The following is a 72,089-nucleotide window of genomic DNA, read 5'->3' as shown; positions in this document are numbered from 1 at the left end:
TATAGATAGTGCTCCACGTATAGCCCACCTCTGTAGATAGTGTCTCACATATAGCTCCCCCTGTGTATAGTGTCCCATATATAGCCCACCCCTGTAGACAGTGCCCTACATACAGCCCCCCTGTAGCTAGTGCCCCACAGGTAACCCACCCCTGTATATAGTGTCCCACATATAGCCCACACCTATAGAAAGTGCCCTAAACATAGCTCCTTTATAGATAGTGCTCTACATATAGCCCACCCCTGTAGTGTCTCACATATAGGTCCCCCTGTATATAGTGACCCACATATAGACCCTCTGTATATAGTGCCCCACATATAGACCCCCTGTAGATAGTGGCCCACATCCCCACATATAGACCCCCCTGTAGATAGTGGCCCACATCCCCACATATAGACCCTCCTTTATATAGTGGCCCACATATAGACCCCTGTATATAGCGGCCCACATCCCCACATATAGACCCCCCCTGTATATAGTGGCCTACATCCCCACATATAGACTCCCCCTGTAGATAGTGCCCCACATATAGACCCCCTGTATATAGTGGCCCACATCCCCACATATAGACCCCCTGTAGATAGTGCCCCACATATAGACCCCCCTATATAGTGGCCCATATTCCCACATATAGACAACCCCCCTGTAGATAGAGCCCCCACTATAGATAATGCCACTCACAGTTTTATTAGGAAAAAACGTTACATACTTCCATTAACCCGTTCCTGCGCCGTCCGATGGCAATGCAGACCTGCTCTCTTCTGAGAAGGTCTGCTGGAGCTAAACGACGCCATGGCAGAATGACTTGCCCCATCAATCAGCGCCTTTTAAGCACGGAAGCGGTGCAATGACGACATTGCGCCGCTAGAGTGGTTGAAAGGCGTTGATTGGCGGGGGAAGTCATTTTGCCCCGCCAATCAGCGTCATTGTAAGGCGCTGAATTTTCAAAACATGCCCGGCCATTCAGCACTAATGCATGTATTTGTACCTGCGTGCTATAGACGCAGGTACAATTACTGCAAGACGGGGTGGCTGTCGCTAGCACCGGGGCACTCTCTGGTGCTAGCGACGCCTACGGGCATGAGAGGGCCTGTGTCGCCCGGCCCATACTTGTTGGAGGCTCGGTGGCGCGGGCCCCGTAGTAGCGGTGCTACCGCTGTAACAGCCATAACGGCTGCTAGCGGCGCCACCTGGCATATAGGGCGGTGTCGGCTGGCGGCATGGGTCCCCTCATGCCGCGGACCCCGTAGTGGCCACTATGGCTACTACCGCGGTAGTTATGCCACTGCCTCACCAGCACCACTTGAACCAAGTAAAAATAGTTCCACTACTTGCCTTGTTTCACTAGGTTTTTGATAAGCTTAGTTTTGTTTTCATTGCCTCCTATTTTCCTGGTATTGTGTTAGGGACAGTGAAGTTTAGTGGTGTCCGGTGCTAGGGTCAGTGCTTAGGGACAGTTTCAAGGATAGGTATTTAGGGCAATGTATAGTTATATGGATTCAGGCAATTTAGGGATATAGGGCAATTAGAGTTAGGGTCAGCTTGTTACCCATCATCAATTTTTCGATGATTATAACATTGTGTATCATTAAACATCATCCATTTGTTATCATCATTTGACTGTTTTCATTACTCCTCATCTGTTTGGTCCCTTCATTTGTCTGACATCATTATCGTGTTACCATCCCTGTCTTCAATTGGTGAGTTCCTATTTGTTGTATTGCTGCTGTCTGCTAGTATTGTTATACGTGCTCCATTTTTGCCTTTCCTTCAGCAGTCCAGTTGGCTCACAATTTAGCCCCATTGTAAATACTGGGAGACACTGTTAGTCCCCGAGAAAGGGAATTGCTATATGTGAAGCCTTATTTTGCTGTCTTGTGGCCAGCCAGCAAAGTTACAGAATATCTGGTCTGAGCTGCTAACTTGGGCTGAGTTTGGCCATCTCCAAGTCATCCGGTAAATTTCCATGTGAGATGGTCTACAGTCGAAGTCTGAGCATTCCTCTTCTGATTACAGTGCAGCCTCAGGTAAAACTATTCAGAACATCTGGACGGAGGTCCACAAGAATTTGAAAACTGCGGCTATTAAAGGGGTTTGCCATAGGATATGCCATAAATGTCAGATAGGGACCCGCACCTACCACTAGAATGGGGCCCCCTAAAACAGATTCTACCTTTCTCGGCTCCCGCTGCCTCCCGGCCACGTCCTGATTAGATGGTCAGGAGTTCCAAAAACATGTAGCTTGCTGAGCTACGCTGTTTCCGTAACTCCAATAGAAGTGAATGGCAGTTACGGAAGCAGCGTAGCACGCATGCTACACTATTTCCGTGACTGCCATTCACTTCTATGGGAGTTACTGAAACAGCATTTCTCAGCAAGCTACGTTGCTTTCGTAACTCCCAAACAGCTAATCAGGAAGTGGCTAGGAGGCAGCGGGAGCCGAGAAAGGTAGAATGTGGTTTAGGGGAACCCGTTCTAGAGATAGGTACGGGTCCCAGTGGGGGGACACGCATCCATCTGACATTTATGGCATATCCTGTGGATATGCCATAAATGTCCCTGATGAGCAAACCCCTTTAAAGCTAAAAGGGGTTCTGATAAGCAACACTAACCAGGTACCAATATAGTTCCTGGGGATAAGGTCTGACTATCCACAAAAAATATTCAACTTAAAGAGGCTCTGTCACCAGATTATAAATGCCCTATCTCCTACATAATATGATCGGCGCTGTAATGTAGATAACAACAGTGGTTTTTATTTTGAAAAACTATCATTTTTGACAAAGTTATAAACTATTTTAGATTTATGCTAATTAGTTTCTTAATATACAACTGGGCGTGTTTTTACTTTTTACCAACTGGGCATTGTACAGAGGAGTATATGACACTGACCAATCAGTGACCAATCAGCGTCATACACTTCTCAGTGTTCCAGCCCAGCGTGATTGTCCAGTGAAAGAAGCTGGAACAATGAGTGAGCTGATTGGTCAGCGTCATACACTTCTCTTTACAACGCCCAGTTGGTAAAAAGTAAAAACACGCCCAGTTGTCTATTAAGAAACGAATTAGAATACATTTAAAATTGTTTATAACTTGGTTAAAAATGATCGTTTTTCAAAATAAAAAACACTGTTGTTATCTACATTACAGCGCCGATCAGATTATGTAGGATATAGGGCACTTCTAATCTGGTGACAGAGCCTCTTTAAAATCCTGTCTCAGAAACTTCCTTCCTGCTTCATTGAACCATTCCAGGTACTTAAGCATATTAACCATGTCACCTGAAGTTGCCGCCGGCTCTCTGGATTCCCAATTATTTCCATATTTTTCTTCTACAGCCTATGGTCATCAACAGGTTTTCTACGAAAGTTCACGTCTTATTCTGCCTCCACTCTCGAATACTCATCAGATTTTGAGGTTAAGCAAATCCTGGATTGTAAGGATGTTCGTGAGAGACTCTAAGTACTAATTGACTGGGAGGCTTATGGTCCTGAGGGAAGAATCTGGATTTCTAAGGAGTACCAACGTTCAAACTCCACTTCGCTAAAGTGCACCCTCCGCCTCTCAGTGACTTTTCTGGGGCCTGCAACCTAGGAATCCAACACAAAAAGTGTATACCTGTTCGGGGAATGTGAATATTCCTTAGACTCTGCACCTCAGTCTAACCAGCTCCAAACCGATTGCGGCTCAGAGGATCCACTTTTCCGGTGAGAAACATAAAAGACATCACAAGTGGGATTAAACCAGGTAAGGTGCTGTGACAACACAAGTGGCTTTCAGTCAGGTAAGCCAGAATCGTAGCTAGCTTCTCCAGCACCCGGGGCAAAGATTCAGTTTGGCGCCCCCCCCCCTCAACATCTTTCCCGACATCTCCTTCCCCCTCGCCGTGTTTGTTTTCTCTACCAATCAATGACGTGTCATTTCTTTTCCACATTGCTTTTTATGTAGCTCGAGCATAAAAACATTTGTACATTTTACAAGCAATATAGTTCAATACACAACACCAGAACCAAGCTCAGTACATATATACAGCACCAGAATCAAGCTCAGTACATAAATACAACACCAGCACAAATACAGCTCAATTTAGTGCAACCCCTGCCATATAGGTATGTATGGCGTAAAACTACAGCTCCCAGCATGGCCCGAACAATGATAAGGGTATGCTGGGAGATGCTGTTTCACAAAAAATAAATCATATCATAATCATACCACCCATCATCTCGCTGCAGATCATACAGTGACTACATTACTGATTAGAGGCAGAATGAACATTTACATTAGGTGACTCACCGGTGACGTCTCAGATTCTAGTTCTTTTTCTCCATCTGATCCAGACCTCTATGATGACTTCTCCCGGTCACAGCCCATTTCTGCAGTTTGCCGCTCAGATGTCTTCAGCTTCTCACTTTTCCAACATTTCTACACCTATAAATAAAGATAAAGTTCTCATTATACCAAACACTACGCCCCTAAATATAATAGCGCCATACACTGCACCTCAAATTATAACATCACCATACACTGTGTCCCTAACACACACACACTGTGCCCCCTGTAGATAGTACCCCCCATAGAGCCCCCTGTAGATAGTTCCCCCATAGATAGTGCCCCCATATAGCCCCCCCTATAGTGCTCCACAGATAGCCCACCCCTGTATATAGCCCCCTTGTAGATATAGTCCACCCCTGTATATAGCCCCCTGTAGATATAGCCCACCCCTGTATATAGTGCTCCATAGATAGCCCCCCTGTATATAGCCCCCTTGTAGATATAGTCCACCCCTGTATATAGCCCCCTGTAGATATAGTCCACCCCTGTATATAGTGCTCCACGTATATTCCACCCCTGTATATAGTGCTCCACATATAGTCCACCCCTGTATATAGTGCTCCACATATAGTCCACCCCTGTATATAGTGCTCCACATATAGTCCATCCCTGTATATAGTGCTCCACATAAAGTCCAACCCTGTATATAGTGCTCCACAGATAGCCCACCCCTGTATATAGCCCCCCTGTAGATATAGCCCACCCCTGTATATAGTGCTCCATAGATAGCCCACCCCTGTAAATAGCCCCCTGTAGATATAGCCCACCCCTGTATACAGTGTTCCACAGATAGCCCACCCCTGTATACAGTCCCCTGTAGATATAGCCCACTCCTGTATATAGTGCTCCATAGATAGCCCACCCCTTTATATAGCCCCCCTGTAGATATAGCCCACCCCTGTATATAGTGCTCCATAGATAGCCCCCCCTGTATATAGCCCCCTGTAGATATAGCCCACCCCTGTAAATAGTGCTCCATAGATAGTCCACCCCTGTATATAGCCCCCCTGTAGATATAGCCCACCCCTGTATAGAGTGCTCCATAGATAGCCCACCCCAGTATATAGTCCCCCCCTATAGATAGAGCCCCCCTGTAGATAAAGCCCCCCTGTAGATAAAGCCCCCAATATATAAAGCCCCCAGTAGATAAAGCCCCCCCGTAGATAAAGCCCCCCCCCCCGTAGATAAAGCCACCCCGTAGATAAAGCCCCCCCGTAGATAAAGCCCCCCATGTAGATAATGCCACACACTTTTTAAAACTATTTAAACTCACCTTAATCCCGCTCCCACGCCGGCCGGCAGCAATGGAGACCTGCTCTCTTCTGCGCAGGTCTCCTGGGGGTTGAACAAAGCGTCTATGAAAGGCGCTGATTGTCTGGGCAGAATGACTTTCCCTGTCAGTCAGTGCCTTTCAGCGACGGAAGCGCGATGTCGCTTCACTGGTACAAAAGAGCAGATTAGCCGGGCACGGAATGTACCCGGCCATTCATTGTTTCTAATTGTACCTGTGTCCTATAGACACAGGTACAATTATAGTGCAGGAGGAGGTGGTGCTGGCGCCCCCCTCTAAGTTCCGCCCGGGGCAGATGCCCCACCTGCCTCCCCTAGCTGCGCCCCTGGGTAAGCTACTGTGACATCACAAAGCTGCTCAACTGCTATGGGGACCGTGGTGAGAGGGCGCCTGGCACTGAATGGTTGCCCATCACACAGTCAGAGCAGTTACCTGCAGCTGCCAATTCCCAATCCCCTAAAACCATTGATTAGTAAAGAACTAAAGGGAGTCTTGAATATGAATAAGCAGGCATTTAGGTTGTGTGATGAAAACTTGATACATAACTTACAGAAGGAATTAACCCCTTAAAGACCAGGCCAATTTGAGTGTTTCATTTTCGTTTTTACCTCCCCGACTTCCAAAAGCCATAACTTTTCTATTTCTTCGTCAACATAGCCATATGAGGTCTTGTTTTTTGCGGGACAATGTGTAGTTTTTCTTGGAACCATTCGATGTACAGCATAAGGTACTGGAAATCTGGGAAAAACGAATTTGTGGGTTGAAATGGGCAAAACACAGCGATTACACCATTTTTTGGGGGGTTTTGTTTTTACGGTGTCCATCAGGCGGTAAAAACTACATAGTCACCTTATTCTACAGGTTGATACGATTACAGCAATACCAAATTTATATGTTTTGTTTTATGTTTTACCACTTTTAAAAAAATAGAACTATTTGATAAAAAAAAAAATGTTTTGTGCCGCCATATTCTGAGAGCCATAACTTTTTTATTTTTCCATCAATTTAGAGGTGTGAGGGCTTAAATTTTGCAAGGGGACCTTTAGGTTTCACTCATACCATATTGGGGTACATGCGACTTTTTGATCACTTTTTATTCCTTTTTGTTGGAGAGCTAAGGTGACCAAAAAACAGCAATTTGCATGTTTTATATATTTTTTTTTTACGTCGTTCACTAAGCGGGTTAAATAACGCTATATTGTGAAAGTTCAGACTTTACGGATGCGGTGATACCAGTTATGTTAACTTTTATTTTTTTTTAACCTTGCTTTAGGAAAAAATGGGAAGAGGGGGTTTTTTTCAACTTTTAATATTTATTTTTTGGAACATTATATGTTTATTTAACTGTTTTTTTTACTTTTTTTTACTAGTCCTTCTAGGAGACTTAAAGCAGCGATCTTGCATCTTGCATCGATCTTGCATCGCCTGCATGATATACTGCAATACTAATGTGTTGATTGCAGTATATCGTGATTCTGACAGTCTCCTTTGAAGCCGATCGCCGGAGGCAGGGCTTCAAAGGAGTACAAAGATGGCTGACCTGGGGGCCTTTATTAGGCCCCCAGGCTGCAATAACAACCACTGTAAATGGCCGATCGTGCTGCGGGGTGGCGCAATGGCGTGTTTGAGGGGTCGCCCCCCTGATTCTAATAATTTAAATGCTGCGGTTGCAATTGACCGCAGCATTTAAGGTGTTAAACTTGCAGAATCAAAGTGAACTTTGATTCCGCCCGTTGCAGTGAGGTGTCGATTTTTTAACACAGTTGTCACCCGCTGTGTATGGAGTAAGCTCAGCCCGTGAGCTCGCTCCATACTTCCCCTTAGCGGCTGCCGCGTACCAGTACATGACATGTCGTTAAGGTGTTGAAGTGTAAAATGAGGGATTGAAGAGAATCTGACAGGAAAAAAATGTAAAATAAGCTGTCAAATAATAATATAAGGGAAGTATGGGCAGGTATGAAAAAGATTACAGGATTAAAATCGCAGTGTGAAAATGTGGATGGTAATCTAGTTAGGGCTAACGAATTTAATGAATTCTTTAATAGATTTAATGATGTAGGTGTACAGGCAAGGGACATGTCACACGGAGTTGATTATGGGGGATAAGGGTGTATACAACGACCTATTGAAATGTCGTATGATGGTGGTGATCTCTCATTAGTGATTATGGCAGACGAGGTCACTAGAGAATTGAGTAGGTAAAATGTGAAGAAAAATACAAAAAATATATACAAGGGTTCGCTCACCGCGTTTCCACTATGTTAATCCATACGTTTATAATGACCGAATAAAACGTATAGATTTTTTACAAGAGTGCTGGATATATCGCTTTTCTTTTTTCATTGCCCTAAATGTGAAGAAAGCTTGCGGACCGGACCAGATATGTTGTAAGCTGTTGAAGGTTTGTGCGGGTCAGTTAGGAGAAATATTGGCTAAACTATATAACATGAGCATAACTTCGCACATTGTACCGGTGCCTAAAAAAGTAGCCATAGTGAATTAAATTACTAAATCGTCCAGTAGCCCCTACGTCACATATCATGAAGGTATTTGAGAGGCGGGTGTTGACCTATTTGGCAACGTTTGTGAGTCAACATCTTGACCCACTACAATTCGCTTATCGACCTGGAATGGGGTTTGAGGATGCGGTAATTTTTTTATTAAATAGGGTATACTCGCATCTGGAAGCACCGGGAAATTCAGTTAGAATTACCTTCTTTGATTTCTCAAGTGCATTTAACACTGTTAGACCATGTCTATTACGGGAAAAGCTACTGAATTGGGGAATCGATGAGGGTATTGTGAGTTGGGTGTTTGACTATTTGTCCACTAGGGCACAGTGTGTTCGACTAGGGACATCTATGTCAGCGCCGCTGCTGAGTAATATGAGTGCACCACAGGGTACGGTGCTTGCACCATTCACCTTTGCAATATACACCCCTGACTTCCAATATAACTCTACCACCTGCCATATGCAAAAATATTCAGACGATTCGGTGGTTGTTTGGGTGTATTACTAATGGAGATGATCTAGAATATAGGGAGCAAGTGAAAAAAACTTTGTGCATGGTCAGCGGCAAATTCGCTGATATTGAACTTTAGTAAAACTCAGGAGATGATTATTGATTTGCCAAGAAAGCGAAAAGAAATAAATGAGTTGTGTATCAATGGGCAGAAGGTGTCAATTGTGGAAAACTATAAGTATTTGGAAATATTTATCGACTATAAATTGGACTGGAAGCTAAATTGCAATATGCTTTATGAGAAGGGCACAAGTCATCTGTACTTTTTACGCCAACTAAGGTCTTTTAACGTGTGCTCAGAAATGTTACAGATGTTTTATTATTCAGTGGTAGTGAGTGCAATATTTTTTGCTGTGATTTGTTGATATGGTAATGCAAGGGTTATGGACATTAACAGACTAAACAAGATTGTCAAGAAGGCAAGTAATATTACTGGAGGTGCGATTGAGTCGGTTAGTGCGGTGGCGGAAAAAAAGGATTTTGCGGAAATTTGATTAGATTAGTGCTTGCCCTCAACATCCCCTATATAACTATGTTAACTCTCAAAGGAGTTCATTTAGTAAATGCTATCTGCAATTAAAGTGCACCAAAGACAGGTATATGAGGTCATTTTTACCTACTGCCATATCCTTATTTATTAGAGTGGTGACCTAAATTGTTTTCGATTTTTACGTACTATTGTTACTACTTAATCGATGTGTTTTTAGGTATTCATTTTAGTATAAATGAACTATATATGTACTGTTGATGTCTTTTTTTATGTGGCAAACTGTTTGACTATTATTAATTTCCCTTTTGGAAACAATTAAGTCTTTTTTATTCTTATTCTTTCTTATTGTAACGACTATGGCCGCGGCCCGACATTCTGACTTACCCTCTGACGGCCGCGGCCATGGACATGTGAGTTCTCGGCAGCATCTCCCTCCTGGGGGACGCCGGCACTCACTTCCTGGTTTAGAGACTGCCTCCCGCAGAGCGCGCGCGCTCGCGCGTGCACGGCCTTAAAGAGCCAGTGCGCACACAATTGCAGGAGATCTGCAATCAGTCCAGAATGGACTATAAAAAGGACTCTGCCCTCTTGATCATTGCCTGAGCATTGTTGTGTACCTAAAGTTTGTCTTGCAAATGGTCTCTTAGTGTTTTCCCGTTCCCAGTGTTACCCGTTCCTGCTGCCTGTACCCTGTATCCTGTGCTACCGTGCCTCTGTGCTGTCTAGAGTTGAAGTCGAGCTGTGTCTTCTGCTGCATCTACTGTGTTACACCCACCCGGTGTCTACCTGATGCCGGAGCATTATCTTAAGCCTGAATCACCGCTACTGTCTACATTGCCACAGGTACCCTTTCTGGACTATAGACATTGTATTGTACCTGCTTGGCCAGCTGCCTTTCCGCTACGCGGTTCGGCCCAGTGGTTCCACACCCCTCACCGTGACACTTATCATGTCTATGACTGTGTGATGGAAAGCATGGGATTTGGAGCTCTGTTACTGAAAAACTCAATGAAATTTATTTTTTTCCTCTCAGTCGGGAATGCAGCCCATCCTGAGTTTTGCTATGAGGCCCTATAATTTCTGTGTTCCCCACAGAATATCTCCTATTAGGCGCCTGAGAATTTATATTCAGATCAATGTAAAGAAGGAAGCTACCATTACTAATGGTTCCAGATTCTCATTACATTGATACCCCTCATGGTGGTCACGTTGGCAAGACTCCCTAATTCTTAGTCATTGTGATAAAATGTATTAGGTGAAAGAAGGGTCGCATCATGTAAAAAAAAAAAATGTGGACCGTTCTTAAAGAATGAAATAATTGCTCAGAAAGTGGCAAATAAATTCTTAACACAGTGATTGAATCTGCAAAGCTGCACATAATTTCATAGATTTTTCACAAGTAAAAGTATATTTACTGTGTGAATTTCACAGTTAACTCTGCGATCCAGATACAAAGGTATTTATATTTATAATTAGCTAAAAGGGCTGCATTTTTAGTTGGAAAACAGAGGACATAAAAAAAGCAATAATACAGTAGTACATAATATATAAATCTATGTTGCACACACAAAAGAAGGGCATTCTTATACATTGTTTTTCAATGTTAATCAATCAATCCTATTAGTGGAATGAATCCTTGGACCACTGGCAATCGCTCTATCAAATATGAACTTGGAGGGATTGTCCACTCAAACAACCGGTGTTTAAAGGGGTATGTGGACCCACTAGGCCACTCCGCCATAGCTGGCCAAATAACAGTCTATACAAAGTCCATGCAAAGTCCTTTAGCACAAGGGTACCTGAAGGAGTCCAGACAGTAGCAGAGGCTTTTGCACAGATGAAGTTTGATGTGGCAGGCGGCGCCAGACGTGGCGGATGATCACAGGAGTAGCAGATGACACCAGACGTGGGTAAGACACCAGACATGGTGTATGACAGCAGGCATGGCAGATGACAAAAGACTTGGTGTATGACAGCAGGCGTGTCAGATGGCACAACATGACTCAAACACTAGATAAGGCTTAGGAACAAACACAGCACGGGATACAGGTAGCACGGCACGGGAACACTGGGAGCGGGGCACGAATAAGGGACAATTTGTAGTACGAACATGGGTAGACATCAACGCTCGGGCAAGGAGAGGAAGGGCAGAGCCCTTTTTATAGACCAGGGTGATCTGGAGATAGGTTAGCAAAACTTTAGTAAGTGTGCGCGCTGGCCCTTTAAGACCGGGTTACACGCGCACCCTAATGCTCAGTTCATGACAGGAAGACCATGCGAGCTGGCGCCCCCGGTGAGGGAGACACTGGCAGACGGCCAGAAGGCTGCATTCGCGGCTGTCTGATGATGGGGAGAGACGGCGGTCTGTGGCCGCAGTTGTTACAGTACCTCCCTCCTTATGCCCCCTCTTCTTGGGTCCAGAGCATAAGAGGAATATTTTAATGAGTGTAGGTGCATTAAGGTTCTCTTCTGGCTCCCAGGACCTAAGAGCTTTACAGTAGCGGTTCAGGACCACAGGCTTAAGGAGGGACACGTGGAATTAGTTGGGAAACTTGGGAGTAGGAGGCAACCGAAGTTTATAAGATACAGGGTTTATACGTTGCAGAACTTCGAAAGGACCGAGGAACTTGGGAGAGAACTTGTGAGAAGGCATCTTGAGTCGAAAGTTTCTCGAGGATAGCCAGACTTTGACAACAGGAGAGAATTGAGGAGGAACTTTTCTTCTTTTATCAGCATGCATTTTCATGCAGTCCACTACTTGGAGAATCACAGCCTTAGTTTGCTGCCAGATGTGAATAAATGTCCCAAATGAAGAGTTAGCTGCCAGTACTTGAGTCATGGCTGGCACAGGAAGAGGAACTCGTGGATGTTGGTTGTACACAATGTAGAAAGGAGAAGAGACAGTAGACTCACTTGTATGATTGTTGTAGGAAAATTCCGCCCAAGGCAGAAGCAGTATCCAATTGTCATGTTGGGCAGAAACAAAATGATAAAGATAGTTCTCCAAAATTTGATTGGTCCTCTCCTCTTGACCATTGGACTGTGGGTGATAGGCAGAAGAGAAGTCCAGCTAAACATCCAACTAGTTGCACAGGGCTCTCCAGAACTTGGACGTAAAATGTACACCCCGATCCAAGACAATATGCAGAGGAGGTCCGTGCAGACGGAAGATGTGTAGAATAAATAGATTTGCCAGGGAGGAGCAGACGGAAGACCAGTCAAAGGAATAAAATGTGCCATTTTAGAGAAACGATTCACTACTACCCAGACCATAATACATTCAGCTGAGGGGGGGTCTGTAATAAAGTCCATAGCGATATGCTGCCAAGAAGCATCAGGGACAGGCAGGGATAGGAGCAGACAAGCAGGTTTGGAGTGGGTAGACTTGTTCGAGGCACAGTTCGTACACGAAGAGACATCTCTATTCAGCGTGGGCCACCAGTAATGACGAGCTATCAAGTCCTGAGTCTTTCGAACACCTGAGTGCCCTGCCAGTTTGGAGCTGTGTGCCCAGTGGAGAATGCTCTTCCTGTCTGCAAGATGAACAAAAGTCTTTGCAAAGGGTTAGCGACAATAATCCTAGATGGATCTATAATATATTAAGGAATTTCCTCAGAGTCATTAGTCTCAAATGATCAAGGCAGGGCATCAGCCTTCACATTCTTATCAGCAGGACGGAAGTGAAGAAAGAATTGAAAACGAGCGAAGTACAGCGACCACCTGGCTTGGCAAGGATTTAGTCGTTGTGCTGACTTTAGGTACTTGTGGTCCGTATAAATGATAATAGGGTGAACCGCGCTCTCCAGCAATAGTCTATATTCCTCTAATGCCAACTTGACGGCATTGACTTGAGAATAATTTAGAAAAGAAGCCACAGGCCACCATCTTGCCTTCAAAGTTTTTTTGACATAGTAGTGCTCCAGCACCAGCGGAAGATGCGTCTACTTCCAGAAAGAACTGCCGAGATTCATCAGGGTGATGGAGAACGGAGGCTGAGGTGAAAGCGCTTTTGAGGTTAGTAAATGCTGACTGTGCATCCGGAGGCCAAACCTTGGCATTAACCCCCTTCTTGGTGAGGGCATAGATCGGGGCAGTCAGAGACGAGAAGTTCGGGATAAATTGCAGATAGAAGTTTGCGAATCCCAGAAATCATTGTATAGAATGAAGACCCTGTGGACGTGGCCACTCTAATACAAGTTTCACCTTCTCTGGATCCATCTTGAGTCCACGGCCAGATACAATGTAGCCCAGGAAGGGCAGAGACTTCCTCTCAAACACACATTTCTCGAGTTTAGCATACAGGAGATTCCCCCTTAATCGCTACAGAACTTGGCGAACATGCCTCCGATGCGTCGTCAAATAAGGCGAGTGGATCAGGATGTCGTCCGGATAGACCACCACACAGACACACAGCAGATCTCGGAAGATGTAGTTTAAGAACTCCTGGAACACAGCTGAAGCGTTACACAGTCAAAAATGCATCACAAGATATTTGTAGTGGCCGCCTCGGGTGTTGAATGTTTTCCAATCGTCACCTTTGCGGATACGGATCAAGTTATAGGCCCGCGTAGATCCAGCTTAGTGAACACCTTGGCCCACAAATTCTATCGAAAAGTTCTGAGATGAGCTGCAAGGGGTACTTATTCTTGACCATGATTTGGTTCAAACCTCGGTAATCGATACATCGACGAAGAGATCATCCTTCTTTTTCACAAAGAAGAATCCGGCTCCGGTCCGGGGAGGAAGACTTCCGGATGAACCCTCTCTCAAGGTTCTCCTTAACGTAGGTGGACATGGTTAGGGTCTGCCACAGGGAGAGAGGATAGACTCACCCACGAAGTGGTGAAGCGTCAGGAAGTAACTCAACAGGGCAATCGTAGCTGCGATGAGGAGGAAGAGTCTCTGCCTCCTTCTTGTTGAAGACGTCTGCAAAACTGGCATAATGTGAGGGCAGATCGGAGAGTGACTGAGGCAGTGGAGGCAAAACAGGATGAACCTGTGGAAGGCAGCGGGGAAAGCACTTGGGTCCCCATTGGAGGATACATGCGGAATTCTGATAAAGGACCGAAGCTTGCAGACGAAGCCAAGGCAGGCCCAGCAGAATCGGGTTGATAGCCTTAGGCAAGACGAGGAAGGTGATCTGTTCCGAGTGAAGAACTCCGATTTGTAGTGTCAGTGGTTTAGTGACAGAAACAACAGGATCGGGCAATAGTAGTCCATTCACAGAGGCAACAGCCAGAGGTCTCTCCAGGGGAACTGTGGGTAAATGTAGGCGATCCACTAGCTCCTGCTGGATAAAATTTGCGGCTGTTCCGGAATCCATTATCGAAGAAACCACGGCACTCAGTATAGAAGGGTGCTCAGGTAGGGTTCAACTCCATAGTATTTTTGAAGAAAATAGGGGAGTGCCAGGTTTTCTTCCAAAATGCTCACAGGAATAGATAATTAGGAGAGGCTTTGACGTTTGGCGTCGTTCTACCTAGGGTTGTCTCTCTAACCAACCCTAGGTGCTGGAGTTTCATGGCTTTTGTGGACATTGGCGCACAAAATGGCCTTTGAGGCCACAATACAGACACAAACCTGAAGAGCGTCTGCGCTGTTTCTCCTGCTCGGACAATTTGATTCTGTCCACTTGCATAGGTTCATCAGGTAGAACAACAGGGGGAGGCAATAGGGGTCTCTGGAACGAGGGTGCCAGCATCTGGAAACGTCTCTCCCGCCGAACCTCCTGAGCACGTTTGTGGATTCTCATGTCGACCCGGGTGGCAAACAGGACAAGAGCATCCGGGGTGGAAGGAAGATCGCTGGCTGCCAGTTCATCTTTTGATGTGCGTGGACAGTCCCTGCCAAAGGGTCACCACCAGTGTACGGAAGGAGATGGCATACTCTCCTCCTGTTGACTCCCCTTGCTTGAGGGTTAGCAGAGAGGCAGCTCCAGAGGATGTTCTACCTGATTCCTCGAACACAGTATGAAAAGTCTCTAAGAATAATGCTAGATCTGAGAACTTCAGGCCCTCCCGTTCCAAAATGGGGTTCACCCATGCCAGGGCCTTGCCAGCGAGAAGAGGAATGATTAATGCTACCTTGGCCTCATCAGAGGGGAAGAGATCAGCATGCAGTCTAAAATGGATGGTACATTGGTTAATGAAACCTCTACAGGCTCCAGGGTCACTCTCATAGCGAGGTGGTAGAGGCAGCAAAACTATGGGTCCGGAACAGGCAGGAGGAGTAGCTGGCAGTGGAATGGCAGCAGCATCCAGAGGAGGAGCAGGAGGATGATCCAGATGGGTGATGCCACGAGGAGTTGATCCTGGCGTGCACTCAGGTCATGCATATCCGTTTGCATCACCTGAAATGCCATCTTAGGTTGGCCAGCGGGTTCCATGGCCTGAATGTACTGTCACGATCTAGGGGTATGTGGACCCACAAGGCCGCTCCGCCATAGCGGAGTGGCAGCTGGCCAAATCCCAGTCTATACAAAGTCTATGTAAAGTCCATTAGCACAAGGGTACCTGAAAGAGTCCAGACAGTAGCTGGACAGAGGCTTTGGCACAGATGGAGCTTGACTTGGCCGGTGGCGCCAGACATAGCGGATAATACCAGGAGTAGCAGATGACACCAGACGTGGTGTATGACATCAGGCATGGCAGATGACACCAGACGTGGTGTATGACAGCAGGTGTGGCAAGTGACACCAGATGTGGTGTATGACAGCAGACGTGGCAGATGGCACAACCCGACTCCAACACTAGAGAAGGCTCAGGAACAAACACAGCATGAGATACAGGATACAGGCAGCAGGGCACGGGAACACTGGGAGCAGGATACAACTAAGGGACCATTTGCAGTACGAACATGGGAAGACAACATCAACGCTCAGGCAAGGAGAGGAAAGGCGGAGCCCTTTTTATAGTCCAGGGGGATCTGGGGATAGAAAAAATATATAGTGGAGGTCTCCGCCAGCTCACCAATATGTATGTCCAAGTTCAGACTGTGCACGGATCCACGTGGTGGCACACAATGTAATCGAAACAAAAAGAAACTTGGTCCAGCGCTGGTTGATTTAAAAGAAAATGATATTCCAACTTTATTCTAGGTAATAATAAAATCCAATAAATGCAGGGGTGGTTGCCTCAGTAGAAAGCCTACGTGTTTCAGACAGATCACCTGTCCTTAATCATAGCACGTTATAAATGCTGCAAAGAAACATCCTGCATTTATATCCGATCAGTTCACCGTTGTAACTTCCCCTATTTCCCTCCGTAGCCAATCAATGACACAGACACAGAAGAAGAACGTATTTGCCTGAACGAAAAAACAGCTTACAATCTTGAACTCCAACTTAAGTCAGCAGGAACCTGACGGTGCATCTGAATAATGCAAACTTCATCTGGAACAGGTAAGTTTTTCCATTTCTATAACTAGATTACTATTACACAAGGGAAGATTTGAAATGCATTCACTATGTCTCGTGATAGACTGGATGTAGATGCAAAAAGATGTTTGATACTAATAACTGTTAAAACTCAAATCTTTGCAAATGGCAAAGATGTGAAGTATAAAAAGGAACAATTAGTCACAAAAATACAATTGTCAACAAAAAATATGTGTAATATGTGCGATGGGAGACACAATCCGATAAAGGAAGCCATTTATATTAATACTAAACTATATATTCATTGGGGCCACCTTGTACCCGATACTATCTACCGTGACAAACATTTAATCGGAAATTGTGATCTCCTATATCCATGTAATAATCAATTCCAATGGACTTGTGTTTTGTCAGGAACCCATTAAACCCCTTCAGGACCAAGCTCATTTTGGCCTACAGGACCAGCCCCATTTTTTCAAATCTGACATGTGTCACTTTATGTAGCAATAACTTTGGACTGCTTTTACCTATCCAAATGATTCTTAGATTCTTTTCTCGTGAAATATTGGACTTTATGTTAGTGGAAAAATTTGGTCGATAAATTCATTGCTTATTTGTGATAAACACCAAAATGTAAAGAAAATTTGCAAAAATTATGATTTTCTCAATTTAAACGTATCTATTTGTAAAACAGATAGTAATACCACCCAAAATAGTTACTAATTAACATTTCCCATATGTCTATTTTATGTTTGCATCATTTTTTGAATGTCCTTTTATTTTTTTAGGACGTTACAAGGCTTAGAACTTTAGCAGCAATTTCTCAAATTTTCAAGAAATTTCAAAAGGCTTCAAAAATGTCAGTTCTGAAGTGGCTTTGAGGGGCCATTATATTTGAAACCCTTATAAAACACCCAATTTTAAAAACTGCACCCTTGAAAGTATTTAAAACAGCATCCAGAAGGTGTTTTAACCCTTTAGGCGTTTCACAGGAATTAAAGCAAAGTAGAGGTGACATTTACAAAAAAAATTTTGCCAAAATTCATTTGTAATAATTTTTTTCTGTAACAAGAAAGTTTTACCAGAGAAAAGCAGCTCAATATTTATTACCCAGATTCTGCAGTTTTTAGAAATATTCCACATGGTCAGTCTATTGGCCCTAGTGTGCTAATAGACTGAAGCACTGGCCTCTGAAGCAAAGGAACACCTAGTGGATTTTGTTGCCTCCTTATTTTTAGAATATATTTTAGGCACCATGTTATGTTTGAAGAGGTCTTCTGGTGCCAAAACAGTGGAAACCATTGTAGAAACGACACCCCTCAAGGAATGTATGTAGGGGTATAGTTAGCATTTTGACCCCACAGTTTTTTTGCTACATTTATTTGAATTAGTCTGTAAAGATAAAAATCTACATTTTTTTCTAAAAAAAAACAAAATTTTCTAATTTTTACAAGGAATACAGGAGAAAATACACCCCAACATTTGTAAAGCAATTTCTCCCGATTATGGCAATACCCCATATGTGGAAATAAACTGCTATTTAGAAAGGGCTCAGAAGGGAAGGAGCGCCATTTGGATTTTGGAGCACAGATTTTGCTGGAATGGTTTTCGGTGCCATGTCGCATTGTCGCATTTCCGGTGCCATGTCGCATTTCCAAGACAGTGGAAACCCCCCAAAAGTGACCCCATTTTAGGCACCATGTCAGGTTTGAAGAAGTCTTGCGGTGCCAAAACAGTGGAAACCATTTTAGAAACGACACCCCTCAAGGAATTTTCCTTAGAGGTATAGTTAGCATTTTGACCCCACAGTTTTTTTGCTGAGTTTATTGGAATTAGTCTGTGAAGATACAAATCTACTTTTTTTCTGAAAAAAACATAGGATTTTCACATTTTTGCAAGGAATAAAGGAGAAAAAGCAGCCCAACATTTGTAAAGCAATTTCTCCCGAGTACGGCAATACCCCATATGTGGTCATAAACTGCTGTTTGAACACACGACAGGGCTCAGAATGCCAGTAGTGCTACATGTCTTGCAGTCTTTGCTTGATTGGTTTTTAGACTCCATGTCACATTTGCAGAGCCCCTGAGCTACCAGTACAGAAGAAACCCCTGAGAAATTACTCCATTTTGGAAACCACACCTCTCATGAAATTCATCTAGGGGTGTAGTGAGCATTTTGAGATTTTATTGAAATTAGGCAGTGAAAATGAAAAATTTAATTTTTTCAAAAAATTGCTCCCAATTTTTTATTTTCATGAGGGATAATAGGAGAAAAAACACCACACAATTTGTTACTCAATTTCTCCCGAGTATGGCAACACCCCATGTGCGGCCCTAAACTGCCGTTTGGGCACATGGCAGTGCTCAAAATGGAAGGAGCGCCATTTGCCTGTTAGAGCGCAGATTTTGCTGGATTGGTGTACGGGCGCCATGTCGCGTTTGCGGAGCCCCTGAGGTACCAGAGTACAGTAGAAACCCCTGAGAAGTGACCCCATTTTTTAAAATATACCCCTCAAGGCATTTATCATTTGCCTGGACATATGGCAGGGCTCAGAATTGAAGACCACCATGCGAATTTGAAGTCTATTTTCACAGCATTGACCCACAATTGCAGAGCTCTGAGGTCAAGTAATAAAACAAACCCCCAAGTAGTGACCTCTATTTTGGAAACTGCACCCCTCAAGGCATTTTTTAAGGGGTGTAGTGAGCATTTTGACCCTGCAGTTTTGTTCTTTTTTTTATTAGAAATGAACACTAAGTGGATGGTGCAAAGTGAAAATTGCAATTTTCCACTGATATGCCATTTTAGTGCCCAATATGTGGTGCCACTGCAGACAAATATCTCAAACTGTTCAGCGGGTTCTCCCGGGTATGCCTATGCCATTTGAGGTTTTGCTGGTATTTTAGTTTATAATGTGGGGGCATATGTAAGCTGGACAGAGTACATTAGGGGCATAGTCAGGTGGTATAATAATGCAGTAAATAAATAATTATCCGCAAATGTGTGACCAGTGTCGCACTGATAAATGGTGCACAATCCTATCCGGTTTTGGAACGCTCTGCACATTTTGTGTCGCTAAATTTTGAGAGTTAGAACTTTTTTATTTTTTCTCCACCGGAGCTGTGTGAGCGCTTATTTGTTGCGAGACAATCTGTAGTTTTCATTGGTTTCATTTTGGGGTACATGAGGTTTTTTTTATTACTTTTTAGTCCATTTTTTGGCAAGCAAGGTGACCAAAAACAAGCAATTGTGGCAATGTTTTTTTATTCTTTTTTTTTTTTACGGCGTTCACCGTGCACTTTATGACATATTTACCTTATTCTGCGGGTCAATACAAGTTATTTTTTGTATCACCCTATTCTGAGGGCCATATGGTTTTTATTTTTCCGTCAAAAAAAGCTGTGGGAGGGCTTGTTTTTTGCGGGACGGGCTGTAGTTTTTATTGGTACAATTTTGGGACCATGTAACATTTTGATAACTTTTTATTCCATGTTTTGGGAGGGGCGATGCGATTCTGGAATTGTTTTATATTTTTTTACGGTGTTCACTAAGCGGGGAAAATAACATATCTTTATATTTTGGGTCGTTACGTATGTGTGCTTTTTTAATGTTTTCTGTTTTTTCCTATAATAAAAGACTTATTTAGGGAAAAAAAGGCAGTTAGTGTTTTTAACTTGAAACTTTTTTACTTTTTTTTCTTTTAAAAAAATTTTTTTGTCCCCCTAGGGGACTTGAATGCATGAAGCCCTGATCACTATTCTAATTCACTGCACTACCTACATAAATTATGTCCTTAATTTGAGTGAATTGATTGCTATACTGTAATACAAGGGTATGTTTATATTGATCATAAACATTGCGCATTTTCCTATGGAACAGCAGCTGGTCTCTAGATTTAGAATTAGAAATGGACATGGCCCTATCGAGAGTCCAATTTCTATACCCTCTTTTATTGAGTCTCTGGCAGATCAATGACTGCTCCCTATGGAAGCTATCCTCTTGGCTGATTTTTTTTTTAGCCCTCATCATTTCCCCTAGTGTGTCGAGGATGACCACTATCGGCATGCAGAATGCTGTTCCCTGTAATCTTTTTCCTGAAAGTTTTTGAAGATCGACCTCTGGCAGGGCTTCATAGGAGAGTGTTAGTATATCGATATACTGCAATATTGCAGTATATCATGCAAGCGATCCAATGATCGCTGGTTCAAATCCCCTATGGGGACAAGTAAAAATATGTAAATACAGTAAAAGTTTTTTTAATATATAAAATAAATATTAAATGTAAAAAACAACCTTTTCCCATTTTCCACTAAGCACAATGTAAAACATTTTACAAAATTAACATAACTGGTATCGATGCGTCCGTAAAAGTCTGAACTATTAAAATATATCATTATTTAGTCTGCACAGTGAACAGCACTGGACATGGCAGTTAACACACTACATGGCAGATGACACAGGACGTAGCAGATGACATTAGATGCAGTGAAACACGACTCCAACACTACAGGCTCAGGGACAAGAACACAGCATGGGATACAGGATACAGGTAACAGGGCACGGGTAACAACAGGAACGGGATAACAATAAGGGATCATTTGCAAGACTGACATGGGATAAACTAACAACGCTCAGGCAAGGATCAGAAGGGCAGGGCACTTTTTATAGTCCAAGAAATCATGGCAGTTGATGATGATGACTCCCATTTGCTCATGCTGGCCGTTTAAGAGCGGGCACGAGCCTGCACGCGCACCCTACGGGACACAGCGGACCAGAGCTGAAGTGCGCGCCGGCGTCTCCTAGGAAGGAGATGCGAGCCATCACTCACGGATCCATGGCTGCGGCCACCAGGGGGTGAGTAAACCTGATGGTCCCCGGCCATGGACGCTACATCCAGCACTTTTTCATACTACTTGATGCCCATACTACTTGATGACAATACTGGTCAACACAAAACTAAGAAGATCATACAGAAAGAGAAAATAAAGACAACTAAAAGATACAAAATAAGGCAGCAGAATGAGACAGTTATGCCTCTTCAAAGCTCTGCTCCTCCACGCCAGAAAATCTTGAGCTGTTATAAGTTTCTCCACAATTGCAAAGTGCATAAAATTGTTCCAAATCATTTGCCATAAGTCTTGTATGGCCTGGGCTCTTTTTTCTTTCAAATATGTCTCTTTTACCCACTTTTGAACATTTCACGGTTTGAATATCACATTTTTTTCAATACTAAAAAACAATTGTTACACTCAACCAGTTTCTATATGATGCAATGGAAAGAGAATAAAGCCTTTATCCTCAGATTGCAGGAATAATAGGCAGAATCGATCAGTTGCCTCAGTTCAGTAGGACTTTTATTGATATACGCATGTATTAACTGATGTTTGTGGGCATAAACACAGATTTTAATATCCTGTGATTTGTTGCAAGTGGATCGCACTATGTCTAAATTGTTTTTCTTTGATAGCAAGAGCATATTATACCATCTGTGTGAGGAATACAGTGCAGTTTGGTTTGGAGGCAACTGATCTATTCTTTCTAAATTGATTTAAAGAAAAACATCTATCCATGAATGACAGTCCAGTCATCATATGACCTTAAAAGAGAAATGGGCACCTTTTGTGAAGTTTAGAGTATGGTTGTAACATCCGTGGTCGCTGACCACTAACTCCTTCCATCCAGTCGACGCCCTTCTCTCAAGAGATGTCTGCACATACGGCCGTCCTGCTCCACAGTGACCACCAGGGTGCGCTCACAAGCTCAGTCCAGACTTAAGAAGCCAGAGCGCACGCATGTTGGTGATTGAGCTAATTGCTCCAGAGCACCCTGGGCTATAAGAAGGTCCGAGCCCCATCTTCCCACGCCTGAGCCTTGTTGTTGTATTCCAAGTCTGTCTTGCAAATGGTCCCCTAGTGTTTCCTGCTCCCAGTGTTCCCTGTTCCCGTATACTGTAACCTCTATCCTGATCTAGTGCCGTGCTTAGCTGTAGCCGTGCTGTGCTGTATACCACGCCTGTCCTGCTTCTCCATGCCTGACGTCTACCTGCTGCCTAGTTCCTGCCAAGCCTGCCTTGCTACTGTCCGAGCTGCCACAGGTACCCTATATAAACTATAGACTCTGACCTGCGCCTTGTTGGCCAGCTGCGGTACCTTACGAACCCTACGTGACAATGGTGTATATAGACAATATATACATTAGTTGCAGCAACATTGCATCCTCATCACATATTAAAAGGCATAAAAATACATGGTGGATTATCTATATTTAATTTATTTTGCTGTGCATCTATCAGATACTTTGTATTAATAAATACCTTGGCACAGAACATAAGTTTACTATGTAACACTGAACCATTGCTGTGTTCCTAAAGCCCCGAGCAGAACAAGACCTAAAGACTGTGTCTTATTCAAGTGGAACAAAATGTAATAAAAAAATCCTTCATTTTGTCATTGTTTAGCAACAGAGACACTGTAAATATTACCCATGTGGCAAGGCTAGGATGCTTGTTTACTTGCAATTTAAATGATCGGGCCCAACCCTGACAAAACGAATGAAAGTGTTGCCTTAGCAACGGGGACAATATACGTCTTTTTATTTCACAGCAAGCCGGCGAACATATGGTTTCGTTTTAATGGTCGCTTGGCTCTCCATTATCATAATAGCAATGTAAAGATTCAGGCAGAGAGAGGAAATAGAATTTGAAACAAAAACATAATCTAACCAGGCAGAAATAGGCTCTACAAAGATAGATCTGCGGTTTCCTCCCAATTTTAGTTGGTTTCTCCCAATTACTTCAGCTTCCTTTTAAATCTATGAAAACGCAAAGATAACACTAGCTCAGAGCGATGATTCACAAAATCAAGTCTACGACCTGCATAGCTAACCCAATCCCTAGTATCCTGTGTACATAAAGCACCAATATTTAACGTAGCCTGCGCTTTAAATAAGCTGGTCTTTTTTTACATAAGGATCTGACTTACACATTCACACAAGCTCTCAAGCCACTTTTCCATTAAACTAATTAGGTTTAATTTATGCAGAAACCCATCGACTCATTAACATTTACTTCTCTGATTGACAATAGACAAAACATTGCTATTTTTGTAGATCTTACATGGAGTAATGCAATGATTCATTTAATAAGGGTCATAATGATCATCTGCAGGTTGAATGTGACCATGCACTTTACATAGAAAACACCATGTATGAGCCAAGCACGAACACAGAAAAGGAGTTCATTTTGACCAATGCAGGCAAGGGTCTATGAGACAGGTTGTAAATAGACTAATTAGAGAAATAATCATTTAACGCTTCGAGTGCAGTAAAGTGAGTATGTTTTAGTCATATATACAAAGATATTACCACGTGTTTAAGTTCATTTATATTTAGCAGCAAACACTGTGATCACACTCCGATGTGCAGCAGCTTTGTTTCTCTAAGTTTTAATGTTTGCTAATTGAAGATAAATGTAACAGGTGCTTTTCCTTTCGATCTACATGTCAACTGCAAGGATTGGGAATTACAAAATGTACACAGTATTACCATCATATAGAAAAGAATAAAAGAAAACGACAGCGAAAACCTTTTCTCTGTATTATAACCCACCCCTTGTACATGTACCTAGATACTGTTGCCTTTTCTGCCATTTTATATCTTTCTACACAATAGATGGGGGTCAACAAATGTGACACTGAGGTGAGCAGTATTTTTGAAAATAAATATCAGCGTAATTTAGTAGTCACCTTGCCATTACAAGGAGTACATTGATTTGTCTAAAAAATTATGCATGTACAAATATTGCTGTCTCCACTGTAAATTATGCAAGCATAGATAATACTGCCTTGCTGTCTCTCCCTTTAAAGGTAATGTGTCGCTAGAAAAAAAAATTATTTTTTTTTTTTTTTAGTTAAACAATTAGTATTTGAGTGAGTACACATTGTTTTAATTTTTTTAATTTTTTCACAAGTCAGGAAATATTATAAATTAGATTCTAATTTATAACATTTCCATGTGCTGGCGACTAGAGGGAGCCTTTCCCAAAATTGCATAACAGCATGGTCAATGTGGTAAAGCAAGCTCATTGCTTTATGTTGCAAATTTGCGTTAGACACACTCTCTCTAGTGTCCTCACACAATCCCCCCTCCCTTCTTCTGGCTAGTGCCAGGAGAAGGAAGGGTTTGAATCTTCAAACCTCCTACACTGTGTGCCGCCATTTTCTGAGCGACTGCACAGTGTAGGAGGATTAGATACAGTGCTCAGCAGACAGTATAACACGAACATACACAAACATAATACACACATCACATACACGAACATAAATTACCTTCTCCTGCCGCCGCAGATATTACTGCCTCCCTGTCACTCAATGTAAATTACGTAAATACATTGAGTACTGCCTCCCTGTCTCTTCCTATAAATGATTAAGACATAGATAGTACAGTTTCCCTAACCTCTGCAGAAAATTATCCAGACACAGATAATACTGCCTCCCTGTCCCACCTTGTAAGTGAAAGTACAGAGAGTACTGCCTTTCTGTATTAACCTCTATACATGATTAAGACACCGATATTACTGCCTTTCTGTCTATACCTGTGTGGTGAGTGATTCTACCACCTTTCTCTTTCACTCATGCAGTACTAAGCAATGAAAGCAGTAACGTCCAAATAGAGAAGCCAATGAAAAAAAACATTGCTGCGGGGCTCATAAATTAAAAAAATAAAGATTCAAGGAAGTAAGGAAGGGGATACAAACTATAAGAAAGAATGGGGGCTTGCTCTCTTTTGGGTTTGCTGGATTAAGTGGCTTGTATATCAAGTGGAGTTATTAAACCGGAGTTGAAAAGAGGAGTTAAAGTCCCTGTAAGTACTCTTCTTTACTTTTACTTTTTCAATTGTTCACTGTTTTTATTTAACTGGGATAATGGATAGCAGGATTGGAGGTTTTCTTCAGTGCACAGTTTGCCATATGTATGCACAACTGGAGCTAGACCTGGTGGGTGAAGACATGGATCAGCAGGACCAGGCAAGTAGCTAGGTTAATGTAGTTAGGGACAATAGAAAGGGGTCAAAGAAAAGGAAGGCCAATCCAGTTTCTGTTATTCAAAACAAAATTGCCAAGTTGGGTGATGATGCGAGGGTGTCAGTCTCAGAAATGGCCGCCCTGGTGGATACTGATTTCCCTAACAGCCAGGAGAATAGCCCAGCTATTAGTCGGTGGGATAGTAATGCAGGTAAGGCAAGACAATTAGCAGTTGTAGTTGCCAAGACTTGTAGTTGTAGTTGGCTTAAGTCTTGGTGTAGAGAAGACTTTGGGTTCCTAGAGCACTGGGCTGACTTTTGATTGGGATACAAACTGTATTCTGCAGATGATTTGCACCTAAATGGAAAGGGGTTCGCTGTGCTTGGGAAGAGAATTCTAGCTGGGGTGGTGGAGTATTTAAACTAGGGCTGAGGAGGGAAAACATTGTAGAAAATAAAGTGGTAGTCAGGTTAGAGAGTGGTCATACTATATTGGTGGGTGGAGAAATAGACTGTGGGGAGAGGACTAGACAACAGGATAAGGAGATCCTTTTGTTACAAAACAGCAACAAAAATAAAAATGCCAAAATAATGTCTAATAATCACATTTCCGATACCAAATGTGGCAATTTGAAAAGCAAGTTAGGCCTCATGCGCACGGCCATGCATTTTAGTGCCATGCTCTGATACAAAGTATGGGAGCACGGCCCGTAAAAAACGAAAAGTAGGACATGCTCCATAATTCCCGGCACGGTTCTACGGCACGGACACCTTTCCGTAGAACTACGGAAAGGTGTCCGCGGCCAATAGAACCGGGCGGGTCTATAATTGCAGACCGTATTACGGTCCGCAATTACAGAGTTTTGTTTTACGGTCGTGTGCATGAGGCCCTAAAGTGTATGTTCACAAATGCCAGAAGTCTAGCAAGCAAAATGGGGGAGCTAGAGGCCTTGGTACTGGAGGAACATATAGATATAGTAGATGTTGCTGAAACATGGCTAGACTTTTCTCATGACTGGGCTGCAAATCTACAGGATTTTACACTATTTCGAAAAAGACAAGGCAAATAGGAAAGATGGGGGAGTATGTCTGTATGTGAGAAGTAATTTGAAGGTGAGTGTGAAAGAGACAATAGTGGGTGAAGATTGTGAGGAGATTGAAACCTTGTGGGTGGATTTACAAAAGGGAGGTAAACACTGAAAAAATTACTTTTGGTGTAATCTATAGACCCCTCAATATTACTGAGGAGATGGAAGGTCAGCTATATAAACAGATGGAACGGGCTGCACAGGGGGTACAGTAGTGATAATGGGAGATTTTAATTACCGGGATATTAATTGGTGTCATGATTCGGCTTCAACTGCGAAGGGGAGAAATTTCCTCAAACCGTTGCAGGAAAATTTTATGGGGCAGTTTGTGGAAGACCCGACTAGACGTGACGCTCTATTGGATCTGGTAATTTCTAATAAAGCCGAGCTTGTTGGGAATGTCAAAGTTCGTGAAAGCCTCGGTAACAGTGATCACAATATAGTTACATTTTACCTATACTGTAAAAAACAAACACAGGCTGGGAGAGCAAAAACACAATTTTAAGAAGGCCAATTTCCCGAGGATGAGGACTGCAATTCAGGACGTAGACTGGGAAGAACTGATGTCAAATAATGGTACAAATGATAAATGGGAGATTTTAAAATCTACCTTGTATAATTATAGTGCAAAATTTATTCCTATAGGTAACAAGTATAAACAACCAAAATTAAACCCCACATGGCTTACACCTTCTGTAAAAAGGGCAATATATTAAAAAAAAATAAAGGACATTTGAAAAATACAAATCTGAGGGTACAGCTGTAGCCTTTGCAAATTATAAAGAGCTTAATAAAATCTGCAAAAAAAGTAATAAAATCAGCAAAAGTACAAAATGAAAGACAGGTGGCCAAGGATAGTAAAAAAAATCCCTAAAAATTCTTCAAGTATGTAAATAAAAAAAGAGCTAAGGTCTGAATATGTAGGACACCTAAATAGTGGTAATGGGGAATTGGTCGAAGGGGATCAAGAAAATGTAGAGTTACTAAATGGCTTCTTTAGCTCTGTATATACAACAGAAGAAAGTGCAGCTGATGTATCCGGTGCCAGTGCTGTTGATACATCAATTAATATACTGAATTGGCTGAATGTAGAATAACTGAACTAAGCTCTTTAAGAACTCTTGGGTGGAACCCACCTGGTCCCGGGGCCTTGTGCACATATATTTTATTTAACTTAGCTTGGACCATAGTTAAATAAAATATACGTGCACAAGACCCCGGAACCATGTGGGTTACACCCAAGAGTTCTTAAAGAGCTTAGTTCTGTTATTTCTGTCCCCCTCTTCATAATAATTAGAGATTCTCTAGTGACTGGTATAGTGCCAAGGGAATGGCACAGGGTAAATGTGGTGCCTTTTTTTTTTTTTTTTTTAAAAAGGGCTCCAGGTCTTCCCTGGGTAATTATAGACCAGTTAGTTTAACATCAATCATGGGAAAAAAATTTTGAGGGGCTATTGAGGGATTATATACAGGATTTTGTGACAAAAAGTTGTATTATAAGTGACAGCCAGAACGGTTTTACGAAGGACAGAAGTTGTCAAACCAACCTGGATTGTGTCACGAGGTGGGTCAGTGGACCCACTATGCCGTACCGCCGTAGCGGGAAGGCAGCTGGCCAAACAACAGGAAACCCCAGCAATACAATGTCCCGCACAAGGGTACCTGGGTAGTCCAGACAGTGGCCGGAGCTATGGTACAGATGGAGAAGGGTGCAGCAGGTAACGCCAGACGTGGAGTATGACAAAGGTGCCGCAGGTTGCGCCAGACGTGGTCGAGTTCCTCCGGACGTGGTCGAGTTCCTCCGGACGTGGCAGTTGACACAGGACGTGGCAGATGACACAGGACGTGGCGGATTCCTCCGGACATGGCAGATGACACAGGACCTGACACGATTCTCACACTAGTTGGCACAGGAACAAGAACAGCATGGGATACAGGAACATGTAACAAGGCACGGGTAACAACTGGAACGGGAAACACTAAGGGACCATTTGCAAGACAGACTGGGAAAACTAACAACACTCAGGCAAGGATCATAAGGCCTGGAGCCTTCTTATAGACCAGGAAATCATGGCAGTTGATGATGATTTCCTTTGTGTGCGTGCTGGCCCTTTAAGGCCGGGCACGAGCGTGTGCGCTCACCCTACGAGACACAGCAGACTAGAGCGGAAGTGAGCGCTGGCTTCTCCTAGGAAGGAGATGGGGACCTGCGCTCACGGATCCATGGCTGCGGGCGTCGGGAGGTTAGTAAACCCGACGGCCCGCGGCCATGGATGCTACACAGGGAGTTGTGGTCAGTGATTCCTACTCTGAATGGTCCCCGGTTATAAGTGGTGTACTCCAGGGTTCAGTGCTGGGGCCACTATTATTCAACTTATTTATTAATGATATAGAGGCTGGCACTAAATAGCACTATTTATATTTTTGCAGATGACACCAAGCTATGTAGTATTGTTCAGTCTATGGTAGACAGGGGTGAACCTAGCCCCTCTGCTGCCTGAGGCGAACTATAAAAAGGCGCCCCCACCTCCCCCCAATCTATCAGAGTTTTCTCATTACTGGCTTTACACATCAAACACGCAATATATTAATTTTTTTTAAATAGGAAAACATTTGTTGTTTATTTGTAAAGTGCTGTTTAATGTATAGAAAAGATTTAAAGAACTCTTTTTACTATATTACTTTAGTATCATAGATCAGCAACGCAGCATTAACACTGAAAATGGTTTAACATCTTCTATGCCCCCTTTTTATTACCTAATTGACTTATGATTTTTAACCGAGTTCAGTGGCCCGGCGTGGACGGCATGATGCAGTGACGTCATCGTGCCGGGCAGTTGACGTCATCAGCGTGCTCCCGATCTCTTGTAGGCCTCAGGCCTAAACCAGGCTGTGGCCTACAAGAGCAAACGGCGGAGCAGGGGTTTCTAATGTGGCAATTTTTTTTTTTTTTTAATTTTATACTGCTAACTTTTTTTGGTGGGTTCCGCTGGACCGCTTGGACTACGTTGTAGATTCATTGGACTACTTCAATGATCTACTTTAAAAAATAAAAAATTGTGAAAAAGGGTTGCATGGGGGAGTTTTGATTTCAATAAAAAAAAATTCTTATGTCTGTTTTTTTTAAATACTTTATTATGGCCTTAGTAATGCCAGCTGTCTGATTGACAGTGTTCAATTACTAAGGCTGGGGCTTAGCATTAGCCAGTAAAAAGGCTATCACTAACCCCTATTATTACCCCGGTTCCCACTGCCGCCAGGGATACCGGGAAGAGTCGAGTACGATTCAGTACCTGGCCATCTGAAACGACGGTTAGGCCGCAGGCTGGTATTATCAGGCTGGGAAGTGGCCCTTCCCACTCTGGGGATGCTAGGCTGCAGCTGCTTTATTGTATCTGGCTGGTTATGAAAAATTGGGGAAACCCCTCGTCGTTTTTTAAAAATAAATTGAAAAAAAAATTACGTGAGATCCCCTCCATTTTTCATAGCCAGCCAGATACAATAAAGCAGCAGCAGCAGCCTAGCATTACCAGGGTGGAAAGGGCCATGGTTTTTGTCCCTTCCTAGCCTGATAGTACCAGCCTGCGGCCACCCAAGTACCCTTCACTTCAGATGGTCGGGTGCTGGATCGTACCCAGCTCTTCCTGATACTCCTGGTGGCGGTGGGTACCGGGGTAATAATAGGGGTTAGTGATGGCCTTATTACTGGCTAACACTAAGCCCCTTCTTAGTAATGGACGCTCTCAATCAGACAGCAGCCATTACTAAGGCGGTAATGAAGTATTAAAAAACAGAGACATAAAGAAATTTATTTTATTGAAATGACAACTCTTCCACACAATCCACTTTAACCATTTTATTAAAAAAAAAAGAAAAAAAGCTTAAATCAGCGAAGTAGTCCAACGAATCTACCACGTAGTCCAAATGGTCCAGCGGAACCTGCAAAACAAAAATTAGCAGTATGAAAAATAAAAATAAAGTTGGCTGCCCCCACAGACATATGAATAAATAGCTACATTTGGGAACATATTAAAATAATTAGAAAAATTAGGCCCATAAAATAAAACATATCAAATAAAAAAAAAATAATTACAACACCTTTCTTTTAAAGAGAACCTTTCACCTCCCCATACATGTACAGCTGAGTGCAGCATGTAATGGGGAGGGACGCACAAACTCTGGGGCACTTTACATTTTTTTCCTAGCCTCCTTCGTTATTTAGATATCGGTGCTGTAATATTTGGCGCCCGATATTTAAATAACCCTCTGAACTGTCAATGGGGAGGTAATTGGCAAGGGGGCATGTAACATCGCTGTGACACTGTGCAATCACTACAGACAGTTTCAGAGCAAGAGCTGGAGAGAGCCACCACTAAGGAACAGAAGAAGAGTGTGAATTCTTCTTCTTCTGTTTCATGGCATCGGAGCTGTGCGCGCACGCACGCTCTCACTCTTTAGCTCTCGGCAGACAAGGACGACAAGACTGATCTCTCACCTGAGATCACAGTCTTGTACTTGCCTGCCGAGAGCTGAAGAGTGAGAGCGTGTGCACGCGCACATGCTCTCCTCTCTCCAGCTCTTGCTGTTGACATTGTCCGTAGCTGATTGGACAGTGTCACAGCGATGCTACACGCCCCCTTGCCAATTACCGCCCCATTGGCAGTTCATGGGGTTATTTAAATATCGGCGCCAAACATTACGGCATTGATATCTAAGTAAGGAAAGAGGGTAGGAAAAATATATATAAAGTGCCCCAGAGTTTGTGCAGCCCTCCCCATTACATGCTGCACTCAAATGCAAATCTGTGGGCAGGTGAAAGATTCTCTTTAAAGTGTAACAACTTTTTTAAAAACTTTTGACATGTCAGAAGTTTTGATCAGTGGGGTCCGAACACTGAGACCCCCCACTAGTCGCTAAAACGAAGCAGCAGAAGTGCTCGGGTGAGCGGTGTGCCTCTTCAATTCTGTTTGGCTTTCCTTGGAGCAGTGTACGGGCTCAATAGAAAGTCTATGAGTCCGTACACCGCTTACTCCGCTGAAAGTCGATCATAAATGAAGCGGCACAGCGCTCACTCGAGCACTTCTGCTGCTTCGTTTTAGCGATCGGTGGGGGCCTCAGTGCTCGGTCCCCCACCGATGAAAACTTTGGACATGTCACTATGATATATAAAGATATCTATTAATGCGATTGGTGCAAGTTTTAATTACTTTTTATTGAAAATGATTTGTACTTTTTGAGATACAACTGCTTTGTATCCTGTATACAGAGCAGCTGTATATAGCGCTGAGACCTGAATCCATTAGGTCGCCTATTACCGATCACATCTAAGTTATGAACTTAGATGTGATCGGTAACAGCTCGATCCTGCAGGACCCGCTGACCTGACGGATACAGGATACAGCGCTATATACATTATATAATATATTTATTTTAATTAGCGGGGGCAGGTTTATGGGGAAGGATTAGGGCCTGTTCACATCAGCGTTGGCTTTCCGTTCCGTGGTTCCGTGGGAGGTTTCCGTCGGGTGAACCCCGCAACGGAAAGTCAAACTGAAACCACAGCTTCCGTTTCAGTCACCATTGAAATCAATGGTGACGGAAACATTGCTAATTGTTTCCGTTCGTCACCATTCCGGCAGGTTTCAGTTTTTGTGACGGAATCAATAGCGCAGTCGACTGCGCTAATGGTGACGGAAACGGAAGCTGTGGTTTCAGTTTGACTTTCCATTGCGGGGTTACCTCCGACGGAACCCCAGAACGGAAAGCCAACGCTGATGTGAACAGGCCCTAAGGCTTCTTTCACACTAGCATTAATATACGTTTACCGCTCTTCCGTCAGAGGAAGAGAGGATCAATACGTTAAACGGAAAGCAACGGCTCCATTAGAATTACCATTGCTTTCAATGGTAATTATTTTGTATCAGTTGCTTTGCGTTTGTCTCCGTTCGCTAAGTTTCCGTTTTTTTTTTAAAGAAACAAAAGTGAAGTCTGCAAAACTTTTATTTCCGTTCAAAAGAACGGAAACCTAGCGAACGGAGACAAACGGAAAGCAAATGATACAAAAGAATTACCATTGAAAGCAATGGTAATTCTAATGGAGCTGTTGCTTTCCGTTTAACGTATTGATCCTCTCTTCCTCTGACGGAAGAGAGGTAAACGTATATAAATGCTAGTGTGAACAAAGCCCAATACAAGTAAGATATTAATAATAAAAAAAAAACCCAGCTGGGCTTTGAACCAGCAACCTCCATATGTAAGGCAGACAAGCTAACACTATAGAAAGCTTCATAATCAATGCCTGTGAAACTGTAGTAGTTGAGGGTTTATCCAACGACAGGCACTATTAGTATCTCCTGTCTGTCTGCTGCGTGTGGGTGGTGACTGGTCAGAGACACACAGTCAGACTGAATGCCGCAGCTGCTGCATGCTGTGTGCACTGGGAGTGACTGTGAGACTCACCAGTCACAGCCCTGATTGTAGCTTTCCCACGCTAATTAAACACAGGAAAGCTACAAAGCCAGGAGTATACTGCAAGAGGGGGGGGGGGGTCTGGGCGTTTTACTGACAGCAGAGGGCTCTATAGGGGGGAATTATCCCCCCACCATAGAGCCCTGACTAGTTACTATACTGAAAGGTTAAGGGGGTCTGAGCATCTGACTGACTACTCTAAAGGGGGGCAGAATCCCCCCCTATAGAGCTCTCTGCAGTAAGTCAGACAGTCAGACGCTCAGACCCTCCCCCACCTACACTAATCCTTCCAGTATAGTGATGTGAGGGCTCTATGGGGTGGATTATTCCAGCCCCATAGAGCCCTCTGCTGTCGGTAAAATGCCCAGACTCCCCCTTGCAGTATACTCACGTCACGGGTCCCGGTTCCAGCAAGGCAGGAACTTACCTCGTGCTGCTCGTCGCTCCTCCTGCAGACTTGCTCCTCTCTGGCTGCATACAGCGTCAGAGAGGAGGAGGAGTGTTTCAGACGTTCAGCACGTCTGCTATCTATGTGCGTCTGCATGGCCCCTCCCCCCGGAGCAGCCCGTCACGGGCTGAAAATGCCGCCCCCCCCCCCCGTTTGGGTAGGTGGTGCCGCCTGAGGCCGTCGGCTCACCTGGCCTCATGGCAGATGCAGCACTGATGGTAGATGTTCGTAAATTGCAAGCGGATTTGCACACACTCAGTATTTGGGCCACTTGGCAAATTAGGTTTAATGTAGATAAATGTAAAGTTATGCATCCGGGTACCAGCAACCTGCATGCATCATATGTCCTAGGGGGAGCTACACTGGGGAGTCACTTGTTGAAAAGGATCTGGGTGTACTTGTAGATTATAATCTAAACAACAGCATGCAATATCAATCAGCTGCTTCTAAGGCCAGCAAGATATTGTCATGTATTAAAAGAGGCATGGACTCGCGGGATAGGGATATAATATTACCACTTTACAAAGCATTAGTGCGGCCTCATCTAGAATATGCAGTTCAGTTCTGGGCTCCAGTTCATAGAAAGGATGCCCTGGAGTTGGAAAAAATACAATGAAGAACAATGAAGCTAATAAGGGGCATCTAGAATCTAAGTTATGAGGAAAGATTAAAAGAATTAATCCTATTTAGCCTTGAAAAGAGACGACTAAGGGGGGACATGCTTAACTTATACAAATATATTAATGGCACATACAAAAAATATGGTGAAATCCTGTTCCATGTAAAACGCCCTCAAAAAACAAGGGGGACTCCCTCCGTCTTAAAAAAAAAAAAGTTCAATCTACAGAGGCGACAAGCCTTCTTTACTGTGAGAACTGTGAATCTATGGAATAGTCTACCACAAGAGCCGTCACAGCAGGGACAGTAGATGGCTTTAAAAAAGGCTTAGATAATTTCCTAGAATGGAAAAACATCAGCTCCTATGTCAATTGTAGAAATTCTTCCCTTCCCTTTTCCCATGCCTTGGTTGAACTTGATGGACATGTGTCTTTTTTCAGCCGTACTAACTATGCAACTATGTAACATGTAACTGCTAAGGCTTCATTCACGTCTGCGCCAGGGTCCCGTTCCGACGTTCCATCAGAGGTTTCCGTCGGAACGGGACCCAGACTGATAAAAAAGGAAACCAAAGGTTTCCATTTCCATCACCATTGATTTCAATGGTGACGGATCCAGTGCCAATGGTTTCCTTTCAACTACGCTATTGATTCCATCAAAACGACGGAACCCTTGTGTAGCGTCCATGGCCGCGGGCCGTCGGGTTCACTCACCTCCCGACGCCCGCAGCCATGGATCTGTGAGCGCTGGCCTCCGTCTCCATCCTAGGAGATGCCAGCGCTCACTTCCGCTCCGTCCGGCCGGGTCCCGTAGGGTGCGCGCGCACGCTCGCGCCCGCTCTAAAAGGGCCAGCGCGCGCACATGAAAACTATGATCATTAACCCACGTGATTCCTTGCCCTATAAGAATGCCCCAGCCCTTCTGATCCTTGCCTGAGCGTTGTTAGTCTTTCCCGGTCTGTCTCGCAAATGGTCCCTTAGTGTCTCCCGTTCCAGCTGTTACCCGTGCCCTGTTACCGTTCCTGTATTCCGCTTTGTTCCTGTGCCTACCCGTGTTCAAGTGTCATCTGCCACGTCAAGTGCCATCTGCCACGTCAAGTGCCATCTGCCACGTAAGGTACCATCTGCCACGTCAAGTGCCATCTGCCACGTCAAGTGCCATCTGCCACGTCAGGTACCATCTGCCACGTCAAGTGCCATCTGCCACGTCAAGTGCCATCTGCCACGTCAAGTGCTATCTGCTCATCGGATACTGCCCGCCACGTCTGGCGCCACTTTCCGCACCTGCCTCCATCCGTGCTGAAGCCACAGTCACCGTCCGGACTATTTCAGGTACCTAAGCATTACTGTCTGCTATCTCACTTTCACATAGACTGTGACCTGGTCAGCTGCCTCCCCACTACGGCGGAGCGGCCTAGTGGGTCCACAAACCCAGTGTCCGTGACAGTACGCTCAGACCATGGAACCCGCTGGCCAGCCCAAGACCCCAGTACAGAAGATTCAGACAGAGATGCATGACCTACGCACTCGTCAGGATCAACTCCTTGAGGCAGTGAATTCTATTCTGGTCCGCCTGGATCTACTCGCTGTTCCACCCCCGGTTCTTCCTCCAGAAGCTGTTGCCGTGCCACTGCCTGTTGCTCCCCCTGTTTGTTCCGGATCCTCAGTTCCTCTGCCTCTTCCTCCTCGCTATGACAGTGACCCCAGAGCATGCAGAGGATTTCTCAATCAATGCACGGTGCATTTTAGGCTACGGCCTCATCTCTTCCCCTCCGAGGAGGCTAAAGTAGCGTTCATTATCTCCCTCCTCACTGGCAAGGCCCTCGCATGGGCAAACCCAATCTTGGAGCAACAAGGACCTGTATCCGCGGACCTAGCCTTGTTCCTGCAGTCCTTTCGTGCCGTATTCGAGGAGCCGGGTCGAACATCTTCTGCCGCAGCCACTCTGTTGACCCTCAAGCAAGAAGGCTCCACAGTAGGGGAGTATGCGATCTCCTTCCGTACCCTAGCAGCCGAGCTGGCATGGAACAATGAGGCACTGGTGGCGACCTTCTGGCAGGGACTGTCCTCTCACATCAAGGACGAACTGGCAGCCCGCGACCTTCCTTCTACCTTGGATGCCCTCATCCTGTTGGCCACCCGGGTTGACATGAGAATCCGGGAGCGCTCTCAAGAGGTTCGTCAGGAGAGCCGGGCCCACAGACCAGCACCCCCTGCCCAGAGACCACAATTGTCCACTAGTCCTAGTGCGCTACCTGAGGAACCCATGCAGGTAGACAGAGTCCGGTTATCTGAACAGGAGAAGCAGCGCAGACGCTCCTCTGGACTTTGCATGTATTGCGGCCTCAAGGGTTATTTTGTGCATCTATGCCCACAGAAACCGGGAAACTCCAGTACCTAGGGTTGGTTGGAGAGGCAACTCTAGGTGGAACGTCTCCAAACGTTAAAACCTCTTCCAAATTATCGATACCTGTGGCCATCGTCACCGGACAGGCATCACATCCTTCCTCCGCCTATCTTGACTCTGGAGCGGCTGCTAATTTTATCCACCAAGATCTAGTGGATCGGTTTCAACTACCTACAGTTCATCTGGAGAGACCCCTGGCAGTTGCCTCTGTGAATGGCCTACCGCTGCCTGATCCAATCATGCTCATCACTGAGCCGGTGACATTACGGGTCGGAGCTCTTCACTCAGAACAGATCTCCTTCCTGGTACTACCCAAGGCTATCAATCCTATCCTGCTGGGTCTGCCATGGCTCCGTCTACACGCCCCGACACTCGACTGGAGTTCTGGAGAAGTTCTTCAATGGGGTTCCAGATGCCATAGCCATTGCCTGTCACAAGTCCGTCCTGTTGTGCCCCCTCTGCCTCAGTCACTCTCCGATCTACCTTCTCAGTATGCCAGTTTTGCGGATGTCTTCTGCAGATGAGAGGCTGAGACGTTGCCTCCACATCGGAGTTATGACTGTCCCATTGAACTGGTTCCCAATGCTTCTCTTCCCCGTGGACGAGTATATCCTCTCTCCTTGCCAGAGACGTTATCAATGTCAGCCTATATCAAGGAGAACTTGGAGAGTGGTTTTATTCGAAAATCTTCCTCCCCGGCCGGGGCAGGATTCTTCTTCGTTAAAAAAAAAGATGGATCTCTCCGACCCTGCATTGACTACCGTGGTCTCAATCAGATCACGGTCAAGAACAAGTACCCGTTGCCACTCATTTCCGAGCTGTTTGATCGCATACGAAGAGCCAAAATTTTTTCCAAGCTAGATCTGCGGGGGGCCTATAATCTAATCCGGATTCGCCGGGGTGACGAATGGAAGACGGCATTTAACACCCGCGATGGGCACTACGAATACCGAGTGATGCCCTTCGGACTGTGTAACGCTCCCGCAGTATTTCAGGAGTTCGTTAATGACATCTTCCGAGATCTCCTCTATACGTGTGTTGTAGTTTATCTCGATGATATTCTAATCTTCTCCCCAGATCTGATGACCCATCGGAGGCACGTTCGTCAAGTTCTTCTGCGACTAAGAGAGAATCGCTTGTATGCCAAGTTAGAGAAATGCACCTTTGAAAAGAGGTCTCTGCCCTTCCTGGGCTATGTCATCTCGGATCAAGGCCTTAAGATGGACCCTGAGAAGTTAAAGTCTGTCCTGGAATGGCCACGTCCTCAAGGCCTAAGGGCCATACAGCGGTTCCTGGGTTTCGCCAATTTCTACCGGCAGTTTATTCCGAACTTTTCTTCTCTGACGGCCCCCATCTCTACCCTTACCAAGAAGGGTGTGAACGCCAAGGTGTGGACTCCGGAGGCAGAGTCTGCATTCATTAGCCTCAAGAAAGCCTTCACTTCAGCTTCGATTCTCCATCACCCTGACATATCTCGGCAGTTCTCACTGGAAGTGGACGCTTCCTCTGTTGGTGCAGGCGCACTTCTGTTCCAGAGGAGATCCAAAGGAAAGGCAGTAGTGTGTGGCTACTACTCAAGACTGTTTTCCTCTGCTGAGCGCAATTATTCCATTGGAGATCGGGAGCTACTGGCTATCAAATTGGCCCTGGAGGAGTGGAGACATCTTCTGGAGGGCGCTGCTCACCCCATCCTGATCTTCACCGACCACAAGAATCTCACTTACCTTCAGTCCGCCCAAAGACTGAATCCTCGTCAAGCCAGGTGGTCACTGTTCTTCACCCGTTTCCAATTTCTGCTCCACTACCGTCCCGCGGAGAAGAACGTGAGGGCCGATGCCCTGTCCAGATCATTCGAGACGGAAGACACGGTGGAGTCCCTTCAGACGATCATAGACCCATCCTGCATTGTCACCGCCAATCCACTGCAGCTTAGAAATATCCCTCCAGGGAGAACTTTTGTTCGGTTGGCTGACAGAAAAATAATTCTCCGCTGGGGAAACAGTTCTAAACTGGCTGGGCACGCTGGTGTCCGTAAAACCCAAGACCTGGTCGCTCGTCACTTCTGGTGGCCTAAAGATGTTCTGGACTTTGTCTCTGCTTGCACGGTGTGTGCCTCTAACAAGGTGGCTCACAGCAAGCCTGCCGGCCTGCTTCAACCCCTGCCTGTACCCAGTGCCCCCTGGCAGCACATCGCTATGGACTTCGTCACGGACCTTCCTCTCTCAGCAGGATGCAACACCATCTGGGTGGTGGTGGACCGGTTCTCTAAGATGGCACATTTTATCCCGCTGACCGGCCTACCCTCTGCTCCTCGACTGGCAAGCTTCTTCATTCAGCACATCTTCCGCTTGCATGGCTTGACTTCACATTGTGTCCGACCGGGGGGTTCAGTTTACCTCCAAGTTCTGGAGAGCCCTCTGTAAACTCCTGGATGTGAGTTTGGACTTTTCCTCTGCCTATCACCCCCAGTCCAATGGGCAAGTTGAGAGGATCAACCAGATCTTGGAAAATTACCTGCGCCACTTCATCTCTTCACAGCACGATAACTGGGTACAGCTTCTACCATGGGCGGAGTTTTCATATAATAACCACACAAGTGAGTCCACCACCTCCACTCCGTTTCACATCGTGTACAGTCAACATCCCAGAGTTCCTCTTCCAGTGTCGACTTCATCTCAGGTACCCGCTGCTGACTCTGCATATGGGGACTTCCTGCAAATCTGGCAACAGACCCGGTCTTCTATTTTGCAGGCGGTAGATCGCATGAAGCGTAAGGCAGATACCAAAAGAAGAGAGCCGCCTCAGTATCTTCCTGGGACTAAAGTCTGGCTGTCCTCTCGAAACATTCGCTTGAGGGTGCCTTCATACAAGTTTGCTCCCAGGTTCCTTGGTCCCTTCGAGATCCTGCAACAAATTAACCCTGTTTCCTATAAGCTGCGGCTGCCCCCTACCCTCAGAATACCTAACTCCTTCCATGTGTCCCTCCTGAAACCAGTGGTCCTGAACCGCTACAGCAAGACCTCTAGTTCCACAGTTGCTTCCCGGCGGTCCTTCTGATGTATTCGAGGTAAAGGAGATCCTGGACCGCAAGAGGGTTGGAGGAAGGACTTTCTATCTGGTGGACTGGAAAGGGTTTGGTCCTGAGGAGAGGTCCTGGGAGCCAGAAGAGAACCTCAGTGCTCCTGCTCTTATTAAAAAGTTCCTCTCTCACTCTGGCCCCAAGAAGAGGGGGGATACTGTAGCGCCCATGGACGCGGGCCGTCGGGTTCACTCACCTCCCGACGCCCGCAGCCATGGATCTGTGAGCGCCTCCGTCTCCCTCCTAGGAGATGCCAGCGCTCACTTCCGCTCCGTCCGTCCGGGTCCCGTAGGGTGCGCGCGCACGCTTGCGCCCGCTCTTAAAGGGCCAGCGCGCGCACATGAAAACTATGATCATTAACCCACGTGATTCCCTGCCCTATAAGAATGCCCCAGCCCTTCTGATCCTTGCCTGAGCGTTGTTAGTCTTTCCCTGTCTGTCTCGCAAATGGTCCCTTAGTGTCTCCCATTCCAGCTGTTACCCGTGCCCTGTTACCGTTCCTGTATTCCGCTTTGTTCCTGTGCCTACCTGTGTTCAAATGTCATCTGCCACGTCAAGTGCCATCTGCCACGTCAAGTGCCATATGCCACGTCAGGTACCATCTGCCACGTCAAGTGCCATCTGCCACGTCAAGTGCCATCTGCCACGTCAAGTGCCATCTGCCACGTCAGGTACCATCTGCCACGTCAGGTACCATCTGCCACGTCAAGTGCCATCTGACACGTCAAGTGCTATCTGCTCATCAGATACTGCCCGCCACGTCTGGCGCCACTTTCCGCACCTGCCTCCATCCGTGCTGAAGCCACAGTCACCGTCCGGACTATTTCAGGTACCTAAGTATTACTGTCTGCTATCTCACTTTCACATAGACTGTGACCTGGTCAGCTGCCTCCCCGCTACGGCGGAGCGGCCTAGTGGGTCCACAAACCCAGTGTCCATGACACCTTGCACAATGGAGACAAACGGAAACCATTGGCACCGGATCCGTCACCATTGAAATCAATGGTGATGGAAACCTGTGGTTTCCGTTTGTGTCTGTCAGGGCTCTACTGCGATGGAAAGCTCAGACGAAACGTCGGAACCGAGCCCTAGCGCATATGTAAAAGAAGCCTAACTGGCAAAACTAAACAAAAAATGATCAGATTGAAGGGCATTTAATTTTGTAATGAAGGCCTATTGATTCAAGACTTTTCTTTGCTTCAATTGTCTTTCTGCTTTGTCAGCAAACACAGTAATCACTACCTTCTACTATACAGTCTGATTTAATATAATATAGTGACAGAAAAATATATCTCGAAATGGACTGAAAATATAACTGAGAACATTCTGATAATACAGATGCAGCTGCAATTTATCGCAACCTGTAACTATCAATGGGATACAGTGCTTCCATGAGTATTAGTTACATGAAGTAGTTGTTGTACAGTCTGCATGTTTACTCAACACTATGAGCATCTGACCGGGCCATTATATTAATAAACACATGCAAAATTGAAGACGTTAAAAGCCAGTGAAACCCAGGGAAAGAAGGTGTCACACAGTATATATATATATATATATATATATATATATATATATATATATATATATATATATATATGTTGAGTCTTATGTACTTTTTATTACATGCATCTAGTAATGCTTCATGACCAGTCAAGAAGCTTTTATTACATTTAAAGGATGAAAAAAGGCCACTTGTATGCATCAGTTATTAATCTCAATATTCTTTGCTCCCCAGTCTTTTTATCCTATGTAGGAAGTTTAGAGATGCATTGAAGCTTCTGAAGACAGAACGTGGCTCCTAGGCACATCAGGAGACACACATATAATCCTGTTAGCCCTTAAATGGGTTTAGTAGCAGGACCGGTTTGATCTATTTCTTGAGCGCTGGCATCTTATTCTGCAAACAATTCTGTTGAAATAATGATAGATTCATTCCAGAGAGGGATAAAGTAGGTACTCCTAAGTTTATAAGGCATCTGAAGCTATGTCTCAAGTCGTAACTAGATCTGGAAAAGGGGAACAGTGCACAAAAACTTTGGATGGCTTCACAGACCCTGTCCATCTGTATAACAAATTATCATTATTAGAATTTATTTTTTTGTGTCATGACCATGTAAATTCTCTTCAAATCTTAGAGTTTTTCTATTGCATTTCCAGGATTTCTGTGAATATACACAACTATCTGGGGGCTTGTCACCACTTCCTTTTTTGTGTTGAACTAACCTGAACATTGCGCTGTCATTATTGCACTATTATAATTTGTCCATGGCTTCAGTTTTGCCATTGTGCTTTAAGTGGAAAAATAGACATCATTTTGTGAAGAAACTATTTATTTGCAGTCTTTGTCATCCATTCTCAAAAGTCTTTACGAACACCAAAGTAACAAGGCCTTAATAATTTTCCTGTCCAGCTTCTTCATTGTCCAACTTTCAGGACCATAACTAGCATCTGCATAAAACAAATGCAACCAATAGAAACAGCTGCATGTTTGTGTTTGGGTTGTTCCGATAGTCTTCCATTCTTCTCTATTAAAGTGGGTACAGACACACTGCTTACTCTCTGGCCAAGAATGGGGACTTCAGGCCCCTTATTAACGGCAGGAGTCATAAAAGTAAAAAAAAAAAGTTATTGTAGGACAACCCCTTTAGACATTAATATAAGTAGGCAAAAAGTAGCTTACTACTTCACGATCTGCCAGTTAAAGTTAAATGCCTATTCGGTGACTGAACTAGTCTGCATTAAACATTTGTGCTGATGGATAATAATAAAGAGGCAAGAGCAACAAACAATGATAGGGATTCTTTTTTCAGCAAAAAAAAATTAAAACAACGCTTAAAGCAGGTCTGTCAGGCCTCCTATACTACTCTATCTAGGGCAGCATAGGATAGAGGGGAAGACACTGAGCTCTGAGATATATAAAGCCTGTGATTCCAATTTAGCTGTCAATCACTCTCCGTGGATGGCGAAGCAGGACTCACAGGCTCTCTCTTTCAGTCCTGGCAGCATTTAAAACGTACCTATGTTTTCTTGTGACTTTTCAGAATAAGCTGTCATATGTGTGTACATGAGGAATAACGCCTCATGCACACGACCGTGTGCGCCAGCCGAGTCCCATCAGTGATCCAAGGACAGATAGAGCATGTTCTATCTTTCCTCGGATTGGAGACTCGGATAATTTCTCACGGACCCGTTTCACCCACTAAAGTGAATGGGTCCGTGTAGACTATCGGGTGCCACTCGGATGCTGTCAAAAATGGCCCAAGTGGCACAACGGTCGTGTGAATGAGGCGTAAAACTATTTCTTGCCATTATTAAGACTTGTATTCTGCGTTCTTTAGCAGTTTTTCCCTCTGCAGGCTCTCTCTCTATTTCTCAGTTTTCTTTGAGCTAGTGGGTGAAGCCTAATGGCTATCATGTCTTTTATACACCGCACTTATAGAAGAGGAGAATCCTGCTCTCCTAGATATAGACATATATAGAGAGAGAGAGACTGCAGCAGCATGGAAGAGATTACACAGCAGGACTGAGCAATGTTGCTGAGAATGCAGCACTTAGGTGAGATAAAACACTTACCAGGAAGCTTCGGCACGTCTATGTTTGTCTTTCGCTCTTGCTCCCTCTCCCTTCTCCATAGAATTCTATTGGCAGGCAGTGAAGTACAGTGGCGGATTAAATAGACCATACGCCCCGGGCTGTTACCCAAACTTGGGCCCCCCTTCCCCAACGCCATACTGCGACGCCGTAACTATTAACACTACCTTTTTGTGCAAGCATTAACAAATGGGTGCTACGATTCCCCTTGTCAAAGGGCTGTGTCCCTACATACTGACAGTCTTCAACCATCGCTGACAGTATCACACTGTGCAGGCACATATCCTCCTGACAAGGGTAATGGTAACATGCATTTGTCAATCAGTCCTGGACTGAACAAAGACTTTTTGCGAAATACAAGGATTTCCTATAATAAACATGTCAGGAGAGGTGACAGATACTCTATAAATCCAATGACTCACAGGTGACGACTTCTCAGACTCTAGTAGTTTTTTTTCCTCTTTTCTTCTCCATCTGGTCCAGACTTCATGACTACTTCTCCCGGCCATGACCCATTTCTGCAAAATTTGCCACTCAGATGTCTTCGGCTCCTTACTTTTCCAACATTTTCACACCTATAAACGAAGATAAAATGATGAGCTGGTTGGAGAGGAGAATCAAGGACCACACATCCACAATATTACTCAATAAACATGAACAGGAGGTTCTTAGTTAACATTTTGATCAAAGTGCACTTGCCACTTCAGGGCGACCTCCGATAAGTACGTCCCTACTCTATTGGTTGCAGCACCGCACGGCGGCGTCCGCCACCACAATACCGCACCCGCAGAGGGAGCAATCCAGAGGTTCAGCAGCACTCTGCTACCAGGCCAAGCCATCTTGGCTCTGGGCTACGTCCCCCCCACAAGCGCAGCATCACAGCAACAGACACCAGCATACAGCACCACAATAAGTGAACAGATGGAATGAACTCACCTTTAGGCCCCATGAACACGACCAGATTTTTCATCAGTAATTATGGACATTCATTTCTATTGGCCACGGCCACCTTTCAGTACTTTTACTGATGGGTGTCCGTGCTGAAAATATTATAGAACCTGTCCTATTTTTGTCAGTAATTACAGCAAGGACTCTCCAATAGAAGTCTATGGGAGCTTCTGTAAATACGTACGGCTACGGATGTGCATCCGTATACCGTCCGTATTTACGGAAGCGTTGCTATTCAACATGCTCATTACATCATTTGCATGCTCCCTATGTTTTTACGGATCAGTATATACGGATGGATTATGGATTCAATGCTCGAACATATTTACGGACACCCTTCCGTATATACGGATAAAATACGGATCCGTATTTACAGACAGTATTTCGGGATAGATGAAAATACGGTCGTGTGCATGGGGCCTCAGATGTTCCCCCAGTGGCCAACTGTGAGCACAGGAGCAGAAACACTTGTGAGATCATTCCTTAATTAAAATCAGCTGGGTTAAAAGTGTGGAGTGCTGGTGCCAGAAATTGCAAAAAAGAATTAATAAACAAGCTGGCTGGAGTGGAGAATCAAGGACCGCACATAAAATTATCATGGTGCCACACTCTGTGCTCCTAAATATAATAGTACATACACTGCAACCCTGAATAAAATAGTACCAAACACTGTGCCCCTGCATATAATTGTGACAAACATTGTAAAGTAAAGCACCACACACAGAGCCCGCTGTAGATAGCTCCACACACAGCCCCTATAGAATGTGCCACACAAATCCTCCTGTATATAGCGCCACACACACACCCTGTACAAAGCATCACACATCCCCTGTAGATCGCATCACACACAGGCCCCCTGTAGATAGCGCCACACAACCCCCCTGTAGATAGCGCCGCACAGCCCCCATGTAGATAGCGCGACACAGACTCCCTGGAGATAGTGCCACACAGCCCCTGTAGATAGTACCCCACACACAACCTGTAGATAGTGCCCCACGCCCTGTAGATAGCATCACACACAGCCCCCTCTAGATAGTGCCACCCGCCTGTAGATAGCACCATACACAGCCCCCTGTAGATTGCGCCACACACCCCTGTAGATTGCGCCACACACAGCCCCCTGTAGATAGCGCCACTCACAGCCCCCTGTAGATAGCGCCACACACAGCCCCTGTAGATAGCGCCACACACAGCCCACCATTGATAGCACCACACACAGCCCCCCTGTAAAATAGTACCACTCACCCCCTCTAATAGATAGTGATACACAGACCCCTGGTAGATAGTGCCACACACACTCCCTTGTATATAGCACCACCCCCCTTGTAGAAAGCACCACCCAGACCCCCTGTTGAAATCACCACACAGCCCCCCTGTAGAAATCGCCACACCCCTGTAGTTAGTGCCACACCGACCTTTCCGCGTTCCAGCGCCGTCCTCGTCCTCTTCTGTTTTGACCAGGCCACATCATGAGGAATGACACAGACTTCGTGATAACATCATCGCACCGACGTCATTGCACCACCTGCATTAAAAAAAAAGCCGAATGGCGGGCAAGGGAACAGACTGTTCCCTTGCCTTGCCAGTGATGTCAATCGTATCTGCTTCTTTTGGATGCGGATACAATTGATTCCAGGGGCCTCGAGTTTTGTCTCGGTTTTTGCTGCGATTCGTGACAAAAACATGACAAAACTAAGATGTGGTTTTTGGGCAGCATAGGCTCCCCGGGAGCCTCGGGCGGCCGCCTATAACCGACCTATGGGGATCCACCACTGGTGAAGAGGCATACCCCCACTTCCTGCAGTCTGTCTCCTCTGTAACTAGGGAAGGATTTTGCTTGACAACAGGAGGTGGACAGCAGATTACAGGAATGGAAACACCTGGTGGCAGTAACTTCACTCAGAAATTGCATAGATAAAACAACAAAATTGCAACAGTAAGTAAATTACAAAGCTGATATATATCAGGTATACAATTAGATTTGCATACCTTTTTTTGAAAAGTTAGTGTCCATTTAAACAGCTTTTTACATGAAAATACTGAATCAAATCATGGAGCTTAAAATCTCTTAGAATAGGAAACCTGACAGAGCCACTTTAGACCCGAAGCACATGACCGTAAAAATAATTTGTAATTGCGTACCGCAATTACGGTCCGCAATTACGGACCCATTCACTTCTATTGTCCACATACACCTTCTCGTTTATTTACGGGAAGGTGTCCGGGCCGTAGAAGTGTACCGCAAAAGATAAGAACCTAGAGGAAAAATTAGAAAATACCACGGCGCCACATGGTGCATATCACGAGAAAATACAGGAAAAGAACAATGGTGAAGATTTTGCTCACCTTTAAGAGTTGTGCAAGGAGTAGGCACAACTCTACTCTAGGCAGGTAATAATGTTATTGGGTGATGTAGCTGAAGCTAGGTCCGAAACCGGTGGTACAAAGACAACCACTCAATGAGACATATATGGAGAAAAATTGTGAACCAAAGTACAGCGCTGCTAGCATCAAATGCAAGTCCAGATAAGGAGGTAATAAAAGGGTTTTTAATTAAAATAATTAATTAAATAGGCAATTAAACAGGCTACGTATTTCGCCGCTGGACTAGCATCTTCATCAGGCCACGTACATTACATTGTGAGGAGGCACTTTAAATAGTCAAGAAAAAAACTGAAAAACTGCCCAAAAAGGCAGGTCAAAGGTCATCTCTGACGTCACACATGGTCATGGTGATGCAAAGAGTCACATGAGAATGCATAATTGATTAAATGAGTAACAGGGAGATTACAAATGTTAATTAGTACATGTATATGTTAAAAGCAGAGGGAGAAGAAGGAAGATGAAAGGGAAGAAGCAATGGACAATTAATGAGCATGGTGGGAAATAATAATTATAAATGAATAAACTGACAGTGATTATCGGGTGTGAGGCAAGCGGACAACCATGCTCGTAGTGAGAACGCAAGGTTAGGGTTAATGGTGCAGCAATGTGGTGGATTAACAAGTGGAGCTAAAGGATCAATAGGTGGGAGAGGAGGTCGGTCAGTACTCACAATTGGTTGATGTGTGTCATATGGAGATACGTACGGAGTTAAAACACCGGCGGCGCTACGACAGCGTCCCTGGAGTCAAGGAAAGACAGAGCTACGGTGGCCGCAGAGGGACAAAAGGGTAGAAAAAGCAAAGTGGATCAAGAGACGTACGAACGCATGCAAAACGAGGAGATTGGTATCGTATTATGGTATGTAGGACTTTGGTGGCTAATGATAAGAGGAGGAAGGCAAGGAGAGGGTTAATTGAAGGGGAAGAGAGAAATTGGCATTAAAAGTGTTATAAACTTGGGATAAGTAGCCACGCTAGGAGAGGAAGAACATGCAATATACAGTGAAGGAAATAAGTATTTGATCCCTTGCTGATTTTGTAAGTTTGCCCACTGTCAAAGACATGAACAGTCTAGAATTTTTAGGCTAGGTTAATTTTACCAGTGAGAGATAGATTATATAAAAAAACAAACAGAAAATCAGATTGTCAAAATTATATATATTTATTTGCATTGTGCACAGAGAAATAAGTATTTGATCCCTTTGGCAAACAAGACTTAATACTTGGTGGCAAAACCCTTGTAGGTAAGCACAGCAGTCAGACGTTTTTTGTAGTTGATGATGAGGTTTGCACACATGTTAGATGGAATTTTGGCCCACTCCTCTTTGCAGATCATCTGTAAATCATTAAGATTTCGAGGCTGTCGCTTAGCAACTCGGATCTTCAGCTCCCTCCATAAGTTTTCGATGGGATTAAGGTCTGGAGACTGGCTAGGCCACTCCATGACCTTAATGTGCTTCTTTTTGAGCCACTCCTTTGTTGCCTTGGCTGTATGTTTCGGGTCATTGTCGTGCTGGAAGACCCAGCCACGAGACATTTGTAATGTCCTGGTGGAGGGAAGGAGGTTGTCACTCAGGATTTGACGGTACATGGCTCCATCCATTCTCCCATTGATGCGGTGAAGTAGTCCTGTGCCCTTAGCAGAGAAACACCCCCAAAACATAATGTTTCCACCTCCATGCTTGACAGTGGGGATGGTGTTCTTTGGGTCATAGGCAGCATTTCTCTTCCTCCAAACACGGCGAGTTGAGTTAATGCCAAAGAGCTCAATTTTAGTCTCATCTGACCACAGCACCTTCTCCCAATCACTCTCAGAATCATCCAGATGTTCATTTGCAAACTTCAGACGGGCCTGTACATGTGCCTTCTTGAGCAGGGGTACTGCAGGATTTTAATCCATTACGGCGTAATGTGTTACCAATGGTTTTCTTGGTGACTGTGGTCCCAGCTGCCTTGAGATCATTAACAAGTTCCCCCGTGTAGTTTTTGGCTGAGCTCTCACCTTCCTCAGGATCAAGGATACCCCACGAGGTGAGATTTTGCATGGAGCCCCAGATCGATGTCGATTGACAGTCATTTTGTATGTCTTCCATTTTCTTACTATTGCACCAACAGTTGTCTCCTTCTCACCCAGCGTCTTACTTATGGTTTTGTAGCCCATTCCAGCCTTGTGCAGGTCTATGATCTTGTCCCTGACATCCTTAGAAAGCTCTTTGGTCTTGCCCATGTTGTAGAGGTTAGAGTCAGACTGATTAATTGAGTCTGTGGACAGGAGTCTTTTATACAGGTGACCATGTAAGAGCTGTCTATAATGCAGGCACCAAGTTGATTTGGAGCGTGTAACTGGTCTGGAGGAGGCTGAACTCTTAATGGTTGGTAGGGGATCAAATACTTATTTCTCTGTGCACAATGCAAATAAATATATATCATTTTGACAATGTGATTTTCTGTGTTTTTTTTTATATAATCTATCTCTCACTGGTAAAATTAACCTAGCCTAAAAATTCTAGACGGTTCAGGTCTTTGACAGTGGGCGAACTTACAAAATCAGCAAGGGATCAAATACTTATTTCCTTCACTGTAGGTGCTGGTGAATTTAGTAGATTTGGAAAAAAGGGGGGCAATTTAGCACAAACTGCATTAATGGATCAGGAAATAAATAAAAAAATTAAAAAAAGGCTCAACTTAGAATTAAATATGAAGACATAAAGGGAGAAGGATTTAATAGGGCAATAGTTAGTCAAATATTAGAATAAGGGGATAAAAGGGGATATTATTAATGTTAAAGATTCGCGATGTATTGAAGATAATTTTTGAAAGAAGATATTTATTTAATTGAACTTTAATTACGTATCATGATTAGTCTAGGGATGTTTCCGTGATGTCATTAAGGCCACTGGGGTTGAGACAGGCAAGTTTATAGATCCAGAAATTTTTGCGTTGTTTGAGGAGGTTGAATCTGTTCAATGCACTTGACGGGATTTGTTCAATAGGTGTAATTAGGATATCCTTGAAATTGCAGTTGTGTACAAGTGAAAAAAGACATGATACGATATGTTTAGGAAAACCATTAAAGACGTTTGATCGATGTTTATTGATCCTGGACTTTGTGGTTCTTCCAATATATTAAAGGTTACATGGGCATTGTAATAGATAAATAACATAGTCGCATGCGCAATTTAAAAAGGTTTTAATATTAAAACGTTCAGAAGTGACCGACGACGTGTACGTATTTATAGAAGTTAATCATGTCCCCCCTTAGTCGTCTTTTTTCAAGGCTAAATAGGTTTAATTCTTTTAATCTTTCCTCATAACTTAAATTCTCCATGCCCCTAATTAGCTTCGTTGTTCTTCTTTGTATTTTTTCCAACTCCAGGGCATCCTTTCTATGAACTGGAGCCCAGAACTGAGCTGCATATTCTAGATGAGGCCTCACTAATGCTTTGTAAAGTGGTAATATTACATCCCTGTCCCGCAAGTCAATACACAAATACACAACAATATCTTGCTGCCCTTTGAAGCAGCTGATTGACACTGCATGCTGTTATTTCGTTTATGATTTACAAGTACACCCAGATCCTTCTCAACAAGTGAATCCCCCAGTGTAGCTCCTCCTAAGACCTATGATGCATGCAGGTTGTTGGTACCCAAATACATAACTTTACATTTATCTACATTAAACTTAATTTGCCAACTGGATGCCCAAACAATTAGTTTGTTCAAATCCGCTTGCAATTCACGAACATCTTCCATAGACTGAACTATATTACATAGCTTGGTGTCATCTGCAAAAATAGAAATAGTGCTATTAATCCCATCCTCTATATCATTAATAAATAAGTTGAATAATAGTGGTCCCAGCACTGAACCCTGGGGTACACCACTTATTACCGGGGACCATTCAGAGTAGGAATCATTGACCACAACTCTCTGGATACGGTCCATGAGCCAATTCTCAATCCAATTACAAATTATACTATCTAAACCTATAGTCCTTAATATGTCACAGATTAGCCAAAAAAGCGAGTTATAGTTGATGATGTCACCCTATACAATTTAAAAACATACTTATTATTATTGTCACTTCAAATTTACTGAGTTTACATTTCCCATAACTTTTTGCCTGGCATTTAACCCTAATCTCAGCTATATTAAGAAAAGGTTTGCAGGAATGAAAATTATTTTCAAGCTTTGACACATACCTTGAAAAGTAGCATGAGTCAACTCATATTTGTAATGAAACTGTCAAACACTAGCAATAAGAAATCGCATTGGCACCATACAAAAATAAATATAATTAAAATGAAATATCCTCATTAAAATAACATTTACATGTTTTAATTCTATAACATTGAATGTAAAAGATTTTTTTTCCCCCCACAAGCTTTTACCAATATGAGCTATTAGTATGCTAATGATAAAGATTGTGGAAATTTTTTTTTACTGCTAATCTGTACCAGCATTCAAGTGAAAGAACATCTTGGACAGATGGCTTACATTTCAATGTTATAATAGTGGTACATCTCATGACACTATGCTAATCAAATATATGGCTACATTCCACACACCCCTCTCATTTACATGACCAAGGTGCATACTGAGTAATTTCTGCTCTTTATGATGCAAATTGCTACTATCTCCGATTTTTTTTTTTAACATTATGACAAATCAACCCCGTTTTTCTACCTTAGAATATTTCTGTGCTGACAATAATGCTTGCCTTTTGAGTTCATATTTTATTTCAATAAGAAATTGTGTTATTATCCGATACTAAAAACATAAAGCAAAATCAGTTTAATCTAGCAGGTAATGGGGTAACCAGAAGTTTGCAAGGAAAAAGGGCTATCCTGGATCTAAAATATACTAATAGTATTCATGTGGGGCTATGGAGGAAAAGGGCATATGTAACACGTTAATGCCTCCTATTATACTTGTAGTGCCTCCGATTTGGAGGGATTTTGCATAAAATATCAGTGAATGGCTGTTTATTATGCCTAACGGATAGATATTGGATAATGTATTAAACTTAAAGAAGCACCCCACTTTATTTTTTTATTGCACCCTCCATTTGTACATTGGTGTTTCAGTGGGGTTCTGTGTGCAAAAATACTTACGGATCCCCGCAGCTTGTCTTTTTCGGGTCCAGCACCGCTAACGTGATCTTCATTCTGACCTGGTATGGAATCGCTGCTTTTCTGAAAAACGGAAGTCAGGCTCTCAATGCATTCCTATGGAGCCTCATTCTAGCTCGCATAGGAATGCATTGAGAGCCTGAGATACGGTTTATTCAAAAGTACGGTGACTCCAGACAAGTCAGAGGGAAGATCACGTGAGTGGCGCTGTACACCCGAAAAAGACAAGCTGCGGAGATCCGTAAGTATTTTTGCACACAGCACCCCACTGAAACACCAATGTACAAATGGAGGGTGCAATAATTTTTTTTTACAGGTTCTGTGCTTATAGTTCTGCTAGGTGTATAAAGCCGATGGTCCAAGATTACAGACCTCACCAACATGAAATAGGTTAACCAACGTGTGAGCATGTTGGGTCTCATGGACCTCTGATGAAAATGTAAAAGTCTGCCCCGGTAAACCAAAGAAAACCTAAATAAGGAATAGTGGATTTATGTATTATGTATGGCATTACCATAGAATAGAATAAAACTAGATATACTGCATATCTGTAGCACAATACATTACTCTAGTCTATTACTAGATGTGGTCTTACCAAGATCTTCTAAAATAGACATAATACTGTTTCCAGAAATATCTGGAATAAAGACGAAAGAGATGATTCACCCAATTTAAGTGTGGCCAAACTGCAAATTGACCTTACATAGTTACATAGTTAGTACGGCTGAAAAAAGACACATGTCCATCAAGTTCAACCAAGGGACGGGAAAAGGGAAGGAAAACATTTCTACACATAGGAGCTAATACTTTTTTTGTTCTAGGAAATTATCTAACCCTTTTTTAAAGCCATCTACTGTCCCTGCTGTGACCAGCTCCTGCGGTAGGCTATTCCATAGAATCACAGTTCTCACAGTAAAGAAGGCTTGTCGCCTCTGCAGGTTGAACCTTTTTTTCTCCAGATGGAGGGAGTGCCCCCTTGTTTTTTGAGGGGGTTTTACATGGAACAGGATTTCACCATATTTTTTGTATGTGCCATTAATATATTTATATAAATTAATCATGTCCCCCCTTAGTCGTCTTTTTTCAAGGCTAAACAGGTTTAAAGGACGGGTGTCGCGAAAAAAACATTTTTTTATATCAATTTGCTTCTAGTGTTTTATTAAAAAATGTTTTATTTATTTGTGTGTTTGTGTTTTACTTTTTTTTATTTTTGAACTTTTTCTTGTCTATGGGGGCTGCCATTTTTTTTTCATCTCTGTATGTGTCGATTAACGACACATACAGACATGGAATACGGCACATACAGCCCCATAGTGAATGCGAACGGGACCCGTTCCATTCACTATGCTGTACGCCGTCTGTGTGGGAACGGCGCATGCGCCGCTCCCACACAGTCCAAATGGAAGGTCTTCGGCCGAGCGATGTCCGGCACCATTTTCTTGTGGACCGGAAGCCGCGGCCGGACAGTAAGATTACTACTTACGGTCGCGCCTTCCGGACTTGTGTTCTAATGCAAGCACTTTGAGCAGAGGGAGCGGACGGACCGGAGGGAGCGGCGGCGGCAGGAGCAGGTAAGTTATTTCTGTGTATGTACGTGTTTTAGTGTGTGATTACTACTGTATGTAAACCTACTACACTGTGTGTTCGCTCAAAAAATGGCGAGACACAGTGTAGGAGGTTTGACCGTTCAATCCCCTCCTTTCTCCTGGCACTAGCCAGGATAAGGGAGGGGGGATTCTGTGAGCTCACTAGAGCGAGTGTGTTTTCTCAAATTTTGGCGCATAAAGCAATGTGGTTGCTTTACCACATGCCAATGCTGCAATTTTGGGAATTGCTCCATCTAGTGACCAGCACTGGGAAATGTTATAAATTAGAATCTAATTTATAATATTTCCTGACTTGTGAAAAAATGAAAAAAATTAGAACAATGTTTAATCATTTATACACTAACTGTTTAACTAAAGAAAAAAAAAAAAAAATTCTAGCGACACATTCCCTTTAACCCCTTCCCTCTTTGGGCACTTTTGACCTTCCTGACAGAGCCTCATTTCTCAAATCTGACATGTTTCACTTTATGTGGTAATAACGTCGGAATGCTTTTACCTATCCAAGCGATTCTGAGATTGTTTTCTCATGACACATTGGACTTTATGTTACTGGCAAAATTTGCTCGATACATTCAATATTTAATTGTGAAAAACACCAACATTTTGCGAAAAATTGCAAAAATTAGCTTTTTTCTCAATTTAAATGTATCTACTTGTAAGACAGGCAGTTATAACAGACAAAATTGTTGCCAACTAACATACCCCATATGTTTACTTTAGATTGGCATTGTTTTTTGAACATCATTTTATTTTTCTAGGACGTTACAAGGCTTAGAACTTTAGCAGCAATTTCTCACATTTTCAAGAAAATTTCAAAAGGCTATTTTTACAGGGGCCAGTTCAGTTCTGTACTGAAACCCCTCCAAGTCACCCCATTTTAAAAACTGCACCCCTCAAAGTATTCAAAACAGCACTTAGAAAGTTTATCAACCCTTTAGACGTTTCACAGGAATTAAAGCAAAGTAGAGGTGAAATGTACAAATATCATTTTTTTTGCAGAAATTCATTTTTAATCCCTTTTTTTTGTAACACAGAAGGTTTTACCAGAGAAACGCAACTCAATATTTGTTGTCCAGGTTCTGCAGTTTTAGGAAACATCCCACATGTGGCCCTGGTGTGCTTATGGACTGAAGCACAGGCCTCTGAAGTAAAGGAGAACCTAGTGGATTTTGGGGCCTCCTTTTTATTAGAAAATATTTTAGGCACCATGTCAAGTTTGCAGGGCTCTTGCGGTGACAAAACAGTGGAAACCCACCACAAGTGGCACTATTTTGGAAACTACACCCCTTGAAGAAATTATCTAGGTGTATAGTGAGCATTTTGACCCCACAGGTTATTTGCAAAAATTTTTGGAGGTAGGCAGTGAAAATGAAAATCTACATTTTTTCAAAGAAAATTCCACGATGACTAAAAGAGAAAAAGCTCCACCAAATTTGTAAAGCAATTTCTCCCGAGTAAAACAATACCCCACATGTGGTCATAAATGGCTGTTTGGACACACGGCACGGCTCAGAAGGGAAATAGCACCATTTGGCTTTTGGAGCTCATATTTAGCAGGAATAGTTAGCAGAGGCCAAGTCGCATTTGCAAAGCCCCTGAGGGGCCAAAACAGTAGAAACCCCCCACAAGTGACCCTATTTTGGAAACTACACCCCTTGAGGAAATTATCTAGGGGTATAGTGAGCATTTTGACCCAACAGATTTTTTGCAGAAACAATTGGAAGTAGGCAGTGAACATGAAAATCTAAATTTTTTCAAAGAAAATGTAGGTTTAGCTTATTTTTTCTCATTTCCACGGGGACTAAAGGAGAAAAAGCTTCACCAAATTTGTAAAGCAATTACTCCCGAGTAAAACAATACCCCACATGTGGTCATAAACGGCTGTTTGGACACACGGCACGGCTCAGAAGGGAAATAGCACCATTTGGCTTTTGGAGCTAATATTTAGCAGGAATAGTTAGCAGAGGCCATGTCACATTTGCAAAGCCCCTGAAGGGCCAAAACAGTGGAAACCCCCCACAAGTGACCCCATTTTGGAAACTACACCCCTTGAGGAAATTATCTTGGGGTATAGTGAGCATTTTGACCTTACAGATTTTTTGCAGAAACAATTGGAAATAGGCAGTGAACATGAAAATCTACATTTTTTCAAAGAAAATGTAGGTTTAGCTTATTTTTTCTCATTTCCACGGGGACTAAAGGAGAAAAAGCTCCACCAAATTTGTAAAGCAATTTCTCCAGAGTAAAACAATACCCCACATGTGGTCATAAATGGCTGTTTGGACACACGGCAGGGCTCAGAAGAGAAAGAGCGCCATTTGGAGCTCAAATTTGACAGGGATGGTTTTGCGGAGGCCATGTTACATGTGCAAAGAACCTGAGGGGCCAAAACAGTGTAAACTCCCCACAAGTGACCCCATTTTGGAAACTACACCCCTTGAGGAAATTATCTAGGGGTATAGTGAGCATTTTGACCCGACAGGTTTTTTGCAGAAATTTCTGGAGGTAGGCAGTGAAAATGAAAATCTACATTTTTTCAAAGAAAATGTAGGTTTAGCTAATTTTTTCTCATTTCCACGAGGACTAAAGGAGAAAAAGCTCCACAACATTTGTAAAGCAATTTCTCCCGAGTAAAACAGTACCCCACATGTGGTCATAAATGGCTGTTTGGACACACGGCAGGGCTCAGAAGCTCCATTTGACTTTTGGGACTAGGATGTAGCTGGATATGTGTGTGGACGCATTGCTGCTTTTGGCATAATAAAGGGGTTAATGAATCATGAAATTACTAATTTATGGATGTATGGTACATTTTGAAGCAGTCCTTGATACACAGGCCTGGTTTTTCGGGGCAGGTTTCACAGTGGTAAATAGTGTATTTTCTTATTCCCCTTTTGGAACACACTCTGCACCTTTTTTGTGTCCTTCCCTTCTTTGCAATTTGGGGCACTTCATTGGGGAAATGTTGCCCTGGTACAATACGTGGAGTATCGCTACTAGCAGATGTGTTTGGGCCCTCCCCTGCCTGGTTCCCAAATAGAAGTGCCTTGATCACCACCTCTTGGAAGTTAAGGAATGTCCCTGTCCGGCCTGCACATTGGGATAGTACGTAAGCGTTATATAATGCCATCTGTACAATGTGCACGGCCAGCTTTTTGTACAATGTCTTAGTTTTCCGTAGGGCACTATAAGGCTTCAGTACTTGATCAGAGAGATCAACCCCGCCCATGTACTTATTGTAGCCCAGGATGCAATTTGGCTTCTAGGTCACTGTGGTGGTACCTCGTTCAGGGACAGGGGTGTTGCCGCTGCCATCAATTGTGGTCAATATAAGGACATCCCTCTTGTCCTTATATTTGACGAACAGCATGTTCTCGCTGCATAGTTCCCTGCTCTCACCCCTTCTGAGGCTTTGGCTAAGCAGTGTTTTTAGGGAGGCCTCTCTGATTTTTGCGCACAGTACCACATGCTACAGTACTTCTGGCAGAAAGGCACTTAAATAGTGGGATGCTGGTATAGAAATTATCCACATAAAGGTGATAACCCTTGTCCAGCAATGGGTGCATCAAATCCCACACTATTTTCCCACTAACTCCCAGGACGGGGGGGGGGGCATTCTGGGGGTTCAATAATAGAGTCCTTCCCTTCGTAAACCCTAAACCTGTGTGTATACCCAGATGTACTCTCACACAGTTTGTACAATTTAATTCCATACCTTGCCCTCTTATTGGGCAGGTATTGGCGGAATTTAAGCCTCCCCTTAAAATGAACAAGGGACTCGTCTATGGAAATATATTTATCGGGGGTGTACACTTGTGAAAACTTGGTGGAGAAATGATCAATGAGTGGCCTGATTTTAAAAAGACGGTCAAATGTGGGGTCATTCTGGGGCGGGCACTGTGCATTATCATTATAATGCAAGAATTTTAAAATGGCTTCAAAGCGAGTCCGGGTCATGGCCATGCGGTAAATTGGGGTGTTGTACAAAATATCCGCACTCCAGTATTGCCTAATCTCTGGCTTCCTCACTAGTCCCATATGCAGCACAAGGCTCCAAAATGTCATCATCTCCGCTGCATCTACTGGGGTCCACCTAACAAATGATGAAGTGGGGTTTCTGGTTAAAAATTGTTGGGCGTACAGATTCGTCTGGGCCACCATTAAATTAACAAACTCCTCAGAGAAAAATACCTTGAAAAAGTCCATTTCTGTGAGGCCTTCAGTCTCAAACTGAATTCCTGAGCTGCCTATAAAATCAGGAATTTGAGGCTCATAATTTCCAGGGAGTGGAGTCCACACGGGATCAATAATTGGGGTTGGCTCAGCTGCTCTCCTGGGTCGCCTTTGGGGGGGTTCCTCATCACTGGAGGAGGAGGAAGAGGAGGAAACTAAAAGGAGTGGGGCATATTCCTCCTCTCCCTCGATGGCCGACTCAGTGTCAGAGGCAATGATGGCGTATGCCTCCTCGACTGAATACATCCTTCTGGACGATTGAGACATTTTGATTTATTACAGGGGGTCGTGTAGTGTTTTTACACGTGTAATCAACTTTTATTTTTACACAGGGGGGTGTGTGTATGTGTGGTGTTTTTAAACGTGTATAGTGAACAGAAATTAGAAAATAAGAAAGAAGAGAAGAAAAAGGAAACAAAAAAAAGAATAGAATTTACTGTACGATCGTCAGTTAGGGTATGTTCACACGCTGAGGGTATGTTCACACGCACAAATTACGGACGTAATTCGGGCGTTTTTGCCCCGAATTACGTCCGAAAAATGCGCCTCGATAGCGTTGACAAACATCTGCCCATTGAAAGCAATGGGCTGACGTTTGTCTGTTCACACGAGGCGTATATTTAGGCGCCGCTGTCAAATGACGGCGCGTAAATAGACGCCCGCGTCAAAGAAGTGACCTGTCACTTCTTGGGGCATAATTGGAGCCGTTATTCATTGACTCCAATGAAAAGCAGCGCCAATTACGTCCGTAATGGACGCGGCGTTCAAGCGCCTGCACATGCCGTTACGGCTGAAATTACTGGGATGTTTTCTCCTGAAAACATCCCTGTAATTTCAGCCGTTACGGACGCTGTCGTGTGAACATACCCTGAGCCAAAAACGTCTGAAAATACGGAGCTGTTTTCAAGGGAAAACAGCACCTGATTTTCAGACGTTTTTTGAGCAACTCACGTTTTTCGCGGCGGTTTTCGCGCCGTTTTTTTGGCCGTTTTTGGAGCTGTTTTCAATAGAGTCTATGAGAAAACGGCTCCAAAAACGTCCCAAGAAGTGTCCTGCACTTCTTTTGACGAGGCTGTAATTTTACGCGTCGTCTTTTAAGGCTGGGTTCACACGACCTATTTTCAGACGTAAACGAGGCGTATTATGCCTCGTTTTACGCCTGAAAATAGGGCTGCAATACGTCGGCAAACATCTGCCCATTCATTTGAATGGGTTTGCCGACGTACTGTGCAGACAACCTGTAATTTACGCGTCGTCGTTTGACAGCTGTCAAACGACGACGCGTAAATGGACTGCCTCGGCAAAGAAGTGCAGGGCACTTCTTTGCCACGTAATTTGAGCTGTTCTTCATTGAACTCAATGAAGCACAGCTCAAGATTTACGAGCGTCTTAGAGGGCTCGCAAAATGCGAGGAGGAGCATTTACGTGTGAAACGAGGCAGCTGTTTTCTCTTGAAAACAGTCTGCCTTTTCACACGTAAATGACAGCTAGCGTGTGAACATACCCTGACAGCTGTCAAACGACGACGCGTAAATTACAGGTCGTCGGCACAGTACGTCGGCAAACCCATTCAAATGAATGGGCAGATGTTTGCCGACGTATTGGAGCCGCTATCTATTACTAAAAAAAACCTGTAGTCTAACTAGCGTGCTACAGCAAAACTAGGTTCTAAAAATTTACTGGACGAACGTCAGTAAAAAAACAACTGAACGTCCGTCAGTAACTGACGCTATCTATTACTAAAAAAAACCTGTAGTCTAACTAACTTGCTACGGCAAAACTAGGTTCTAAAAATTTACTGGACGAACGTCAGTAAAAAAACAACTGAACGTCTGTCAGTAACTGACGCTATCTATTACCAAAAAAAACCTGTAGTCTAACTAACGTGCTACAGTAAAATTAGGCTCTAAAAATTTACTGGACAAACGTCAGTAAAAAAATAACTGAACGTCCGTCAGTAACTGACGCTATCTATTACTAAAAAAAAACTATAGTCTAACTAACGTGCTACAGTAAAATTAGGCTCTAAAAATTTACTGGACAAACGTCAGTAAAAAAACAACTGAACGTCCGTCAGTAACTGACGCTATCTATTACTAAAAAAAACCTGTAGTCTAACTAACGTGCTACAGTAAAATTAGGCTCTAAAAATTTACTGGACAAACGTCAGTAAAAAAACAACTGAACGTCCGTCAGTAACTGACACTATCTGTTACTAAAAAAACTGTAGTCTAACTGAACTACGGTAAATTTCTACTAAAACTGCAGAAAAAAGTTGCTAGATATATCTATCTAGGTCTAAAACGAAATTAAAGTTTCTAACGCTGGCGTATGCTACCCTAACGCCCTACCTACTAGCTACACCTAACTACTATTATATTTTACATTTTATATTGTATTAGAAAAAAAAAACCTGCGTCAGAAAATATGCTGATCAGTGATGTGCGTCACTGATCAGCACGCAGCGCAGGGCGCACAGTATGGAAAGGTGCGGGTGAAAAAAAAAACTAAAATCACCTGCGTCAACAAATTACCACAGATGCTGATAACTAATCAGCAGTCTGTAGCCGCAGGGTGCACACAGATAGATGGTGAAAATTTATAATTGTAAAAAAATGACAAAAATAAAAAATTCCTGGACCAAAAGTTGAGCACAAATGCCGATCAGTGATGGCGGTCACTGATCAGCGCTCAGTGGTCACAGGACCCACACAGGTAATTGGTGTGGGTGAAAAAAAGGCACAAAGAAAGAACCTGCGGAAAAAAAAACCCCCACGGATGCTGATCAGTGATGGCGGTCACTAACCAGCATTTCGTGGCCGCAGGGCGCACACAGGGAGATGGTGCAAATTGAAAAAAAAAAATCCTGCGCCAAAAATTGAGCACAGATGCTGATCAATGATGGTGGTCACTGATCAGCGCTCAGTGGGCACAGGACTCGGACAGGGAGGGGGTGGGGTGGGGTAGATTGGGACAGGGAGTGGGTTGATTGGGACAGTGACAGGCCCAAGGGCAGGGACAGGCCCAAGGACAGGGACAGGGCCAAAAAAATCTGTCTGATCACAAAAAAAAAAAAAAAAAGGTGATCAGACAGAAGCAGCAAAAGGGCTTTCTTATTTTTTACACAGTAGTGCAGGACGCACTACAAATACCAGTAAATCCACAGCAGACACTCTCTCAACCTGATGATATTCACCACACTGCCTGGTGCACTGATTGGTCGGTCATTACAGACCGACCAATCAGATCGCTCCTGGAGGTGGCATCACTGCCACCTCCCTAGGTGACGTTGGTGGCGATGGGTGTTGTCTTAGACAGCACCAATCGCCACTGTCTAACTGTGCCCTGTGACTCCAGGGCGCAGTTTTAACAAAAATCCCTGCTATTGGCCGGTCAGAATTGACTGGCCAATAGCAGCGATCGCCGATGCGGCGGGGCCAAAACGGCACCCTGGGCGAGTAGTAGAGATGGCCTGCTGTCATGGACAGCAGCCATCTTTACTTTGTCACGGTGCAATTAGCACCGATGACCGTTTCCCGTTGCGCAGTACCTATACGCCACTTTGCGGGAAGCACCTCCCGACAGCGCAGTACATGTACGGCGGATGTCGGGAAGGGGTTAATTCTTTTAATCTTTCCTCATAACTTAGATTCTCCATGCCCCTAATTAGCTTCGTTGCTCTTCTTTGTATTTTTTCTAACTCCTGGGCATCCTTTCTATGAACTGGAGCCCAGAACTGAACTGCATATTCTAGATCAGGGGTCTCAAGCACGCGGCCCGCGGGCCACATGCGGCCCCTGGGGCTGTCATCTGTGGCCCGCGGGCCACAGAGCCGCTAGTATCGGCTCTGCTCCGAGACTCTGGAATTCCCTGACATCGCTGTTCATATGTGGACAGCGATGTCTGGGGCTTCCCCAGAGCCGGAGTCCTGAGCAGAGCGCTGGTGTCGGCTCTGCTCCGGGACTCTGTGGAATTCCCTGACATCGCTGTCCACATATGAACAGCGATGTCTGGGGCTTCCCCAGAGCCGGAGTCCTGAGCAGAGCGCTGGTGTCGGCTCTGCTCCGGGACTCTGTGGAATTCCCTGACATCGCTGCCCATATATGGACAGTGTGTCAGGGTCTTCCCCAGAGCGGCGTCCCGGGCAGAGCGCTATTATTGGCTCTGCTCCGGGACTCTGGGGAAGCCTCTGACATCGCTGTCCATACATCGACAATGATGTCAGGGGCTTCCCCAGAGCATGAGTCCCAGTGATGTCAGGAGCACAGTCCCAAGAAGAGCCTACTAGCGCTCTGCCTGGGACTCCAGCTCTGGGCAAGCCCCTGACATCACTGGGGCAGCCTCTACAGAGGGCACTGGGGCAGCCTCTACAGAGGGCACTGGGGCAGCCTCTACAGAGGGCACTGGGGCAGCCTCTACAGAGGGCACTGGGGCAGCCTCTACAGAGGGCACTGGGGCAGCCTCTACCGAGGGCACTGGGGCAGCCTCTACCGAGGGCACTGGGGCAGCCTCTACAGAGGGCACTGGGGCAGCCTCTACAGAGGGCACTGGGGCAGCCTCTACAGAGGGCACTGTGGCAGCCTCTACAGAGGGCACTGTGGCGTTATCTACAAGTGGGTGTGTGACAGTATCTGAAGAGGACACTGGCATTATCTAGGGGTGTGTTGCATTATCTACAGAGGGCACTGTGGCCTTATCTACAGAGGGCACTGTGGCCTTATCTACAGAGGGCACTGTGGCCTTATCTACAGAGGGCACTGTGGCCTTATCTACAGAGGGCACTGTGGCCTTATCTACAGAGGGCACTGTGGCCTTATCTACAGAGGGCACTGTGGCCTTATCTACAGAGGGCACTGTGGCCTTATCTACAGAGGGCACTGTGGCCTTATCTACAGAGGGCACTGTGGCCTTATCTACAGAGGGCACTGTGGCCTTATCTAGGGGTGGGTTGCAGCATCCACAGAGGGCACTGCGGCAGTATCCACAGAGGGCACTGCGGCAGCATCCACAGAGGGCACTGCGGCACTATCTAAAAAGGGGCTGCCCAATCTTGACATGTGTGCTAACTGAGCTGCCGGACTGCATTTAGCGACACTTAAACTGGAAAGCTGGATTGTTGAAATAAGCACGTGGAGAAATATCTAAAATTTTAAACCTAGCGGTATTATTATAGTAATGTAGTATTATTATTCTAGTAATATAGTGTTATAGTAGTTCAAATTGATTAACAATCATTTTGTATTGCATCAAATTTGAAAGTAATGCGGCCCGTCAACTTCCCATTTTTTCTATATGCGGCCCACTTACCCGGCCGAGTTTGAGACCCCTGTTCTAGATGATGCCTCACTAATGCTTTGTAAAGTGGTAATATTACATCCCTGTCCTGCTGTGAATTAATTTGTGATGTGTGATTTATTTTGGTAAAATTAATCAATTTGTTCATGGATGGACATTTGGTCAGGGATGGACATACTATTGGTGCATCTGCACAAGGGCCCAGTAGGTAAAGGGGACCACTGTCACCTTAAAGCAGCCTTCTTCTCTCTAATACATATAATGTAAATACCTGAACGAATACATTTTGTGGCTAACAATTACTGATGGTTTGTTAGAGAGACATAAGGGGGTGATTTATAAGGAGACATTATAGAGCAAGAGGCCCATATAGTGTTTTTGCACAGGGGCCCTAAGCTGTCTGTGTCCATACCTGGCCTAAGTAAATGCCCAAATGCTGGGGCAGATTTACTATTGATGTTGCGCCAGAATTCTGGCCTAAGTTGCACCTTTTTTTTGGCGCAAATAATTTTAGACAATTTATCAATTAAATGCACCAAAAAGAACAGATGTTTGCAACTTGTCCGACAAGGGGCATGGCTTAGCAAAAAAACTGTACGGGGCTTAGGATGCGGCAAATTTTGCCAACATCTTTGCCCATATAAGTGGGCGAAAACAGGCTAATTTGGTACATCTTGTCTAATTATAAGCTGTCTAAATTCAGGCCCGTATTAGTAAATCTGCCCTACTGTAAAGGATCTGCCAGGCACAGCTTCGGGGTTAACTCCCAGAACTAATCAGTCAGCACCTGAGAATACATCCCTGAGACTGACTCCTGCTTCTACCATTCAGGCTGGCAGGCTTAGGAGTGGGAGAGCCTATCGTAACCTGGCCAGACTCAGCTAGCTCCCGCCCTCGGTCTATTTAAGCCTGCCCTTCCTGTCCCTCGGTGCTTGTGATTATTTCCTTGTGGTTTCCTGGCCCAGCTACAGCTCCTGCTATTTTTGATCCTGCTCCATACAGACCCTGGCTTACCGACTACTCTTCTGCTTTTCGTTTTGTACCTCGCACACTCCTGGCTTGACTCGGCTCGTTCACCACTCTGGTTGCTCACGGTGTTGCCGTGGGCAACTGCCCCTTTTCCTTGCTTGTGTTCCTTTGTATGTTTGTCGTGTTTGTCGTGCACTTACTGAGCGCAGGGACCGCCGCCCAGTTGTACCCCGTCGCCTAGGGCGGGTTGTTGCAAGTAGGCAGGGACAGAGTGGCGGGTAGATTAGGGCTCACTTGTCCGTCTCCCTACCCCCTGCCATTACACCTACTATATTAAATTCAAATAGCTTAGAATTAGACTAGATGTGGCAAATTTATCACAGTAGCTCATGCTAGATAATACATTTGATGTACCTTTAGACACTTCTGTCTAACTTTATACCACCTCTTGGTTAGTGTTTTTTAGTCCAACTTTTTTGCGAATTTTGGTGCAGTGTGGTGCATTCTAAGCCACGCCCTTTCCATGTAAGCCACACCCCTTTGTGGACTGCAACGCAAACATCTGCTTTTTTGTGCATATCATTGATAAATTTGTCTAAAATTATTTGCAACAAAAAGAAGGTGCAGGAGTTTATTTATTTTTATTTTCATTGGAACAAAGGGGGCACTATTCATGGAGGAGGGGGCCTAACTACTATATGGGGGCACCTATATGCTATATGGGGGCTAACTACTATATGGGGGCCTAACTACTATATGGGGGCTTAACTATTATGTGGGACGCCCAATTACTATATGGGGGCACCTAACTACTATATGGGGCCTAACGACTATATGGAGCATAACGACTATATGACAGCACCTATCTACTATATATTAGGCCTGACTAATATATGAGGGCACCTGACTAACATATGGGGCACAAAAGAGGAGAACTACTATATGGAGGCACAAAGGAGGACTACTACTGTGTTGGCACGTATTGTAGAGTGTAACGGCTGCCGCGCCGTTCCCCGCCTTCCCCACGGCCTCTGCTCCGGTTCCTGCGCCCTCCATTACCTCATGCTCATCCCGAGCTCCACTTACCAGATCCAAACGCTCTGCTGGCCCTGGGCGGCGTCAGGTAAGTGCATCCCTTACCTCCCTCCGCGGCCGTCATCCTCAGTGTGCGGCTGCAGCCACTAGAGGGCGCGCGCTGACTCGTCCTTTCTTAAAGGGCTAGCGCGCGCCTTAATTCAAAAGACTTCCTATTTAAGGATCCTCCTTCCGCTAATCCATGCTTGTTCAACCAAGTTCCCCGTGAGTTTCTATGTACCTTGGTTCTCTGTTTCCTTCCTTGCTGCCTTTGTCTGGATTTCCCATTGTTGACCTCTGCCTGAACTTGATTATCCTTGACTGCCGCCTGCCTTGACCTATTGCTATCCATACCCGTTACGCCGCCTGCCTTGACCTATTGCTAACCATACCCGTTACGACGTCTGCTGCCTGTCCTGACTTCTGCCTTACCATCCGACCAACTCTAACCCGCTGTGCCAAGCATTGCCCTGGGTTCCAAACACCATCTCCCAGACGACACAGAGGATCCACAAACAAACCAGTGAGAACCGTTATATAGAGGTTCGGACAGCACCAGGAACATTAGGGTGCACTAGTAGGGGCCCAAACCAATACTGTAGAAAACAAAGTACTCAGCACACCAACTGGAGTGAAATATTTTCTTGGGTTTTTTTTGCCAGTCAGTGTATGCGGACGTTTCGGTCACAAGGACCTTCATCAAGCACTGAAATTTATGCAGAGAAGAAAGGGAAGAAAGGATATACATGATATCTCCATACATGATACAACACGTATTACAGGAAAAAATTGTCAAAGGAGTCACAGAGGTAAGTAAATGGTAATATATAAAACAAAATGGTACAGTTATAGAGATGTAATAGATTTACATTCAATAATATCATTTCAAATGTATGTTTTTCATTTATTATAGTAGAGCATAGAACGATAGCAAAAATGTTACAGATGAGGAACATCACGCGAATAGTCAGTATCAGAGATCTAGTGAAGGTGGAGATGTCGAGATATCTTCTACAGGGATAAGTGCAAAGCCGTTATCAGTATACAGCTGTATAAAGGAATGTAAAGTAGATAACCCTTATATAGTACAATGCTTAAATAGTGATCAAACAATAGAACAGTAAGGCATAGCTATGCCATTCGTAGTTATATATAGTAGGGCAAAATGCTTAGGCCTCATGCACACGACCGTATTTTTTCCCACCCGTAAATACTGGCGTAAATACGGGTCCGGTGTCACACGTATTCGACCCGTTTTGCACCAGTATTTACGGACCCGTGCCCGTAAATACGGTTCCGGTGTCACCAGTATTCCACCCGTATTTACGGGCACGTTTTAGATGCAAAATTGCACTGCACTAATCGGCAGCCCCTTCTCTCTATCAGTGCAGGATAGAAAGAAGGAGCAGCCCTTTCCGAGGTAAAAGTAAAAGAAATTCATACTTACCCGGCCGTTGTCTTGGTGACGCGTCCCTCTCTTGACATCCAGCCCGACATCCCTGGATGACGCGGCAGTCCATGTGACCGCTGCAGCATGTGATTGGCCTGTGATTGGCTGCAGCAGTCACATGGGCTGAAACATCATCCAGGGGTGTCGGGCCGGATGTCGAGAGGGACGCGTCACCAAGGCAACGGCCGTGAGACCGGACTGGAGGAAGCAGGAAGTTCTCGGTAAGTATGAACGTCTTTTTTTTTTTTTTACAGGTTGCTCTATATTCTGATCGGAATTCACTGTCCAGGGTGCTGAAAGAGTTACTGCCGATCAGTTAACTCTTTCAGCACCCTGGACAGTGACTATTTACTGACGTCGCCTAGCAACGCTGCCGTAATGACGGGTGCACACATGTAGCCATCCGTCATTACGGGAGCTCCATAGACTTCTATGGGCTGTCCGTGCTGTTATTACGGCCTGAAATAGGACATGTTCTACTCGTGGCCAATAGAAGTCTATGAGCCCGTTATTACGGGTCGTAATTACGACCCGTAATAATGGGAGTTTTTACGGTCGTGTGCATGAGGCCTTAGAAGGGATATGTCTAATGTGTCAACTGAGATAGGTATAATATGGGATAAAATAATGTACTGTGAAAAACACTGTGGAAGAGGAGATAAAAAGCATACCTATAAGGATACGCTAGAACAGTAAATAGCTGTGGAGCTATAGATGAGTGGCTGGCCGCATAAAGAGCGCTAGCTGTTAGAATACCTAGGGATAGGTATAATATAAGATATGGTATATAATCATCATTGTGAAATATAAGAGGCAATGGAGAGGACAGAAGCCAAACATACCTGCATAGGTGAGGAGGAGTCATATGATTCTGTGGCACTGTGGTAGAGTGGCTGGCCGCACAAAGGACGCTAACGTTGTGTGTGGGAGCCACCATTTTATACTAATTATTATGGGTCTGTCACGGTGCACAGTGCCACATGGAACTACGTATGTCCACGAGATTGACCATTTTTAAAGATAACCCAGAATACTGTACACAGTTTGAGCAGGTTTCTCAACAAATGCTCTTTTGATCTTATGCTTCTTACAGTTTCTTATCTGCAGACCAAGATTACAGATCTGAAAAGTAAAATTGCTGCAGCCGAACAACAACTTAAGACCACTTTATCCAACACAGATTAAGCGGAGTTCAAGAAAAATCTCAAACTAAACCTCAACAGTCACCGCTGTGAAATTGAAGCCCAGAAACGGAAGAAATTCCAAAGGGAGAGAGGGGATTACCACAATAACCGGGTCTACAGATGGCAAGATGGATGCATCGCATCAATAACTGGCTATCCAGTCCAGTATGTATCAGAATCTTCACTATCTAGCTCGGGAAGCGAGGGGGTCCAACTCATAGGGTCCAACTCATATCCTCTAAGATACAGGAATTTTTTAGGTCAGCTTCGGGGACGCCACCAGAAACGAGGAAGAGGACAAGGAGAGGTGATAGGCACAATAGACGAAGGAGGTTGGACCATGTCGACGAGATCGCAGGTAAGAACACCCCAACAGAGTCAATCATGGTCAACATCTCCTCAAAATTATTATGTCCGGCCCAACTTTGTCTACTCGAGAAGGGCCTTTCATTCTGCCCCACTTACAGATACGACCTCTTCCAGTTAGATATGGAACTCAACCATTTCTTCAGATCCCTATGCCTTCGAGTACATTTTTCCTGTTCGGGAGAAACCCGAAGACCAGATATATTGGATTAACATTCTGCTCCAATCTCCATAATCACCGCCCAGACATTGGGATTGAGGAATAAAAGTTTATTCTCCCCTCCCAAGAATTCACCACTACTCGAGACCTTCATCGATTTAGTACATCGAGATTTTCCGACATGACTTTGACTTAGGTCTATCTTGTGTCAGTCTAATTTGGACAATATTGACCGTCAGGCCCTTTCCTCACTCATCGAGGATAAGGATCTGATCATAAAACCTGTGGATAAAGGGGGAGCATTGGTAGTGGTCTGACTACAGGGCAGAGATTAATAGACAACTTCAGGATATAATACGGTTTACTCTCCAATAGGTCAGGACCCTAAAGGTAGGATGGCTCTTAAAATATCATGCCCTTCTATGGAAGCATTATATCGACGACATCTTTTGTCTCTGGCATGGACCTATTGATTGGCTGGTAAGATCCGCACAAAATTAGAACTACATCTAAGTCTAGGTACCATAGATCAGAAAATTGCTACCTCCTCACTAATCAATACCTCATCATACCAGTCTTCTACACACTACCCAAGATGCATAAGACACTTAGCAAACCACCTGGTTGCCCCAGCGTGGCATCCACAGATTCAATATTACCCCCTTTGTCTATTTTTCTAGAGAAAATGCTGACCCCCTATGGTTAAAGAAACACAATCTTTTCTACTTGATACATCTGCGTTCCTTGCCACTATCCGTGCACTGGGACCTTTACCTCCTGACACGATCTTAGTGACACTGGATGTATGTAGTCCTTATACCTCAATCATGCATGAAAAGGGTCTCTCAGCAATTAAGGAGATACTTACATCAACAGGCAAGGACAATAGAGTCATCATGTTATGTATGGACCTACTAAACGTAGTCCGGGTAGTGACGTCCAAACCCTGCCCTGAGAATACCTGTCCAGTGTTGAAGATCACACGTGGAAGGAGACATACTCTGGAAGTTTTATTTACCTGGTTGCCGGTGTGCGATCCTGTTCTATTGGGTCTGTTCCTCTCGGAGTACTCTTATCCAGCTGATATACCGGGGTGCGATCCTGCATTGTCGGGTGGAGATTTGAAGGCTTTGAAATTTATGTGTGGCCACACAAAGTGAACTTTCCTTCTGTGGAGATTTGCTATTTTCCACCTCAGAGCTGACCGCCTCCCTGCATGGTTTCCCGGCACTTGCTGGATGTCGAAGGTAAAGGTAAAAAACCTATAAAAGTTGATGTCTTGCCTCAAAGCCTAATATCATGAGAGCTACACATTGACCCAAAGGTCTGTGAAAAGACTTCCTATCACTATAAAATCTGATTTGGATCTGAGGATTCATTAATGAGAGGGAAAAAAAAGCACGCTGTTAACCACATTCCTTTAATTCATGAGGCTATTTTCCTATCTTGAGAGTAAAGTCATGTTACTTACACATAAAGTGAATTTCTTTAAAAATTTCATTACCAGCTACTCCAAATAGGAACTCTGGCCATTTTGTGATAAAAATAATATATATGTTTGAAAACCGCAAGTGTGAACACAACCCAGCGGTTTTTCATTTTTTGAAATCTCTCAAAATTGTTTATACATATATAGTATGCTATATATCCATCAGGCAATATCACCTATGTTTTGAAGGTTCTATTGTATGTTTTCTTTCCTGGCCAGGAGATTTCTCTTTTTAAATTGTAAATTTTGTATTCATGTATAAATTAAATGTTACCGGTATTATCTGGATTCAAAAATAAAATACTATGTTAAATTTTATCTAACCCAAGAGTGCCTAGTTATATTTCTGGATCATTTTTCTTTTTTCTTTTTTTCTGTAGTCCTCTCGGAAAATTATTTTCTGTTTGAGGATACATACTATGTGCAGAGACAGGATACAGCCATGGGATTCAACATGGCCCTTCCCTATGCCAATTGTTACATGGCTCCCTTTGAAGAGCACAAGATATACCCCAATATTCTCTTCAAATATCACGCCCTTCTATGGAAGCATTATATCGACGACATCTTTTGTCTCTGGCATGGACCTATTGATACGCTCAATAAGTTCACCTTAAAGAGGCTCGGTCACCAGATTTTGCAACCCCTATCTCCTATTGCAGCAGATCGGCGCTGCAATGTAGATAAGAGTAACGTTTTTTGTTTTTTTAAAAACGAGCATTTTTGGCCAAGTTATGACCATTTTTATATTTATGTAAATGAGGCTTTCTAAAGTACAACTGGGCGTGTTTAAAGTTAAAGTACAACTGGGCGTGTATTGTGTATGTACATCTGGGCGTTTTTACTTGTTTTACTAGCTGGGCGTTGTGAATAGAAGTATCATCCACTTCTCTTCACAACGCCCAGCTTCTGGCAGTGCAGACACACACGCCCAGTTGTACTTTAACTTTAAACACGCCCAGTTGTACTTTAGAAAGCCTCATTTATATAAATATAAAAATGGTCATAACTTGGCCAAAAATGCTCGTTTTAAAAAAAAAAAACGTTACTCTTATCTACATTGCAGCGCCGATCTGCTGCATTAGGAGATAGGGGTTGCAAAATCTGGTGACAGAGCTTCTTTAACTCTATTTGGCCTGAGCTACAGTTAACCCTTACTTGCAGTTCTGTGTCCATCAGTTTCTTAGACACACTCGTGATCAAAGACCAAGAGGGTTCTCTTAAGCTACAGATAGGAATAGCCTTCTCCATTTCTCTAGTTGTCAGTAAGACAACGAAAGCCTCACTACCCAGATACCAACTTAGTCGAGTATCTAGGATAGCAGACGACGACTAGATCAGAAACACTAGGAGACAGGACATGGCTAACAAGTTTAGGACTAGGGGCTACCGAGATGATATACTAAATAGGGCACAGACCATCAGTATAAACCAACCACTGAGGGACAAAAAACGACGCAATCCCTTTATCCACACTTACCACCCGTATTCCCGCTTTGGCCACTTTTGACCTTCCTGAGAGAGCCTCATTTTCCAAAACTGACATGTTTCACTTTATGTGGTAATAACTTTGGAATGCTTTTACCTATGCAGGCGATTCTGAGTTTGTTTTCTTGTGACACATTGGACTTTATGTTAGTGGCAAAATTTGCTCGATACATTTAGTATTTTATTGTGAATATCACCAACATTTTGCGAAAACGTGCAAAAATGAGCATTTTTCTACATTTAAATGTATCTGTTTGTAAGACAGGCAGTTGTAAACACACAAAATTGTTGCTAATTAACATCCCCCATATGTCTACTTTAGATTGCCATCATTTTTCTGACCATCCTTTTATTTTTCTAGGACATTACAAAGTGTAGAACTTTAGCAGCAATTTCTCACATTTTCAAGTAAATCAAAAAATCAAATAAAACTTAGTAACAATGAAAACTACTCCTTGTCCTGCAAAAAACAAGTCAACATATGGCTACATCAATGGAAAAATTGAGTACTTATGTCTCTGGGAATACGGCAAAAAGTAAAATGTAGTAAAACATTACAAACCTAAACATATTTGGTATTGCCGATAATTGTATCAGCCCCTAGAATAATTGTGACATTTTATTTATGCCGAATAGTGAACACCTTAAATTTAAAACGCAAAAAAACAATGCTGGAATAGCATTTTGTTAAATTTTTAATAACAGTTTACCAATATATTATACACACCCAAAAATGGTGTTATTGAAAAATACAACTCGTCCCCACAAAAAACAAGTCCTCATGTAGTCATGTCGATGGCAAAACAAAAAAGTTATTATTCTTGGAATGCGAAGATGAAAAAACAAAAAAGAATGCTTGGTCATTAAGGCCAAAATAGGCCTGGTCATTAAGGGGTTAAAAGCTGAGTGAACATAGCTACGGCTTCTACAGGGGTTGTCACTAAGCTGAATGACAATTTTGCCTATTTTGTGTATATGACATATTGCTATATAACAAGGCAGATTTGCCATTATTGGCCCCTGGGAAGGTTCTAGGAGCTAAAACGGCAGCCATATTGGTTGTCATCTAAATTCGCCATA

Source organism: Rhinoderma darwinii, chromosome 12 (assembly GCF_050947455.1).
Source record: "Rhinoderma darwinii isolate aRhiDar2 chromosome 12, aRhiDar2.hap1, whole genome shotgun sequence".
In the NCBI taxonomy this organism is placed as follows: domain Eukaryota; kingdom Metazoa; phylum Chordata; class Amphibia; order Anura; family Rhinodermatidae; genus Rhinoderma; species Rhinoderma darwinii.
Note: the sequence above shows the minus strand (reverse complement) of the source record.